Source organism: Agelaius phoeniceus, chromosome 3 (assembly GCF_051311805.1).
Source record: "Agelaius phoeniceus isolate bAgePho1 chromosome 3, bAgePho1.hap1, whole genome shotgun sequence".
Taxonomy (NCBI): Eukaryota; Metazoa; Chordata; class Aves; order Passeriformes; family Icteridae; genus Agelaius; species Agelaius phoeniceus.
Genome location: NC_135267.1, coordinates 83,767,230 through 83,839,318, shown reverse-complemented (window position 1 = coordinate 83,839,318; position 72,089 = coordinate 83,767,230). Strand labels below are relative to the sequence as shown.

General features: G+C 40.8%; 1 protein-coding gene across 1 annotated transcript; it reads right to left on the bottom strand.

Moving 5' to 3' along the window:
- Window positions 1–24,609: 24,609 nt before the first annotated feature.
- Window positions 24,610–61,831, bottom strand: ADSS2 (adenylosuccinate synthase 2). Its single transcript, XM_054629731.2, has 13 exons — window positions 61,513–61,831; window positions 46,834–46,936; window positions 44,410–44,478; window positions 43,616–43,666; window positions 41,305–41,371; window positions 38,180–38,287; window positions 37,823–37,904; window positions 36,015–36,141; window positions 33,094–33,248; window positions 32,551–32,675; window positions 31,482–31,579; window positions 26,767–26,916; window positions 24,610–25,928 (listed from the first exon to the last, which is right to left on the bottom strand). The coding sequence occupies exons 1-13, from the start codon at window positions 61,672–61,674 to the stop codon at window positions 25,876–25,878; spliced, it is 1,350 nt and encodes a 449-aa protein (XP_054485706.1). The 5' UTR covers window positions 61,675–61,831; the 3' UTR covers window positions 24,610–25,875.
- Window positions 61,832–72,089: the final 10,258 nt, after the last annotated feature.

Genomic DNA, 72,089 nt, shown 5'->3' with positions numbered 1-72,089 from the left:
TTCAGCTACAGCACATGCTGTCCAGGTAGAGGTCTCAAAGACAATCTTCAAATGATAAAGAGTGGCTCCAGCACCCAGAAATTTGTGACATCTCCCCAGATGACTGTACCAAAGGGATTTCTTGCCTTAAAATTGAGCTCTGCCTTTTGCAGTGGTCAGAGCATCACCCCACGTGTGTCTGAAGTTGCCATGGCCAGGAGCACCCTTCCTGGAAAGGGCAAATCCATCGGGAGTGCCAGTACTTTGGGGCAGATGTTGATGGTGACACCTGGCCTCAGGAGGAGCTGTGGGTTTGTTCTCTCTCCATTTTCCCTTCACCTGAGGGACAAGACTTCTGTGTGCTCATTATTTATGAATAACCTTTTAACTGCACAGGGCTCTCTCCCTGATAAAACATAAACAACTTGAGAAAAAAACACCTCACAAAGGAGGAAACATCAATTACCTTGTACTGCCTGGATAGGCTTCAAGACACACCCTTTCCACATGAAATGAGAACGATTTCTTAAACTGAGAGTATTTAATTGGAGAAAAGATTCTTATTCCAGTAAATCTTCATCTATAAAAAAGCATGATCCAGCTGCATAGGAAGAAAACAAATCACATGCACTGTAATACAGAGGGAAAAATCTACAATGCTTCCAGATGCGTATTACAGGAAAATAATTAAATAGCAGCCCTGGTAGGAGACATCATGTTTGAAGTAGATAAAGAAGAAAGCTCTGTTGACGTGAACCCAGAAATAAAGCAAAGGAGGAAAGCACTTAAAATATAAAAAGTAATTAAAGAAGTTATGTGTCTGCCTTGATCGTGCTTCCAGAAAGTTTCTGGGTCATCTGTCCATGCAGTTTTCCTGCTTCCAAATCTAAATTCTGTAGCATAACAACTATTAGACAGGAAGAGTTGGACAGTGAAACAGGATGCAGACAAGGCTTCTGAAGCCAAGACAAGAAACATCTCCTGACAATGCTGATTAAAATGTCTCAGTGCACTTTACCCAGCACACAGAAGAAGGTAAATGCATCATTAGAAAAAACACTGGAATGTGACTTGCTCAGGCACAGAGCTGGGACCCCTGCTTGCACAAACCCCCTGCTATCCCATACACCATGAGGTCACGTGTTAGGATGTTTTGATTCCCAGGTAAAAGATGTTAAGATCAAGAATGTTCTTCTAAAAGCTGCCATGTCCAGACAGTCATGGAGTATGTGTGCTGAAGGTTAATGTTTTTTTTAGTCATCCGACTTCCTGGAGCAGCTTGGAGAACTGTTTGCATGAAGCCTAATAGCTTCCAGGTGTCACCCCCCAAAATCCTGATGTCCCAACACAGCCAGAGTCTTCTTGCTGATGGCTCCCACACACCCTCGGTCTGGGAGGCTGCAAGCAGTCAACACAGAGCCAACCCCTTCCACTCCTGTGCTCTGCAGCATTCCCCAGCTGCCTTTTTGGTTCTGCAGCTTTCTGTGATACCCTCCCGTTTTCCACAACCTGGGAGCACTTCTTCCTGCTCTTCTCCCTGCGAACTGTGCCCTGCACTCCCAGCAGAGCGGGTTTCCCTCCCCCAGGCAGGCTGATGGGCTCTGGCTGGGGGCCATTTTGGCGGGGTGGGAGGAAGCACCCTGCTCAGATCGCAATCAAGTGGAGAACATGCCGTCCTGTAATTATGCAGTTGTGCATGGCACAGCGCAGAGGGTCCTGCAATTCAGACCGCAGCTGCAATTCAAATCACAAGTAAAATGAGTAAATTTTTCAAGGGGAAACAGTGACACACAAGCCCTGGCTGCACGATGCTTAATTCCACTTTCCTTGGCTGCAGTTTATTCCCGCAGCAATTGCTGCCCCATCTGTGAGGTCTTCGGCAGGAGGAAGACCTCATGTTGAGGACCTCAGAAGGGCAATGTGGGGACACACTGTGATGCTCGAGAAACTTGCCTCTGTGCTGAATGGCAGTTTTGTAACAGGCTCAGATTCTCGACGGTCTGTGTCGCATTCTGCAGCAGTGTTACATGTGCAAGATAAAGCCTTTTAACTCAGCTTTCTCACTTGTTTCCAGAAATTTTCACTTGTGGCAAGTACTATGAGAGGGAGATGCTGCTTCCCTGCAGGGGCAGGTGATACCTGCTAGTTTAGGACGGTTTCCATTAGCATACGAGGCCAGGAAAATGTCAAACTAGGAAGGAGAAGAGGAATGGCCTCAGATGCACTCGCTGCACTACTCTGGTAGGAAAAGCATTTACTTCATTCAGTTGCTTGTCACAGCTTTTTTGTGTTGGAGCCACACACAACTATGCATTTAGAGCCAATTTTTGCACGCTCTTGCAGGCCCTTCACCTTGGGGACAGGAACCTGGACTTGCTGTTGTCGCGCAGCGCAAATAAACAGGGTTTTATCCAAGAACTTCTTACTGTTTTGTAAGTTTGCAAAGAGCTTCACATGAAAGCCTACATTGTTTTGAAGTGCTAGACATTTTCCTGCTCTAAAGTTTCTAACAGGGAACTTCTGCTTGGTTTTGGATTCAGGTCTTGTCGTTTCCTTGGCTGCCAAAATGACTTTTGTGAGGCAGATAAAACTTGGAATAGATCTGGTTCAACCTTTGCAGCCAGCTCCTACGCCTATGAAGTTTCTGAAACAAAACCCAGAGTCTCTGCGGGAAAGAAAAAAAAAAATTCCACCTCCAGCACTTTCGATTGTGGTTCAGTTCTCAGTCGGGTTTTATAGTTTGGGCTCGTCGCAGCCCTAAAATCGGCCAGCGAAGCCCCCTTTTGATCCGGCCACGGCTTTAATTCTTTTTCCCTTGGGAGCTGCGAGCCCCTGGCAGCGCGGGCAGGGCGTGCGCGGCGCTAACAAAGGGCCGAGCGCGGCCGGGCCCGCCGGGAGCCGGGGCAGCCCCGCGTCCCGGGACCGCCGCCGCCGTTCTGTGGCCGCTCGGCACGGCGCGCCGGCGGAATTACCGGCACAACACGGTATAAAACAACAAGAAATAAAAATACGAAGGCTCCCTAATGCCCGGGGTGCTGACTTGCTTTGAGAGCCCCGTTCACCTCCCGCTCCCTCTGCCCGGTGCCCGCTGCCCCGCTCTGGGGAGGCTCCGAGCGGAGCGCTCGGCGCGGCGGGAGCGGGCGCTGCCCGGGGCCGGCGGAGCGGAGCCTCTGCCCCGGGGCCGGCGGGGAAGGGGAAGGCGGCGGCGGGGCCCCGGAGCTGCCGTCCCTCGGCCCCCGCCCGCTCCCGCCCGCCGCGGTCCCGCCGCCGCCGCCGCCGCCGCAACCGTGAGCGGCGAGGGACCCCTGGCGGCCGCGCCCGCTCCGCCCGCGCCGCGCCGCGACCCCCGCCCGGCCCGGCCCGCTCCGCCCCGCTCCGCCCGCAGCCGCGCCGCCCCCCGGCCCCGAGAGCGGGGAGGAGCCCTCGCGTCCCTGTGATGGGGTGCGGGGTCCGCACTCGAGCTGGTCCCTGGCCTCGGACGGGAAAGGACGAACAAAACAAACAATAAGCGTGGCCGGGTGCTCGTGTCAGACCCCGGGGATGTCCCGCCAGCACCCAGCGCTGCAGAAGGGTCTGGCACGGCAATCGGGAGCCCAGGGGTTCTGTTCTTTTCTCGCAGAACCGAACCCTTAAAGCCCCCCTCGGGCAAGGGCAGCCCGCACCCAGCTCTTTCCCGGGGGCGCGGAGGGCGCAGGGATGCCCGAGCTTGTGTCGGACCGTGCTTTTCTCTGCAGGGGCAGCAGGAGAGTTAGTGTTTGGGCAGCTGCTGTTACTTTGCAAAACTTTTTCACATTCGGCCCGTGTCCAAAAACTACAAAACATACTTTTGTATGTGTATGTACTAATAAATATATATTATAGATAAATATTATACATAAATATAAAACATACTTTTGTATAGGGGCAGCTTTGGAGGCCTCTTGGCTTTTTCCCTCTGCAGTTCACTAACATCTCGTGTGCTCATGGGCTACCCTGGCCCTTTGCCTGCCCCTGCCCCTGCTGCCTGCTGCATCCCCCTCTCTGGCCTCATCCCATGCCTACAGGGCTGTGTGCAAAGCAGCAGAAGAGCAAAACCTGATGGGTTTCCCTCAAGGAAAACCCAAAAGTGACCTTAAAGAGTAGAAAGAGTAAAGTGTAAAGAGTATAACTCTGCACATGAACTGCAGAGGTGATGCTGTGGGGACCATCCCATTCCCTCTCTCTGGCACATTCATCACCCCACCATGCAGGCACAAGCACCTCACTTTTCAGAAAGCCACAGCCAGCCTTGGTGTGGGGAGCTGATACCACTTCCCACAGAGCCTTCAGCAGCGAGCAGCCACCACTTGTCAGGAATGGTCAGGGCATTGCATTTCTTCGCTCTGGAAACGAGGAGACGGAGGGAGGGCAAGGTAATGAGGAAAGACAGAGGCAGTTTTTCATGCTGGCTGGAAGCAGAGAGGGAAGTGGCACTCACAGACATCTGCAAGGGAGAGTGTCAGAGTGTCACCCAGAGAGGTGCTGCTTCTTGGCTCAGCAAGCAGGCATTTGCTGTGCTCCCCATTTTTCTGTGAAAGGGCTTTTCAACAAGACCTGGGGAGCAAATGTGCAGGTGCTCTTTTTGGAGGTTTCCCTGCCTTGCACAAGGATCAGCAGCAGTGTTTGGGCACCAACACATCCATGGATGGCTCCTGAACAAGCAAGCAAGGGGGTTTGGTGGTTGTCTTGAGGGACCTCAAAGTGTGTGCATCTTGAGATTTGGGAGCCTGAGGAAAGCAGCAGCCTGGCAAGAGTCCCCAGCTGGTTTCACAAAACATCCAGCAGAGCTGCAGAACCAGCAGCAATGCAGTGCCAGAACTGGTGCACAGGCAGATGTTCAGCATCCTGAGCCTCTGGGCTCTGCCACTCAGTGTCTCTGCTCCTTCCACTCTCCCACAGTCCAGACCCCAGTTCCCTTTGCCCAAAATCTCTTTGCCCAAAATGATTGCCTCCTGAGCTCAGCCTGCAGGCAATGTTTGCCCTCCAAGGAAGTTGTGCCCAAGCAGGTGTTGAGTACACTGTGAAATCACCACACCTATTTCTGGGTGTTTATGAGCTCTTTTACCTCTTTTGTCCTTCCCCTGCTGAAACAGCCAGCACTACAATAAAGCTATTTCTGATTCCTGCTCTGTGTCTCCTCTTGTTTGAGTCTGCCAGGACTCAAATGCTGATGTACAAACACATAACAATGTTGTATTCCTTTTTTATGTGAAAGAAAACTGGGAAAACCACCTACAATACAAAGAGGGGTCTGTTTTTCCACCATACAAGGTAATGTCTGCCTTGCCCTGCTTTTTTTCTTGGAAGCCTGAATGGATGACATAGGAGCTTGTCAGATTGAGACAGAAGAGGAAAAATCAGGTGAAAATTGATTTGCAGGGAAGTTTCTTAATCATATTTTTGTACTTTTCATTGTGCCTCGAGCTTTTGTTTATATCTGCATATTCTCATATATTTGGGAGATGCTGGAGATACATGGCAGTCCTGTTGATGCATCACTTAAGGACCACAGTGACAAGTGCCATGCTCTCTGAGGTGCCCAAGACAATAATCAATGTTCCTGGAAAATGAACCTCAAAAGGAAAACAAATGTTGTGACTGGGATACTGTTTTAAAATTTATCTAGAAAAATAAAAAATGCTTTGCCCTCATGACCATATATCACGAGCAATGAAGAAAAGGTGTCCTTTTTTTTTTTTTCCACAGAAAGGTGCCTCCAAAACAAGCAAAGAAGAGCTGAAAGACCTAAGTATGGAGGAGGAGAAGCAGAATTGTGCATGCCAATCCCATTGCACCCCAGTCAATCTTCCCACAATTACACATACGATGCAGACACATTGTGCTCATGGCCTGAAAAACATCATCCTAAACACAAGGCAGCACGACACCTCCTGGGGCTGACACTTGCTGGAGGCTCTTTGGGGACAGGGATCTGTCAGCCACCCTGAGGCAATGCCCACCAGCTCCTGCAGGGTGGCCCCTCAGGATCAGCAGGGGACAAGCAGAGGGACCATGTGCAGGGACAAGCCTGTGGTGGAGTCTATGGACCATTCCCAAATCAGCAGTGCCAAAAACTGCCAGTCTGGGAGGATAGGCTCAGGCAAGGAGACAAGTGCAGGAGGGGCATGGAATCCAGGAGAGGAGGAGATGGCTGAGGGTACTGTAGACCAGAGAATGCAACCAAGATATGATCTGCACAATGACACATGACCCAGAAAGTTCGCATGGGAGACCGGGTGAATTAGGAGGAAAAAATAAGTCACTGAAGGGCCAATCCGTGCAAAGCTAGCAAGAGTGGCTCCATCCCTGAGCTGCCAAGCAGTGGGCACAGGGGAAACATTGCAAGGTACCTGTCTCCTGGTATTGGGGGGGACAGGCTGGAGAGCTGCATGGACCCCTCTGCTCCAGCACAGCCTGCTCTGTCTGGGCAGCACAGCACCTCACCATGGTCAAGGAGGAGCAGGGAAATGCCAACACTGGAGATGAACAGAGGCAGCCTGCCGGGAGACAGCAGTGGGTGAGGCTCAGCCTGCCTTGTGAGGGAGTGCTGGGCTCCTTGTTAGCTCCACGTTTTCCTTTCCTCTCCCTGCTGGTGTGAGAAAACGCACGCTGCATTTGTCCGGCTGCCAGGAATATGGCAGCTCAAGCACCATCTTGTTAGCTTTGCTGTGTGTCTTTTCCCACAGCATTGCTTTAAATAATGAAGGGAGTCATGATCCACCAGCTGGATTAGACGTTATGAACTTATCTGGCTCAAATCCAATGGTGATATATTTGGCCTCATTATTTTATGCACAAATGCCACAAAACAGCGCAAGATTTTTTTTTTTCCTAAATACTCTTTTTCTTTTAGCACTGACATTTCTCTTATTTGCATTAAGATTTGCAATGAACAGCCTGTGCCAGACCAAATTTGTCAGATACTTCTGCTTATATGGATGGTTTGTTCCAGGAAATCAGGGTTGGAATTGTATGCCCTGACCTCAGGGACAGGTCAGTGAGTACTCCCAGGATGGAGAACATCTTCTCACTTTCAGGGACCACCTGCTGTGGAAGAAATGGGGGTCTAACTGGTGACTGCATCATGGTGCCATGGCCAGGACATCAGTTCAGGAAAATTGAAAATGAGGTCCTCGTGTGATGGGGCTTTTAGCAAGCATCTGAGCTGTAGAGGGAAGATAAAAACATTCAGCCTTCTTTATAAAGTACTCAGAGGCTTACAAGACATTTATTAAATGTAGGTCTAGATGGAAGAGGTGGGCAGTGCTGTTGCATGAACCATGCCCATGCTGCTCCCCAGCACAGGGACCCAGCGATGCCCCTTCAGGGTGACAGATGCAGTAGGGCAGGGAAGCAGACACACAAGATTTTCTGTCCCCTGCTGTGGGAATCAGCCCCACGTCACTGGGAGACAGAGACAGGGAAGGTTTTGCAAGGGAGGACAACAGACTGCCTGCAAAAGCCAGAGATACAAGAAGATCAGAGGTCAGGGATGGATGAGAAATGCTTTCAGCACACAAAGATGAGAGGGCAGAAGCCTTCACTGTGGATGCTTTGAGCTTGTAACAATACAGATCCTACAGAGTCTGGCCCTACCTGAGAAGCATGAAATTGCTCCAGACCAGGCTCTTGATATTCTAGCAAAGTAAAATAAAAAATTCACAAAGAGATACCTTTGCTATTCTAGCAAAGTAAAATAAAAAATTCACAAAGAGATGCCAGCCACCTGGGATGTAAATGCCCATCAGCTTCAAAATGATGATTTCTTAGTGATAAAAGTTCAAGAAACGAGGGTGTTGTGTGGGATGCTCTAGCTAGCCATCCTGGCAAGATCACGCTGTGTTAGCTGTGTTACAATTCAATTCAGCCTTCAGGCAATGCACTCCCGCTCTGCTTCCAGAACCAGTCAATGTCTGCTCTGAGTATTTCATCTGACAATCCAGAGAAAACAGGAGATTAGAGAAGCAGAAACCTACAGCATTTAGGGGGGGGGGGGAAAGAGTAATTTTCCCCCCTTTTGTTTTGTGTTTCATATAGTGTTAGTCCTCTGCACACCATTGTGTTGAGGCTGCTGTTTGAAGTAGCCTCTCAGATGTTAAGACCAAGTTGGTGAATCTGGAAAAATCATGAACACAATGAACCTGAAAAGCAAAATCAGGCTCTCCCCATTTTGTTTTTCATTAAACAGATAGAGGGAAGAGAGTGCTCCATGTATTCAGTGGAGTGAATACATGTACTCAGAGTTCCATGTACTCAGATACCGTCTGGGTGAGCCGAAGCATCACTCTGCAAATATTGACAGTCTCTTCATTTAAGCAAGAGCTCTCAGAATCTAATTTTAAGTGCTCATTTTGTCTATTCCTTGATAAAAGTCAGGCAATTAGGGGAAGAACAAGCCTGAGTGTGGTATCTCTTCCAGCCATTTCCACCCTGTACCACGAAACACCTACTCATGACACGGCTGTATCATTGCTGTTGTCAGAACCAAGCCTCCTCCCCCAACAGCTCAGCTCCTACATGGATGTTTTAGTCTCTCATATGAATCAAATTATTTAAGGTGAAACCTAGAAGTGCATTAATTTATTTTTTTTTTTTTGGGGTAATCTTTTGGTCTTTAGCATGCTCTTGGACATTTTACAATCTCATTAAAATGACTCCTGAACTAAAGATTTCTTCTCAAGGTGGTAAGTGCTGTTCCCAGGGCCTACCAGAATGACACATTTGGATCTTCTGAATTCACTGTGGAAAAATTCCCAGCTCTGGGACAACATGCAGAAACTGGTTGATTCCCTACAGTTTAATAACACAATTGGAAAACTCAGGGCAGGAACTGAGATAATAGAAAGAGATAATGCCTTTTTCTTGCAATGTAGTCAGGCAGTGGGATTTAGGAAGTTGGAGTGTATTTCCACCTCAACACACACACACACACACACACACACACCCACCCACCCTGAATGTGCTCAGGACGTGGGTGTTAGTCCTGCAAAAAGCATCACTGGATGTTTAATGGCCACAGGTGGCCGGGATTTTGGCTCCACATCATTTGCAGACAGTTCAATAAAAGAAAGGCGAGTGAGCTTTCTCTGCTGGGACAGTCCCTAATCCCACGGCTCCTGACGTGAATCGCAGGCCATCTGTGCATTAAGATGGCCCTCTCTCTTTCCCTGGGTTACAGAAATGAGATACAATAATTAGATCCTTTGAGCTGAAAGGACACAGGGCCGTGCCTGCTCCTTGATGCAGTGATATGAGGCGACAGGCAGAGGTTTTAGCAGCATTTTAAACCCACCAGATAATCAATACAGAGGCTGAGGAGCAATGGTGGGGTTTACAGCTAAACAGATAAGGTGTTGCATCACGTTTGACCTATTTCACAGCATAAGCATCACTTCTGCCCCAGTTGTCTTTTAAAAGATATCAGAGGATACTGCTACCACTGCAGAACTAGAGGTAAACATCACAGTCATCCAACAAGGTGTTAAATGGGTTCCCTCAAGGGTTAAATTACCCATCCCCAGTGCAATGTTTTTGTAACATTTCTTTAACACTGAAAACAAAAACAGTCCAGTGGTTCAGTGGTTCAGGACACACTGTCAGCAGGCTTCTGCTTTTACATACCCACTGGTCCACCCAGTCAGCATCAAGTGTATTTAGGTCCCTCCCAGGCAGCCTCATCCCTATGGAAGGATGGGGCATTGTCTCCCATTCCCACCCTCCCGCAGTCGCTACAGGCTGACTATTGCCAAATCCAGGCCCCTGCCAAGCTGCCAGACTGGAGCAGTCAGGCCCAACAATGCAGGAGTGCAGTAATCCCAGTTCATCTTGTAAAATGAATCCTTGCTACTGCAAGAACAAAGCTGTGCTGATCAGCAGGAATTTGTGTGTTGGGGTCCTGCCCCAAAGAGGGGCCTTGGCTCATGAGCCTCCTGTCCCAGCACCTAAGGAAGGCCAAATGCCACCAGAAAGAAGTTGCTAGGTCTGGAGACTTCAGCCATGATCCTGCAAGTGTTGTGCTGGAGGTATAAGGCCACTAGGTCAGTAAAGGTGTAGGCAATGAGGAACTGGTCCAGGTTCCTCATATATGGGGGAGAAGGTAAAAGCAGCCGTAGGGGCATTTTTCCAGGTTGCCCCACTACCTGAATGGCTGACACTAAAATTGTCCCCCATGTTTCAATGTACAGAAATACACAGATGATAGATGGATCTTGTTCCCAATGAGGGCACAGATCTGCCTTGGGTGAAATCCAAGAGCACGCAAGAGAAGGACCATCCCTGACACGGCACAAAGTGCTTTTCACCACTGGGACTCCATGCACCGAGTAATTTCCTCCTTAGCAAGCTCATCTTATTCTGTGCTTCCAGGATCTCTTGCTGCAGGGCAAAGTCAAGGCCTGCACCAGGACATTTAGAAACAAAGGCAGCAATTTGTATCCCTCCCTTAATGAACAAAGCCTTCATGCTAGGTTGAAACACGAATTACATGGCTTGAATCCTCATCTGGCATTTAATGAACTCTTCTCCCAGTACTACTGGCCAGGAAACAGGACATTTTGGACATTTTGGGTATATGCTGTTTCACCTCTGTATCTGATTCGTAGCCAGTGGGACTGGAAGTGCCTGAAGAGGATTTTCAGCCTCTCTGAGCCTGTCATACATTTTCAGCCCCACTTTCAGGTTTGCACACCTTTCCACCCTGCTCTCCCATACTGACTGGGCACTGCCATTCAGTGCAGTTCAGGACATCTCCTCATGTCCCCTAAACTCCATCCTGTCAATTTCAAAGTACACAAACGTGTTTCAGTCCCTGGATGGAGAAACTTGTGGGAATTTCAGATTCAGTTTGAAACTAATTACAAATAAATGCTGCTGGGCAAATGAAATTCTGCAGGTTGGATCTGCAGCTTCATGTCCTGCTCCTGGGTTACCTCATGTCTAAGGTGCTCCCTTTTGCAATTTCTCCATTTTGTGCTGCAGAAGGTAGGTGCTCCCTTTTGTAATTTCTCCATTTTGTGCAGCAGGTATCTACCTGCTGCTTCAGTGCTTGTAAATCTACTTTCCTTCATGGCACCTACTGATGCTTCTCCTGAGGTCCTGCAGGTCTGGGTTTCTGTTTTCTTCTCAGGTACCCATTTGGACAGAGGAACTGAACTGCAGGGACTGAACGTCTTTGAGAACATCACCTTCCTCAAACTGGGCAGAAAGTTTGGGATTCCTCTGGAGGGAGCTAACAGGATTGTTGTCTTGGCCTTGTTTCCACACGAAACAAGGTTAAATAAAAGCCCTGCAGATACAAATTTATGGAAGCCTCTTTCAGGCTTAGAAGAATCCTTTGCCTGTCATCCCCAATACAGCCAGCTGGCGTTCCCACCCTTCCTCTCCTCCTCACAGAAGTGTGCCAGACACCGAGACTATGACCTGTGTCTCTCAGCACTAAAATAGTCTCAATGTTTAGACTTCCTTCCCAGCCACTGTGTGTCCCAAGGGGACCATCATCTTATTTTACAGTAACAGATTAGTTCGACCTGCTTTTCAAGTTGCTTCCAGTTCCTGGGTCCTTTCCCCTTGCTGCCACAGCCAGAAAGCCAGACAGGGCTCTCTGGGCTGGGAGCTGACTTCTTGCACCCTTCCTTTGCTCCTGCTTCTGCCTCACTGATGGAGCTACTATCCCAGCATCTTTCCATTCTGTGCTAAGGGCAGCATATGTCTGGATTGCATATCTGCATCAAAGATCCAAGCTGTATCTTTAGGAATAGCCAAGAAAAGAGCACTCCTCCATCCAGCCCGGGTGCTGCTTCTCCACTCTGGTGCCAGAGTGTGTGATTTGAACGAGGCACCCACCTCACATCTCCCAAGGAGAGCTCTGCACCAGTCACGCTCGTGCACGAGAGCTGTGAGCCACACAGTGCTGCTCCTCTTCCTCTCTGGGAGGCTCAGAGCCCGGCTGGCACCCTCCTTTGCCCTTCCTGCAATAGTGGGGGGAGCCAGAGCATCTCCAGGTGTGCCTGGGTGACTGTCCCACTGCAGAGCTGTGGGACGTTCTGCCTGAGTGAGCCTCAGAGAGCAGTTTTCCCAGAGCCACTGTTTATGTTAAACCACTTTGTTATCTTCCAGAGGGAAATTATTTTATTTTTTTTCCCCAGATGAAGAACATTAATGCCATTAAAATAATAAGAGATTTGGAGCATCCCTCTGTTTATAGAGTGACATGCCACAGTGACAGGCACAATATAAATTGCTAAACACTGAGATAACCAAACACTTAGGCTGATGAAAAAACCCCAGCATTTTTCCCATTCCAAATTCTTTAGAGTAATCTGATTTGACCTCCAGCACAATGCATTCCTTAATGATGCCTGAATAATGACTAGGCAAGGAATTAACTCCCACAGTGGGTTAATGCACTCACTTTTACCCAGAAGACCTAGGCTCAAATCCCAAATAAATCAAATGGGTTTGGTGATCTCATTCCAGTTCCTCACAGTCCTTTGTTCACACTCTGTGATTTGATAGAGCCAGCAGCCCCTGCCTGCCTCCTGCAGAGAGGGAGCAGCCTTTGGGGAGCAGAGGTGGTGTGGGTTGGGGCAGGTGCAGTAGCAAAAACCAGCAAGTCCCTCTGATCCAGGGATCTCAGCTACTGAGACAACAGGGACAGGAGTAGGGAGGGCTTCACAGATCCACAGTGTTGCCACTTCCTGGGTGTGGGACATGCACTGTTGACAAACACCTTGATGTTAAAAAAAAGATTTTTAACTGCGTGACTGGTGCTCAAATATGAAGTGCCTAAGTGTGACCAACCACAGGTTTGTCTCTCCATGTTTACACATGGGAGAGTTAACATAATTCACTTAGCCTCTGGCAGGCTCGAGGGAAGCCTTCAGTAGGTGCCTGTGCTGACAGTTTTTATGCATCTAATGAAGGTGGTAGTGTTAGCAGGGTGGAATGAAACCATGCACCCATCAAACAGGGAACATGGAGAAAAGATATTTTTCTGGTGTCTGGTTTTCTGCATTACTTTTGTGATCTTTGCTAAGGTCACTTGGATGACAATGGAACCTTTGGGTGGCATTTCCAAATCCTGTTACCAAAAGCCGGACTGCTGGCACCCATACTGGAGTCCACTAAATACATCAGTGAAAGCTGAAGTTGTCCACAGCTGTGAAAATTACATCACTCCTGCCTGGGCACTCCACCTTTGTTAAAAAAAAAAAAAAAATTGAAAGGCTGCTTTGTTTTTTAACTTTTAGTGCCAAGACTGTACCCAAGTCACAACCAGTAACACCACAGACAAGTCCCAAGGAAATAACTGAGTGAGAATATCCTTTTACCTTTCCAAAGGTGTGCAGCAAAACATGAAGGTTGATGAAACAAAGGTGGCATATCCATGCAAATGTAACTGGTAATAAAAACACCATGTGTGTGCTCCATCCCATAGAAGACAGAACAAGAAACATTAGTAGGTTTCCATGAAGCCTGATTCAGCATGGAAATCTAAAATGACTAAGGGCTTTTTAAGAGATTAACATGGACAAGTTTTAACAAGTTTAACTGTGTTTTTCTCCAAGTGCCATTGACTGCAACGCAGAGGCCCCCAGAGCGATGTGAAGAGAGTTTGTGACAGCTGAGTAGCACCAGCCAGTGAAATTCTGGTTACACCAGCAGCCATGGAGGTTGTGCCTTCATTTAAACAGTGACAGGACGTCATCCCATGTTTTCAAATTCTTGATTCATGTATTAATAATCCAGTCTCTGTGATGATGCCCATTACTGAAACACTAAGGAAAGAGTTTAGGTTTCAGTTAGGAAACCAGAGGGATGTTGCTAGCACCAAGCAGGATGTCCTTCCTGTGCTGACTTGAGAGCACACAGAGAGAGGCTGTATTTCACATGTGGAATGTACAGGACAAATCAATGCAGCTGAGTTATGAAGCCCCAGTGATGTCTGCCAACTTGAGCAGGCACAGTCCTCAGCCTTTGTCACATCAATCTGTTTTTTAGCAGTGGCAGAGGGGGTGTGCAAGGAAGGTTCTTTTCATGCTGCAGCTCAGCAATTAATGCTTCTGGGCTTAGCTCAGTATTTGTGAGCCATACCTGAGGCACAGATGCTCTGTGCTGACAGGAGTAAAGTGAGGCATGGAGAGATAGCACAGCCTCTCCTCCTGATCCCCAGGAGCAGTCACATCTGGGGAGCAGATCCCAGCAGGGCACCACCCTCTTCCTACCTCCTGAGGGCCAGTGGCTCTTGCCTGGGAAGTGCAAGGAAATCCACGCTGCATCTCCACATGTGGAAAACCACGTCCAAACCCACATCCACTGTCACAGCTCACCACCCTAAGCCAGCACAGCCAGGCTCTGGTTACACGCAGGAAGCAGGAGCTGGTAACCACTGAGGTGGGCTGGAAAGGTGGCAAAACCCAAGTGGTTTGTGAGACCCAGGTGAGCCCACAAACACCCTGACCTTCTGGGTACCTCAGCAGGGAGAACTCTGCCACCCTGGGAAGTCCACAGCAGCTCCCAGGAACTGACCCACGTAAGCCACGGGAGGCTGCAGAGCAAAGGATTCAGAGGCTTTTAAAACCACTCCGAGCTGCAGGAGCTGGATGGGGTCAGGCCGGCTGAGCAGCCAGAGGGGACAGAGGGGACACGGGCTGGCAGAGGTGCTCCTGCCGGCCCACAGCGACGAAGCCAGGAAGGTGCACGGCAAGAGAGACCAAGCGGAATTCACCTCGGCCGGTGCACCCAGCACAGGCACGGGGCCTGCTGCTCCCACGGAGGCCGGGAGTCGGGAGAGGCTCTTCGAAGCCTTCCTCAAAGCCTTCCCGGAGGGTTTGCGGCGCTGGGCTCAGCCCTGCAGCTCGAGGTGCGAGCCTGGGTTTGCGGCAGGGCTTCTTGGAGCTCTCTGCCTCCCCAGGGATTTCCAGAGGCCACCAGGGCCAGGCGGGCTGGCAGCCGGGGAGCCTCGGCCTTCGCCCGTGCCCCCGGGACAGGCACCGCGCCCCCGGGAGCCGCGCACGCCGCTCTGTTTGCGCTCCCGCTGTTTACACACACGAATTTAAAGCATCTCCCCCGGTTTCTCCGCAAATTGCTGCATTCAGATGAAGTGGCAGCTGCTGTAATTAAGACACAGTTAATTACATATCCCCTTAATTGCAATGATAGGATTTTGTCAATTTGGTAAATAAGAATTGTTAGGTTTCTTCCGGCAGGCGCAGGCTCGGCGGGGCTCAGATGCGGCTCCCTTTGTCCGCCGGCCCTGGGCTCTGCCGAGGCTCCAGCCGCCCCCGAACTGCCCCGCATGGGGCAGCGGGGAGGGAAATGCTGGGCCTGGCACCCAGTGCAAGCGCGGTGCTGGGAAACTTCAGGGGCAGGGCGGGTAAGTTGGCAGGACGGGCAATTTTTCTCAATTCTTTCTTTTTCTTTATTTAAGAAAGAACAAGATAATGGAAATGAGTTGGATTCCTGGAATCTCCCGCTCACCTCCTGCTGGGCACAGACCATGGCTGTCAGTATGAGTATTGTCACACCCTTCTAAATTCCAGCTCTGCCCCCAAGAGTGACTACAAAAAAACCCTCTGCCTCTTTCTTTATTTACTGTTTCTATTTTCCTTCCTTACTGACTGTGCTGAATTTGCGAATTGTTCTCCTAACTCACCAAGTCCAGGGCCAGCTCGAGCATTTGCCCTCTGTCCCTGGCAGTTTCTGGCTCTCACATCCTGTGCAGCCCCACAGCTGGCAGGCTGCTCTTCCAGGGACAAGACTCCACCTGCACCAGGATTACCACGTTGGTATAGTTTTGTCTGAAAGGAGACATCAGGAAGACAGAAGGGTTGCTAAATGCCAGGGCTGAATCTGACCATCATCACCTGTTTCTGGATGAGAGCTGAACTGGGCTCCTGCAGGAATGGCCAGAGCCTGGAGTCGGCATGAAGAGAGCCCTTTCCTTCCTGCTCTGGAGGCTGCTTGGTACCCATGTATGTCTCTTTTGGAATTTCTTTTTAGTGATTCAGTACACAGAGCTGTCATCCATATTAATTAATGAACTGTGGTTGACTGAACAAGTATGTTCAGAGTGCTTGCACACAAAAAGGAAAAAATCATCTAACTACAGCCAATTATCTAAGATCATCCTAGACTTAGTAGTTAGCTATGATTGGCTAGAAATTAAGGAAAATATTGGTTACTTGCCTCCCAGTTCTTCATCCAACAGGCAATCTTCCCCCAACCTTCCCCCTCATGGGAAGCAGCACGCACCACCTTTAGATGAGCAAAGCAAGCTGGTTTGGCTCAGCAGCCACAAAGCAAAGATCGGGATATTTTTTTGACAGCATTGGCAAAGCTGTTGGTATCAGCTCAAATGGTGACATATTCAGACTTGTAGGATGTTTTCATAAGCCAACAAAGGAATGTAGTTAGATGAAACTGCTTTGGAGTAGGTGCAGAGTTGGTCAGGCAACAAATAAACAAATCACACCTAGAAAGTGATTCACCTTCAAACAAGCAATTGAGTGAATGGGTCCTGTTTTCACACAATTCACATTTTTCATCTGTGAAGTCAGCAATGGTAAAAAGAGTGTCCTTAGTAAATGTGCCGGTGATACAAAGCTGAAAGGAGCTAAAAGTACATTAGAAAACAGGGTAAGAGTTCCAAATTATTTTAACAAATTAGAGAAATGGTCTGAGAAAAATAGGCCTCAACGCACTACGGCTATGGGCAAATTTTTGTAAGCAAAAAAAAAAAAAAAAAAAATCAATAAAGCAAATGCAAAATGGACTAGAATATGAATCAGCAAAGCTATGACATTGAAAAGCTGGAAAACATCATACCACAATCCATAATTAGATTTCCTGATACAAGATACTTGATGTCATCCATACCTTACACTCACATGCAAACATCAGTGAACAAACTGTAACCATTTTCAGATCCCAACTCCCCAGGGACAGAAAAAAATAAACCAAACATGCTGCCTTGGACATCTCTAAAAGTGACCTCCAAGCAGAGCCTCAGAGAATTGATTAGGCTGAGGAAAAAACTGGGACATAGCAAATACTGAAAAGAGTGCTGCAGGGAAAAAAGGCAATAACCTGTCCTCCCTATCCATAGCAAACAGCCCAGAGAACAGCAAAGCCTAAACTTGCTAGGGAGAGATCTAAATGGCTGGTAGGAGAAACCCTCCAAGGGTGAAACACTGGGGCAGATTAACACAGAGGGCTATGAGGTCTCAGGGTAAGAGGTTAGGTCTCTTATCACTAAAGGCAGAAATCCTCCTCCTATCCCAGAACCTCATGGCCTCTCCTGGCTCTAGGACTCTCTGTCTCAGAAGAAAGCAAAGCTCTTCCTTCTTCCCTGCCCCACCTTGTGTTTCCTGAGGTCTCCCTATTCCAGTGCTGAAATGTAGATCCTAGCTCATATGACAGAAGGGTGCATAAAAAATCCAGACTTGAATTACACCTATGCTTCTAATTCCAGAAAGGTTAAAGAAAGCTTTACTTTCTGTCTACAGCTAGTAAGATGCCCTGGAGAGTATGTCCAGTAAGACATCAGAAAAATATTTACCCTTTAAGACCCAACCCTAGGCTCCCTTCCATGTCAGATCTTTTTTATTTTCTCACCTTTTGCCTTTCTTTAAACTTCACCAGTTAGGAGATGTTCCTACACTCAGATCTAGGAGTAACTTGAGGAGAATGCAACCTGAGGACCAGCAGGTACTACAGTCTAATTTAGCAAAGTGCAGCAGCACTCAGGATGGTGGCTCAGGTGTGCAGGGGCACAAGTTTCCAAGTGATTTGTTGACAGATCTTCTCCCCTGTCCAGCTCTTAGTTCTCCCAAGATACCACTCCATTTTGTTGTATATAGTCAACTGCAGCACTGCTAGTAACCTGGCTCAAACAGCACTCCAAAATGCACCCACAAGGCTGACACCTGGGAGGCTGCTCCCCTTGCCCCTTGAAAAGCAGTAAAGAAAAGAGGAACTATCACAAAGTCAGGCCTAGTGAGGCAGAGGGTCTTGCTCCCACCAGCTTAGCAAGGCAAAGGGAACCCAAGCTGACAGCACCTGTGCTTGTACCTACAAGATTTGCCTTTCCTGATCTTCATTCCATAATTTATCCAGGTAAGGATAAGCTCACCTTACCTGGTAAGCTGCAGCCTCAGTCTTTGCCCAGTGTGTAAGTAGAAATACCACCTACTGAAAAAACTTTACTGGTGTGGCCTTCCCTGGTTCTCAAAAGCAGTACAGACTTCATCCTGGAAAAAGAATTCCTTTTCAGCATGTTAAGTTCTTTAAAGTCCAAAACCAAGATTAGGCTATTTTTTAGTGGTTTATTGTTATTTAGCACAGCAAATAGATTACAGATGGTCCTGCAATTTGAATTGTGTGGCTGTGGCATTTGGACCTACTGCTTCCCCTTGAGTGCACATGCTCCCTGCAGGTACATGAAGTATTTAACCTCTGCCTTAGGTTCCTCTCCTCCAGTGGGGCTGTCTGTTAACATTGGAGCCACTCTTGCTCACAGCATGATGAGGATTTTTAATACAGCAGGTTTGAAAAGCTTCTGAGACTTGTAACTAAAGTTCTATGTGCAAAGTTACGAGAGAAAGATGTAACTCAAGCATTCTAATGGCAAATTTAAAAACTATTTCTGGATGTATATCCAGGGTGGAAGATAAATTCTGAGCCCTTGAATTGCACATCAGGAGACAGGCAAGCAACCCAAAGTTTGGAAGAAACCTCGTAGATTCTGTAGTAGACACAGTCACTACTGGCATCCTCTCAGGTAGCTGGGCTGGCAACCTGAATACATGACTCCAGCTGGAGGAAGGAAGATGCAACCTCCCCCTCTTCCCAACGATGAGGGATGAGGAATGCTTCCCGCTGAAGCCACGCCAGGGTAAAACTGGAGAAGAATCACCCCCGGGGACGAGCTGGGGAGAGGAGAGGAATCTCTGTTGGTGCTGCTGACTATGATGAGGACAACAGTTGTGCAGAACTGGCTGACAGGGATATGGAAATGTTGGTAAATATAACAGTGATTCTCAACAGCTCATATTGTGTGTGAGTGTTGGAGTTGTCACTTTTGTATGTTGTATAGCTACATTTTCCAAGATTGACTGAAATTATCTAAAGCATGAAAATACATTCTTTTGTAGACTGGATTGGATAAGGAGTTTTTACATCGTGCTCTGCAACTAAGTGGAAGATGCAGTGGTCTTAGTTTCAGGAAAAAAAATTGAACTGTGGATGTGTTCAAGGAGTTTCTAAGATGGTTGTGTCATGATACTATTCAAAACAATACTCCTACTTAAGATCTCTGGTGAGAACCAATTTTAACATCAAACTCCTGGAGCTGCAATATTAATTCACACTCCAGTGAAGTAGTTGCCATGGAATAGCCAAAACATAATTCACTGACTTTGACGGGCAACAAAACACAGAAAACATCTACTTTGTTTTCCAAATACTGGTGAGTCAGTGTTTTACACACAGCAGCCAAATTTCACTCCTCAGGAGGTAGAATAAATTATTACTTAATTGTGACAAACAAGCAGACCATATCAGACCATGATATAATGAATCAGTCTGTGAAGAAATTCTGCCTTCTTCTCAGAAATTCTTCTGAGTCACAGAACAGCACATTTTTGTCCTGAAATAAAACACTTTTTAAGTAAGTCAACTGGTTCTTGCATTAGTTTCTACTCTAAGACCTGCCACTAATATCGTGCAACTCATTCTAGAAACTCCCATAGCTCCGCAAAATTTATCCTTTTGTAGAACCTTTACTATTACATGCAGACACTGCTTCTTTTCTTCCTGGGGGATTCCTAATAGGCATGCTATCCCACAGTGAATTTTGCTATCAAATTGGAGATTAATACATTCAAGCCACATAAGCAAATTATTTTAGACTCAGCAGCAGCTCCTGAACAAAAGCACAAACAAACAAAACACCCTAATATTTTACACCAATGCTTGTAGGAATTTGGTATGTTACACTCTGTAAAAGCTAAGGGAGTTTAGCAGATTCTGCCCCAGTCTTGCCACCAGCCTCCTAAACCACAGAGCACACATTATGTGCACAGGTCAGGCTGTCAGCTAGTTGGATAAAAAAATCCACTGAAGATTCTTAGTATCTCAAAGCAGTACTTTTTTGAGGGGAAAAGTCTGCCCAGCTTTTATTTCTTATCTGAAAAAAAAATGCATTCATCTGCATAAACTCACATTTTTTTCAACAGAGGCAAGATTTTGCCTTGTTATCAATGTCGTCCCTTTATTAATTTTTAAATTCTGTACCGGGACAAAAATATTTCTTTTCCATGACTGTTATACAAAAAAAAAAAAAAAAAAAAAAAAAAAAAAAAAAAAAAAAAAAAAAAAAATCACCTTTCACCAGAGCTTGGGTGGGCTTCTTGCTCTCTAGCCTGCTGCTCGTACCTTCACTATTCTCTATTGCTTGTTTCATCAGCTCAGCTGTTCATCCTGGAAAGGATGTCTGGTTTCTGTCATGGGCAGCTAGGATGGCTCCACAAGTCACATGCATACAGAGGAGCTCCAGGGTAAGTCTGTGCATCAAAGTAAACCCATGAGACCCATGGAATAAGCCTTCCCCCTTTTATGCCTATTGTGGTCAACATTGCAACAACTTCTATTGATTTTTTTTTATTACCTTGATCTACAAAAGGAACAAGAGAACCCAGGCAGAGGAAACCAAAGCTACATTCAAAAGTTTTCGGCTGTACCAGGAGTGCTTGAATGGCCTGAATTTATCATATATTTGAGAATCCAGAATGGAAATTGCTGTAAAAAAATCTGGATTTTTCTGCTCCCCTATGAAAATTTGTTGTATTGCACATTGACTTCTAATTGTTTGATGAGAAAAAAAGAAGTAAAATGTTGTAGGCCATTTATATTGGGTAGCCAAGGCTTTGAAAATTCTTTTGATACTGAACTAATGCAGTTAGTTGCTTGACTGCAGAAGGCACAACCCTTATCGGGCTAATTACAAGTCAGATGGAGCCAATTGAACAATACTGAATTATTAAGGTCTTACTGTACATTCTCAGGCTGTTAATATCTATTAGATTACAGCTGCATTATACTGAGAGCTCATTTCAGCAGGAGATTAGAAAGTACTTTCATAATTCTGGCTACCCTTTGGGTGGATCATGGTATTTACATACCATATGTCAGCATGAGATTACAGAATGATTTATGCTTTTTGCCCAGACCTTTTGGTAAACTGCAACTGGCTTTGTAGTAAACTACAAGGCTGAAACGCCCTTCCATCCTGACTCTGACAACTCAGCTCTCAGGAGAAAACCACCAGTGACTGGTACAATCACGCTTCATTCAAAGCAACACTTGACTTGCTCTTTTCTCAACACAACTGAGTGATCCATGCTGGTTTTCCTGTCAGAGGGACACAGAAGATGAACTAGGGAGGCGTGCTTCACTATTAACAAGCTAGTCCTAAGTTGCATGGAGGGAAAAAAAGTGAATAGTCATCTCATGTTTTGGAAAAAAGAGCCAACTACCAACACTGAGGTGCCCTAGTTCCTTCTGTAAGAACCAGACCACCTTCTGTAACCACCAGACAATAATTGTCAACCAGGGAACAAGACAAGGAAAACAATCTGTACTTGGGCAATTGTTATCTAAGAATAGTTACTCAAATACACTATTGATAATTTCAGCAGTGCTCATTAAAAGAGCTAAAGAGTAAGTACCTGGATGCATGCACAAATAGATTAATCACTGAAAAAATCCAGTGGAGTGTAAGAAAATTGCTTTGATACACTTGACTAGTGGTTCCAAAGTGATAGTGAAGGACGCTGGGATTTAACAGAGTGTTTTCTGTCTGAAGCTGAATAGAAGATATTTGAATGTGTATATTGCAAGGTATTTTAAAGATGTCGTGTCAAATGAGTTGTTACACTCTGATCAACAAAAAATGGTGTAAAATGTTAAGTCAATAATGCATCATCTGTGTGTACACAGGCATGCATGGCAGTCTATACCTTACCTTCAGTACGTAAAGCTCCCATACACCAAAAGTAAGTGTGTTGATTACTGTACCACCAGGTTTTTTTAAGTTTCACTGTTTCAGAGACTACTAACAGTATGGGCAGGAGAAAAAACTCACCTGATTGCACTGTCTTTCCTTCCCAGCTATTTTGCCCTTTACTTTTTCTAAACCAGTCACACCTTTGATTATGTTTCAGTAAGAGAGCTGGCTGTGACAGCAAAAGGAACTATCATCTTTTATCAGAAAGCAGATTTCCAGGGTGATGGTAGACGAAAGCACCATGACATCAACATCACATCTGCCCCTTCATCTGAAGCTTTTGTCCATTAGCTGCATGTCAAAACCCAATTACATGTGGAACACAAATGGAAAGGCTAAGCAGCAGAAGTATCCCTCACTTTCCCTTATTTAGTTAGTAAAGGAGGCTCACTAATCTGTAGGGACATAAGGGCTATTAGTGCTGCAGTACAGCACAAGCCTGGGAGATTGAGCCTCGTAAATATTTCAGTGGCAGCAAGAACAGAGTGAGATCAAAATACCTTGTCTGTCATCAGCCTTGTCTGGTCTAACAGGTATCTGTGCCTCCTGTAAACATCCCATTAGCAGGAGGGGACACTTGGAGGAGAATCAATTTCAACTACTATCCTATGCTGCCATCCTCTCCCCTTACACAGCAGTGATGGAAGAGCCTTCAGAGAGACAACACAAAGGAAGGGCCTCCGAAATAGATGCTTGTCAAAGTATGAAGGTTTTGCTTTTTACCACAGCTTACTACTAGCCTGTGACAGACAACAAAAAGCCTTTTGCCAATGAGTGGGGCAATTCCTTTGAGAATTAGTTCAATTCCTTTCTTCACTAATGAAATAGTGAGGAGGCAGAACACAGAATTTTATCTAGAGCTAAAAAACTATGTATGTCTTCAAAGCCATTTACCTTTGCCCCTGCTGGACACAGAGCTGAAGGTAAAGTATTAGGCTGCTGTTCTCTTCTTCCTTCTTGTGAACATGAAGTTTGAAAAAAATCCCTGTAACTTACAGTATTTGTTCCCACCACACTCAGGTTGGTGATAACATCCCATCTATTTCTCCATCTGTACAAGTGAAATAAGGTGGAGAAAAGGTAGCACTGGAGGAGGGGAAAATTTGGTAGGGTATAACCATTCTTTGACACAAGGAAAGTGTGCACCAGTCTAAGAATTCAACCAGAAAAACTTAAACAAAACTAGCATGCAGGGACAACATAAAATACTTTACAGATGCCAAGTTTAACCACTTGAAACTGAGAAATTCTTTGTTCCAGGTCATGGGAGTAAATACACACCAACAGATCCTAGACCACATATATCCTGGACAAGTATTGGTAGGAGAATGTTCTCAACTTTCCAGGACTGCCCTTGAATGGAAGACTCAAAGAAAAATCTCAGCTGAATTTAAAAGACAGCAAAAGAATAAAAATCAGTATTGCATCCAAGGCAATTCTGTTTTGTTTCTTTCAAAATACTGCACAAATACTTTAATACTTTGTATTATTTTAGGCTACTGCTGTATTGCTCAGAAATACTGCTGCATCTGGTAATATGAATTCCTCCACTGAAAAACAACGGTAGTTTGTACAGTGGGGTTACAACAGTGAAAAAACTGAAACCTTGAAGGTCTCTGCTTGGCATAAGTGAAACACAGCTCCATGGATGTGTTTTATTTATTCACTGACTGTAGAAGGAAACATGCCCTCATTTATTTATTTATTCGCTCCTTGAACCAGCTAAGCCCAGAGTCTTTGGCTGGTAGCTTCACTGACAGCACAAATAGCCTTGGTGCCTCCTACAGCTATAAGGGAACAAGAACACTTAGTAATTATTACCTATTGTTCACATTGCACCATCAATTCCCTCTATTGCCTAGAAAAGAGTAACTTTTTTTCCTTCTAAATAAACACTGGAATTTACATTTCACAGTTCTAGCCCTCCTTCTCTCCATCTGGGAACTAGGAAAATATTTTCAATTCAAGATGTCCTTTAGCTAGGGAGGGATAGTATGACTCTCTCCTGGACTGCAAGGCTGACAGCAAAACTAGAGCTTCATCTTCTCCAGGAAAAAAAAAATTAAAAGCAAGATCAGCTTGCTTTTTAATGGTGATGAGAATGATCTTTACATGCAATGCTGATACAAAGGTTTCTCACTGTATTTGCCAATTTTCCAGCATTCTGTGATATCCACCTCTTTCCTCACATTATGCAAGTAAAATACAGACCTCAGTAACTGCTCTGTCACATACAAGCAATTCGATAGAAAATGCTCCTTAAAAATCAGTAGTTTTATCCTTCAAACCTCCTGTCTCTCCTCTTACAACAAGCAATTTTATTTTGTGTCTATTTAGAATACAAAAATTGTGCTAACCACCTCAGCAGCAGCACAGTCCAAAAATTATTCCATTTCAGGTAACATGTGGTCACTCAAGACAAACAAAAAGGCCTCATATCTTTTATTTTGCATTAGAATTTTCTTATATTGATTCATATATTCTTATATGCAGCCAAAATCTGCTAAACTAAATCTAAAACTGTTGCCCCACCCTGATACAAACTTGGGTTTAGGAAACAAAGTAAGTTTTATTTGAAGTTAAAAAGAAGCACATGAACACCACAGCACAGTGTGTAAAAACAGAGTCATTCTCAATAGTCTGCAAAAGGAAAATATAATTACTGGGTTGTTGCAAAAAGAAATCCGATTCTTTGGAATAGATAAAAATGGTTATAAATTTAAATAGTTCTGGAACATTTCCACATTTCCCAACAATAATCCAAAATATGTCAGATGTCTTGAGGTGAACACTTGTTATTTACCCCACACCCAAAGCAAATACATGGAATACATTAAATGTTATTTCTACAGCATCTTCAACTTATAAATACAGAAGTGTCTGCACTTTGGCAATCCTCCAGAGAAGGATCTTCAATTGACTCTGAAGAAAGGAATTTAAAAGGGCATCAAAATGTTAGACTTCTCACAAAATATAAATATAACCCCATATAATTAGGAGAAGAGTTTAAGATATGTGCCTTGGAAGCGAAGAAGCACAGAGTTTAAAATACCAGGAAAAGAAAGAGTAACATTATAAAACATTTAACTCAAAATCAGAACGGTTCTTTAATAATTGCAAATGAACTTTTTTACAATATCAGTTTTCTAACTTTCTGGGCACACTTCCTGGTAAACACTTGAGTATCCTCTGTGAGTTACAAAGAGTAAGTTTCCTGTGTTATACAGCTAAAAAAACCTGGACATTCATAACAACTTGGCATCACATCTTCTTTTAAAAAAGAGATCACACAATAATTTAGACAGCATTTATAGCATTATAAAATCAGACTCCCCCTCTTTAATCACTCACAAGACCAGTCATTAAGAATACAACAGCTTTAGGAATACAAATAATGAGGATGTAAAACTATTTGTGCAAAACTGCATTATTTTTACTGTCTAAAATTTCAGGGAAGTAACACCGCCAAAAGCAGAGAGAGGGTAACAAAGACAAACAGTCATGAAAGCAATGCTACCTTAGATTTTCAAACAGGAATTACATTATGAAGTAAATAGTTGGTAAGGAAAAAAAAATCTGATGGCACCTTGAACAGCAATGAGAAGTGTCCTGGTAATTGCAGTTGATCAGGAATTGATACAGGTTCATGTTAAGAGTCTCTTTCAGGAGTAGCAATTGATCTGGGGGTATCAACTCTAGCATTTCTTCCCATGCAAAAATCTATCTTTCCAACATCTTTGCTTTGCGGGCTACTAATGCATTTAAGAATGAGCAGTCTTTTGAGGAGTGTGCTTTCTTCCATGCATCTGAAATCTTTAAAACAGCTGGATCATTGATTCCCTGGATTTCCCTACTCCAATCCATTTAACTGCAGGAGAGAAAAAGCAAACTTCTATTGTAAGTAATACAAAGCAAGAGTAGATTGTATCTTAAGATACAAACTCATCTTCTTAAGCACCACATTTTGAAGACAAACACAGCATATACTATTCACACACTAAGAAATGATAACTTTGTTGTTCTCAAAGAATACACTGACAACTTCAAAAAGCAGGTATTCTTGAAACTGTCATAATAAACTAATCACTTTTGCAGATTATAAGATAAAGGATAGTTACAAACTGTCAGATAAGTAAAAATTTGCATATCTCCTAACTCCCAGCTTTGGATGAAACCACAGGATCACCTTTATTAGGGAGCATGGAGAAATGTATCAGTTCAGGAACATATATATACTCTCATATATAATTCAATTCTCAATATATACTCTCATACATACTCATATATATTTATACATACATATATATATATATATATATATATATATATATACATACTCTCATATATAATTCATCATACTAATTAATAACTCATAGTGCCACTGACTTTATGATCGTAGCAAAACTGAACCCCAATTGTAACCAGTCTAAAAGACACTTGAGCAAGTTATGAAAAAAAACCTTAATTGAACAACAACTATAGTATAACCCAGAGAAGGAATGTATATTAAAACTTCTGAAAATTTTGAGTTCAACAACTAAATAAAAAGTAGTAATACCATAATCACCAGTGGCACCAGGTACATCATAATAAGCAGTTAGAAACTAGTTTTCAGTATTTTGAGTCTTCATTAATCCAAAATACCAAACAGGTTTTCATGGAGCAGGAATAACCCAGACAAGAAGAAGAAAATCTGTTCTACTCACCAGGAACACCCAACTGCTTTTCTATAAAACGAACGTAGTTTTGTGCATTCACAGGCAGATCATCAAACGTCCTGGCATTTGATATGTCTGTAACCCATCCTGGGAGTGTCTTATACTGAACCTCTACTTTGTTTAAGACTTCATGGTTGGCTGAGAAGCAAACAGAAACAAAAATTTTATGTCCATGGATATTCTCTACCATGAAACACTAATGAGGTGTTACCTCTTACACAGAGGTTTGCTCATAGGGTAATACAAACACTGCAGCCACTAAAGTGTTGGGGGTTTTGTTAATATAAGCATAAGGGGAAAAAAATCCAGTAAATATCAGGACTCAAGACTTTAGGAACTCCAGTGCTCAGTCACATGCATACATTTTGCTGAAACCATAATCTTTTCAGTTCAGAAAACAACTTTTCAGGGAAATAATTCCCCAAAATGTTCTTTTTTTTTTCTGAACAAATACTGAGAACCAGATCCCTCTTCATAAGGGAATTGTGAAAGCAGAATTAAGAACCAGCTTGTAAGTATCAAGCAGCTAAAACATATTTTAAAATGGCACAGGAGTGTACCTTTTACTAAACACAGTCGTAAGATGTAGTTAAGAATTAACAGACCTCTAATACCCACAGACCCTTTGCCCCAAAACTCTGCAATGAATTCATCAACCAGTGTGGAGTCCCACAGGATGTATGAACCCTAAGTGTTCCCACGACTTCTCAGAAGAGAAGCAGTATTTTGTCCTTCATTTAGCAACTTGCTACAATGTTGTCCTTTAACTATGAATCCAGTGATGATTTCTAGTTCTGAAAAACATGCTAGGCATACTGTTCTGGAACTGAATCACTCCAGTAATTATCTGAACATTAAGTCTTGGAATGACACAGGACAGCAAAACAAAGGCCTTAAATCTGAAAATGATCAAAATATATTAATTTTAAAATGGGAGGAGTCAGGCATTCCTTCTTGCCTTCATGAAGATGAGGGCATAGTAATTAATTTATGTAGGCTCTGTGTCCCAGTTTAAGTCATTCCTGCCAGGACAGCTAGTCAGCCTAGGAAAGGGTATGAGGTGCAAGAGGTACAGTAGTACAAATACAAAACCACACGCTAATCCCCTCCAGCATGTGTGCAGCCAACAAACTCAAGCTCAGCACATTGAACAATTTGTCCTGATGCAGGCAACAGTTCAACAGTAGCAGTGTTGTAAGGACAGCCTTAATGGACTAGGCATTTTGAGAAAGGCTGAAAGAAGACTGCTCTGCTGTCCTTGAAGTCTATAACAGCAAAGAAATGTGCAAAGTTTTGGACCAAGGTGTTCCCAGGTTAAAGGAATCCTGAACCAATACTCATGGCAATGAGAACAGACAGGCACATTAAGGATATCTGGTTGCAGAAGCCAAGGATAAGCACTTTACTGTCAGAAATAACAACTGAGGTGTTGTCTGCTGTGCAGGTGATCTGTACAACAGAACAGAGGCACTCTAATTGCACAATCACAAAGTGATCTCCAGGCAGTGCAGATGGTTCCTAGCCCCCCTCTTTCTGAAGAGGCAGAGTGAATGAACACCTCATCTTGGATGTCCACAGGCCTTTGAAGCCTCTCTGCTGAGGTTAGAGGGAGATAGCTGAAAGCATTTGGTATTGAACGGTCTAATATTGACTACAATTTTCCATTAGCCTGGATTCCTTACCCCCCCAAGAGAAAAGAAAAAGAAGGGATGCATCGCTTGATGTTTCAAATGAGTCAGAATTTTGTCCCAGCAGATGTGATAAAGATTATGTGTGGTAAAGACAAGCCACAAACTGAGCTCAGTGTAGTACCACATCTAGTCACCATCTAGATTTCTCTCAGCTTTTCCCTCAGTGGGTTTTAGGGTTTCCAGAATATTCCTTAATGGCTTAACTATATAACAGAGCAAATACAATGATATCATAATTTGAAGAGTGCTGTGATGCTACTTCCAACTCAGAAAAAATATCTCAGATTTGGGACCTTGGAACCTTTTTAAGAGAAAGATCCTCCAGCAATTTTCAGAAACTGAACATGAAAACAGTCATGTAGGTCAGACCAAAGGTGCATCCAGAATAGTGTGCCAGCTCTTTAACCTACAATAAATGCCCATGGAAAAAGTGTAAGGAAAAAAAACCAAAAAAAACAAGCACGAAAGTAAAGCTTGTCCAAAGTAATCTCCCAATTTTCCTAAGCATCTGTGTTTTCAAACCTCCTAAGCTAGAAGTTATGTCCCTCTGTGCTGAAATCAACTGATGTCTGAACTCGGACAGGAGGCATTAGAGAACCAGACAATAGCTTCCACATTCTTTTTTAACTGATTAGCTCAAAGCTAGCAGGAAGTTCTGTCTTCCATAAACTCCCACCACTGGCCAGCAAAAGACTACAGCCTCAGTAACAGCAACTGAAGGCAGCCATAAATTCACAAGACATTTTAGGTTCCTGCTTAAGAGGCAATTATGAAATGCACACAGAAAGCTAAGCTAAAAAACTCCGAGTGAGACTCGTATGATTCTCCAATCCAGGTGGAAAAAGGAACAAAATATGAAACATGGCATGCTTTTCCTGAGATGGTGGGTACTGTGTGTGATTCTAATTTAGAGACAGTCATTTCACAAGAAGGGTAAATCATGAACATCTCCAAGACAGTGGGAGGGTAGGAAGGGGAGAGAGAAAGACAAAGTCTGCCAGTGAGAGCTTCCCAGAGTAGTTTTCTTCTAAATTAAATTTCAACGTCAGTGCAACGTTTGAAAAAAAAAAATTATACAAGCACACGGCATGCAGAAATGCAGACATCAGAAACAGTCTAATGGTCTGCAAAACACAAAGTGGGAATAAAGTTACCTTTTATTTTTTATGCCAGGGGCAGGGGTTAACTGCAGCATGTGTGCTGAAAATGCTGCCAAATGTTGAGGAGTATAGCAAAGAGAAGTGTGGAACACAGAGGCACTGTGAGAGACAGCATCTTCCAGCTTACCAGAAGCTCAGCTCAAACTCCTTCCTGACGCTTTAAGGAAGACAGCATGTCAACAGCTTCTACTAAAGTTCTACCAGAATTCTTAATTGTTCATACAGTAAAGAAAAATACAGGCAGGAGAGCCACATTGTGCTGCAATGACTGAAGGTCAGCTGTTACCTAGGGGTATACAGGGAACAAAGTCTGCTAACTCAAGAGTTGTATCTAAAAAGATTCTGGCCCTGAGACATACAATAAATGAAAAAAACCCCACAAATTACTGACATCTTAGTACTGTACAACATGGCCACCTGCTTATGTCATCTTTAAGCATGGACTGCCAGAAAAGATTTTCCTGGTTTGAGCACAACATCATACAACAGGCTACAGCAAAAGCACTTACGGAGTAGTTCTCAATTCAAATGTGCAACCTCCATTATGTTCAAAGGCCATTTCAGGTAAACACAAATGTCCCTAATGTTTTGATATGAGTACCACTCAGGTAATATCTGAGTCTTAAAAAGGGAAAAGTATTCCCCGGTTTAATTCAAGACGAGTACTACATTTCCTGAATCAAAGTCATTCAGCATGCATTCAGACTGGAACTAACACTTTTGTTTGAAGATTTTGGACAGCAAATCAGTTAGAAAACTCCCACAAGCACACGGAGAAACAAAATAATTTTTTTAAAATTCCTAATGAATTACTCTTAACAGATATGTGCTATTTTCAAGGACAAGTGGCACATCATCACTTATTCCTGTACACATAATTACATCTTTGTACTACATAAATCCTGCTGTGAGTTGTATCCAATTATTATAGTTGATCTCCTCACCCTCAAGAAGTTCTCTGATGATGATGATGATATCACATGAAAAATTGTAACCTGTAACCAGCCTCTAACGCTCAAGTACCAATTAGAATGAAAATGGGCATATATGTGCACATTATGAAAATCAAAAAGCCCAATCTTTAGTACTGTTTTATGTTCTTCCTTTTTTTCTGCAACTATCACAAACTGAACATGACACATTATCCACAAAAACACTGGCTTGTGGTATTTGAATATTGTAAAATGTAGGTACACTCTTCAAGTAAAAACAACCACTGTCCTCCTCATGAACTACAGTTTCTATCACACTAAGCTAATGTACATTGGTCATGCATTAGGAAATAGTCTTACTTTCACCTACACTAGTTGTTAATTTCTTGCCCCACCCCTTGTCCCTCTTTTACACTGTGTAGCTTTTGTAGGTTTTTGGCTGGTCCATGAATCATTAAAGGGAAGTGAACTGTTAGAAATGTAACAGAAGAAAAGAAAAACTAGGCTTTTCAACAGAACCAGTTCTCTTATGGGGGTCATTGCATGCTTAAATGAAGAGCTGGCCTGCTAATAATGGGCATCAATACAGTAGTGGAACAAGATAAAAGTTTAGAGTATGAAACAAGCTTCCAATTTAGCTTGAAGGTGATGCAGGCTGTATAAAATAAAAAGAACAAGTAGTAACATATATAGCTATTTGAATCTTTCTAGTAGACAAAATTCAGTATTTGGTACAGGTATCTTTTAGGGGCAGGTACTGGTATGGTAAAAGATATGTCTGGTGCATCTGGAAGACATGAATAGCTTGATGCTGAAGTAAGATATTGCTCTTTTAAGTTTTACAAGTAGAAGTCAAATGCATTTAAAAGTACCACATTACATTTCACCAAAATCTAAAATTTTTAAATAAGCAGTCTTACCAGGAAAATGAGGTATGATTTCACCATCTAGTTTGTATGCAACACCAACTTTGATTTCTGGAAATACATCCAAGATGTCCAATTTGGTAAGTGCCAATCTATAAAGAAACATTACGCTGGTTAAACAAGTCCAAAAACCCTTGAATCTTATCACATTGTTAAAAAAATCAAACAAAATTGACTTCTCCAATGAATTTTATTTCTTTAAGAAAATATCTCATATGGCACTAATCTGTTAGCTGGTCTGACTTAAAAAAAACACCCCAAACCAAAAAACAAACAACCTCTGAAACAAGACAACAGCAACAAAAAAGGATAAACACAGTTTTTCTTGCATCCTTTGATCTAGTACTACATGAAAATGCCCAAAAAATCAAAGAACAGGCATTCTCCAATTGAATGAATTTGTCTGTGGCTTCAAGTGTTATAATTTTAATTGGTGAGGGTGCTGCCAAGATACCTAACCATTTAAGGTATAACCATTTAAGATGACCATTTCATTGCATAATGCCTGTTGGTCTCTGTTCCTGTCCTCTGCCAAATGTTCCTGTCCTACAGCAAAGACAAAAAAATAATCAAACACTGGCTCTACAAATACCTGGCTACATCTTATTTAAAACAAAACCCACAAAGAACAAGAAAAACAGAAGTATTTAAATAAAATATGTATTTACACTATTTGATCTGCTAGAAATTTTATACCAGTTTGTTTCAGGCACCCATCTTTTATTTTGATTAACATCCCAAAGACATATCTGTATTTTTAATACTTACACATACTACTAGAGATACTGATGGTTTCCCATCTATGTTATTTTGAAGACAAACTAACAAAAGAAATCTCCATAAAGAAAGGAGAGAAAAATCTACATCTATGAAAATATCAAATGTAAAAATATTTCATGATATGAAAAACAAGGAACAGCTAATTTATCAAAATATCAAAACAATCAACAGATCAATATTAACAGTGCAAATGTTACTAACTGGTATATGCACAATTTACAGTAATCTACAGCATTTCATGATTTTCTGTCAAGTTGCCAGCAAAGCTCAGCAAACAACTCACGCAGTAAATCCATTAATCATATAGACATATCGGAGTGAGACAAGGTCCAGCCAGCCACATCTTCTCTTCCTACCAGTGGTAACACCAAACTCTTTGCCTCTCTGTTGCAGCAATTCTCCAATTTCCTAACAAAGAGTAAGACACATCAGCATGTGGGCTTCTTTGATATGCAACACATGATGCAGGTGTTTACTTAACATTTTACAATACATTGTAAATTACCTTTAAAGTCCTTCCCCCAGTTTTTCACAATGCTGTCCACTTGGATGAAGACAGCAATACAAAATGTTCTTTCTAATTCAAGAGAACAATTTTTAGGCAAACTTGACAAAATTTGTTCCTGCTCTAACCTTCTATTCCACAGAAATATCTAAGAAAGTTGCAATCATGTTTGGCAATCCTGTAAGCTCAGTCTAGAATCAGAAGATTGAGACATCCAAACACATTGTCACTTACCATTGCTAACACTGACTTAATAAAATTCAGACAAGACACACCAAGTTATTTCACCCAGCAGGTCACACCTGAGGCTGCAGTACTCACGTTATCCTGTTCTGTAGGAAAGGCACCAATTCCAACCCTGGTTGTGTAGGCTTTCACCACGCCGTACACTTCCCCCACGTTCTGCGGCGGCATGCCCAGTCCTGTGCACACACCTCCAACTGTGCAGTTTGATGAAGTCACAAAAGGATATGTGCCTATTAAAGACCAAAACATTTGGTTTGGGAAATTATTAAAACACTGGGTTTAAGCCTTTTTTTCAAAAAAGTCTAACCTGGTGAGAGACAGTACTTGCACTGCACTTACCTAGATTTTACAACACTCAAAATCAAAACACACAATAAACGTATTTTACAGTCAAGAACACATTAAGTAAGCTCTCAGTTTTGTATGTACATTATCTGATCCACCTTCATTTGAAAAGGTAGAAATCTTACTACTTCAACTGGTAAAAATGTACTACATAACAATTCTGAATGATGGTACAGGTAAAAAACTGGAGTAAGACACCAGAAAAACACGCCTTGCTTTCTTACACCAAATAAACTCACTAATTGATGCAAAAATTTGAAGGGAGACTCTTAAGAAAACAGTATTAAAAGTTTAGAGAATGGAGATTTACTATTTTCAATTTTTGGAGGAAAAATAAAATACAAACTCTACAAACCAATCAGCACATTATAAGGATAAGAAATTGCAATGAAATGCAGAGTTCTGGAAAGAACAACTTTGTTTGCATAATCAAATGAAAAAAGATCTTTAAAAAAAGAAGACGACTGGAATACAGTCTAGTAGTACAGGTCTGTCTCTAGTTAAATATTCAGCTGTCATTTAAAATGCAGCCTGGACTGCAAAGAAGAGACTTGAATATCTCAAAATCCTTAGGTTTATACCTTTTATTATTAAGTATGGCAAATGAAACTGAGCATGCCAGTCCCCAGCTGAATTTTGAACAAATATTTCAGCCTCACTATAACTGCGCATAAGCAAGACACTTCTACCTGTTGTGTCAGACTTTTTTTGTAGGTCTTTTGATATGAATCAGAGATAGGTAAGAGAGGAACAACCAAGACAAAAGGAATTAAAAGCAATACAGTTCTTTCAGCAATATAGACATCTGTACAAAGTCAAAAATCCTTCAGAGACTGATCAGTGAGATTTCACAGATTAGCTTCAGGTATCTCAAATCACTCCAGACACAGATCCAGGCTTACAGGTGATACGTAACAGCAGTTTGCAAGCATTAATCAATCAGTTTTTAATCTTAGAACACAGTAGTAAAACTTTTCTTAGTACTGACAGGTGAATATAGCCAGTGGATGTCAAAACCAGAGTCAATGAACAGTTGTTACTCACTTTCACCTCCCAGTCTGATATATTTACATTGCTTTGTCATTACTCTGTGCTTAAAAACACAGAAGACCACACATCCCCACACCTGCCCCCCCATTCCCAGACAAATGCACACGTGAGCTTCATTATAGGCTCCAGGAAAGTGGGATGGACTGGACTGCAAGCCTGGGGATTTACTATCCTCACAGCCAATAGACACACATTCACAAAACTCACTTCAATATTAAGATTTCTATGCAACAAAGCACAGACAACAGCCTCATTCAGAATGATTAATAATCAAACTGGCAGTGCCAAACCTTTTGACTAGGGCTTGTCTATTGTTAACACAAGTGCCCAATCCACTGATGGTATCTACCTATGGAGAACAGATTTTCTTGTGTGTTTGGGTCTCACAGCAGAGGCAGGAAAAAAATCAAACTAATCTGAACAACTCTGCATGTATTATAGATACACTTGATGTGTTTCAGACTGCCTGAACCTTCTATTTACATGAAATCCAAAATACTCACCATTTACAAGAAAAAAAACCCCCTTCATAGACTTTTTTGTAAATATCTCAGTTTTGCATCAAAGATTTCCCTGTGACAAGTATATCTGAAGACTTCTTTCCTCTTTTTTTGTCTTGTAAAAGAAGGATGTGTCTTCTAATACTCAATTATGAGAAAGTTTGGTGCTTGTACTTACAGAGACTAATCTAAGACACATCTTACTCTTAAAATAAGAGGCTTTCAGACTGAGTATGTTTGAAAATGCCCAATACCACAACTCATATTGGTTGAAAGCTAAGTGCATGCCAGTTTCATAATTGTTTTACAGCAGTCCTTATAGGCTTCCATTTCAGGTGTTAGCATCTTCCTAACAATAAAAATGATGCTGTTACAAGGCCAGTGAGACTGAAGAAAAATGTGACAAAATGCAGGAGCCAATCACACAGGCTCACCAAGTGGCAGATTATCTGTCGTTATAACGTAATAACCAAACAATCCTCCCATTAAAAAAAAGGGTAGCTTCTGCTATCTAGAATCTTCTAATTTATTAGCAAACTTACAGTGTTTTAAGAAAAACTGCATCATTTTTAATATCAAATAGATTGGGGTAATCTTTTCAGTTTTTCCTCATTAGCAATCCAGATTACGAACACTTTTCCCAACAATGTGAAACAATGGAAAACTGAGTGTTATCTAAAGACCTTCATTAAAAAGCAAGCTGATTTTTCAAAAGTCAAGAAGTATTTTGCATATATGCTTTGCCTCTCAAAGCTCTCCATTTTTATTCTCAAGTGATTTCCACAGATGTAAAAAACAGTGAGTGATTTCATTTACAACTTAGAGATGCTGAAGTAATAGCTACACTCTAAGAGGAGCTACTTGATCTTTAACGCCATTCAAATTATTACTCTTGGGAGAATCTACAGCTTTTTGAAATAATTTAATTAACAACCCACTCACCCACCCTGTATTATTTCCTAGTCATAGAGAGTGCTGTTCTTCCAAAACAAAAACAACTTCTGCCATGAGAACAGCTTATAACAGGAGAGTTTATATTTAATGTTCCTTTTTTACAATGCAAGTGTATATCAATATGTGTCTCAAAAAGACCATACCTACCAAAATCTATGTCCAGCAGTGCTGCATTTGCACCTTCAACTAAGATCTTCTTTGGTGGTCCATGTAAAGCCTCATACATGAAATAAACACCATCCCTTACCATTGGTTTTACTTTTTCCATGTAGCCCTGAATAACACAAAAGACTATTGTATAGTATAATTTCATTATGATAAAGGCAGCCAGAGTAGAATTGCTATTGTTCCCTCATAAAAATGCTCATATTCCTTTTGAAGAAGAAAAGCAAACAAAGAAATGTTAAATATGCCACAATGTGAACGAAGGAAGGAAGAATGTGAAATTCAGATTTACACAACAGATATGTACACCCTCCCTAAGAGGAAAGAAAAAATTGGGAAAGATAAGGAGGAAAGAAAAATCCAAACTTCTGAAAGCTTTAGAAACATTCAAAGCATGAGAATTATCACTGTATTGTATTCAGTCTTTCATTTCCAAGTGTTCAAAATGTCTCTCCCAAAACCTGCATGTAGGGAGTTCAGCTTCTGGCCATCTGCAGCTAACAAATGCACACAAGTGTGAGCTATAATTTTTAAGTAAAAGTGAAGTTATATATTGGAATTCAGCATCAAATGCCTGAATGCCACTGAGTAGCTGGATGCAAGAAGCCAATAATGTTCAGATTATCACTTGGTACACAGCCTTTCTCCATGAGAACACATGGAAGTTCTCATTTTAACAATTTACTCCACGTGAAATGTAACACTTTGCCTTTCAGAGTGGAATCAAGTGCATTAGCATAAGACAAGTAATTTTCTTCAAGCTACAAATATGTGTGATGTTTCCACCTTAACAAGGAGTTTCAGATAGTCCATAATCCTGAATTGCTTTAAGTAAACTATAAAGCATTATGAAGTAATCAACTGAAACTGGTTTCTAGACCTACAAACTAATAAAAATACAACACCACATGTGCAACCGGCTTTACTTAAAGTAAAGCAAACAGAAGTGCTAAGAACTCCAATTTTTCTACTATAGAGCTGTAAAAATTAAAGGTAGAGAAAGCATGATTTCTTTGGCCTGATTTTCTCAAAGAATTATCATGTAATTGTGTGTGCCCTCCTTGTTCCCCACACATCTCAGTGGTTTTAAACAATGTCATATTTGGTTGACATTTTAAGGGTTAAAAACATCTCACGCAGGTTTCTACAAGAAGCATGAATAAAAAGGTTGGGTAGAACAGTAAGACACCTCAGTAGGATTTTCACATAACTTGGATGCTGTGCAAATAAAACCTAATACCAGAGAGGAAACTCTCAACTGTCCCAACCTCAGGGAAAACATCAAATCAGAATTCATTATTAAGCATAGGACTAGTTCACTGGCAATCAGGCTTCATTAGCTCTGCTACTATCAATTTCCATTTTTCTGTGTTGCTAGACAGTATTTTTTTTTACAAGTTATTACTTTGAAAAACTATTTACTTCAATTCTTAACTTTCTGAGACAAGGGCTTAACATTCTGCTTTACAACGAAACATACTTGCCCCACCTACAATCCTGGTTTTTCTCCTAGACTGTATGTTTGAGTAGAAGTAAGTCAAGAAGAAATCACCCCATACAACCCTTTTTCTTAAAATTTGAGTATCTCTCTTGAAAGTAAGTTTTGAAACATAAAACAGGGCCAAGAGTGTCCTTAAGGATAGCAGCAGACTCTGCAGCACTGATACACATGGTTTCCCGTGACACAGGGAACTCCTCACACAAGCACAAGCATCAGTCACACCAAGGGACATACATATCACTAACTGCACACAGTGATTATATAATCAGAGAGACAGAAGCAGGCTTACCTTCAGCTTTTCCAATTCCCCTTCAATATCTATTTTTAAGGTAGGATATATTGCTTTGTACTGATTGGCTAAGACTTTGAACCTGAAAGGCAAAAATGCTTGACTGAGGTTTCTGTTGTTTTCTTCCCACCAACCTTTGATTTTTACTGGTTACATATCTGCAGTTATTTGGCAATTTAACCATTTCAAACAATGAATTATGATAATAACTGTGATTGTATAATTTAATAAAATTATATATTTTTTATTTTAAAAGAACTTTTAATTAAGAAAATTAACAGGAACCAGATGTAATTTCTTACACAGGGTACTATCCCGAAACTGAAAACTCCACTTACAACTGTGTACAGTAATTACCTCTCAGAAAAGTCATCAAAATCAGAAACAAGATCACACATTCTGAGTCCACTTCGAGCTGCCTTTGAAGAATATACTGGACCAATTCCTTTTTTGGTAGTTCCCAGACTTTGAAAAGATAATAATAAAGAGTTATTGATATAAAGGTGTTTTTTCCATAAAGCTATTCCATCCTTAGCATAAAATGAAATGCCATTAATTGTGAGCATTTAACCTTGCTTCAAGCATTTAAAATAAAAGCTATTTTTAGGATGCAATCTAGTGTCAGAATATCTGTTTATACAAGCAAATATGTTCATCTTCTACATACTTCTGTTTTTAAACCAATAATTTTTTGTACTTTAGTGAATACAGTAAAAATAAAAATATTTATTTTTACACAACTCTAAAATTTATACTTAAGGAACCAAATGTCAAGAAAACATCCTTCAATATTATGAACGGAACTAAATAAACATCTTCCTAAAACACTGTCCTGAAAACCTAAAGAAAGTCCTCTCTAAAGCAACAGGACAAAGAGTATGGATTTTATGTTTGTGTGTAAGAAATATTTCATTTCATTCTAAATACCTCAGCTGGAGCCAGGAAAACAGAAGACACTGACAAACATCCAAAAGTGACAGAGACACTCAAAATGCTCTATATTAAGAGTTCAGGCATAGATTTTCCACTGTAGCTGATTCTGAAAAATTGAATTATTTTTCTTACCCTTAGCTGCCCTTACCCCTGAAAAGCCTTTTCCAGTTTAAGTCCTGATGATATGATGTAAAACTTGCTTGCACTGACTTTACTGTGAGAGAAGTACAGCTACTTCAGAGAATGTCTTCTGCCAGAGTCATGCTAAGTAGCTCTCAAAATGGAGCCAAACTGTACTCATCACAGGCAGATTATCAAATATCTTCCCTATCATGCTCAATACATTAAGTAACTTTTTAAGGAGAAGTGAACAGGTCTGCAAAATTTTCAGAAGTGTGCTACATGCTGCTAAGCTTAATTATGCACCTAGTTTTAGCTGGTTTGGGTTCTTCCCCCACCACAATCAGGCACAGACTCTTCTTCAGTTATAAATTCTGCATATGCAGTGTCCCATAGTTCTTCAAAATGCCTTGAAGGTACCATACCATAACTCAGTTTAAGAGGGCCTTCAGGTAAAGTAGGAGGCACAGGTCATATCAAAACTTTATGTTATTGATTATCACTTGATATGTGAGTGAACAGAAATACAGCTACATACTAAGTATATAACTCCTTAGCAGTTTGGATTAGATTCAAAAATACCTTAGAAAAAAACTTCAATTCTTCCAATTAGATTCAATACCAAGTAATCTCACTCAGGGAGTGATGTTTACCTCCAGTCCAAAAAAACCCCCAAACAACATTCTAATGAACTTTGCAGCACACTGTATCATTTAACCAGACCAGGACACTGTGGCTTAAACAACTGACTCTAGCCTCCAGCCTCCACCCCAATTCACACACTCCACAGAGAGAAGGGTTGGTTTCCATTTATTTTCTTTCATTAAGACATACCAATTAATAAAAAAGTTGTCAGAAGACTGTACTTACAGAAGCTAAAACAACTGTATAAGCAGAATACACTGTATTAGTTTTTTAGATTAGATTGTATTAGGTTTTTCTATAACCTTTCTGCAAGGGAAGCTACATGATGAGCCTTATTGGTGATGGTTTTTGAGCTACATTTGACCAAGCAAAAGCATCCAGTTAAAAGAAAAAAATAAACTGAACATTTAGAGTGGTAATTCTAATGGTAATAGTTCAAAGGCTTAGGCACAAAAGAATTTTAACACCAACCATGGCACATAGTCAATCTGCAGTAAGATATGCCAGCAGACTATTTTAATTCCTTGCCCCCAACAAACAAGAGACTGTGATAGCCTGTTCTTAGCCAGCCTGTAGTACTACTTTCCCCATTACAGTGGTTTAGCCTTAAAATTTAGGAGGAAATAGGGTAATTTTAACAAGCTTGAAAACTATATGTTGTAGAATATCAAAACCTCCACAGAAAGAAGAAATTTAGCACTTTTAAGAGTGACTTAAGGTTTTTTTGCTTTGAATGTAACTTTTCTCCTGGGTTTTTTTAAAAGCTATTTAATCTGATTTTCCCTAATAATCTTTAATAACCAATAGAGTAATGCCTTCTTCTCAAGTAACTGATTTGATTGACAGTGTTTTTAACTGTAAATATTGTCATATAGCAATGTTAGCTTGTGCCCCATAAATATTGATGAATAGCTGATACACACCGATAATAGCTCATTAAAATAAGAATATTCTTCCATATCTATCTATATGTTCTGTTTGCTTTTTAAACCCTAAACCAGCAGGTAACAAGAGAGCTGGTACAGTGCAGACAAATGTGAAAATGATTCCTTGTAAAAATCATTGACAAATCTTCACTCAATGGCTTCAACCTGTGTGAAGCAAGATACACCCAAATCAGACACTCTCTTAAAGCTTATTATCATGGATGAAACATTTTTCAGATGAGTATGTCCCAATTACTTTTCATCTATGTGATCTCTCTTTTTGGAAGGTCTTCTAAGTTTACTGTTATTTGAGAAGTCCATAGCACTACACTGCTCCCCAGCTGTAGACAGGTCACTGTTAATTCTGCCACCTTTTTCCCCAGCCCCAATAACTAGTGACCAACTTGGAAAGCACAAGTTAAAAACTTAGCAAGATAGTTTCTAAAAGTTTTGAAGGCTTCAGAAAGTCAGTAGCATTCTGTAGAAGACAATGGGAACAGCTACATGCACCTTCAGTTATTTGGAGATGCCAAAGGGGTTCTTCATATTCATAAAGAGAAATACATTTATATAGAAACAAATACCTCCAGTAAACAATTAAAACACTAGGAAGCAGAAACTAGCAAATTAACAACTAGAAACCTTTTCATAAGGCAGAATAAAAAGACAGAGCCCTTTAATTAAGCACATAATCTTTCACTGGAAGATAAAAGTGTAAGAAATAATCCCTGCATAGTCCACATTCAAGAGTCACATGGATAATTTTTTTAACCCACTGACCAAGCAAAACAGAGATTCAATGAATTAAGTCCTGTTTGTACAAAGTCATCCCATGTTTGACAAAATAAAACCACCTACTTCTTTCCCGCTTGTTCTTGCCTCTGTTGTTCTTGGATGCCATCAGCAGCTTGGTGAAAATCAAACACTAAGAAAATAAAATAACTTAAGTTGAAAATTTGTGAAACAAATTATATCAGCAATGATTTCTTCAGACCAACTCTGTTTACCAATGTGGAAAATAAATATACACACTGAAGTAAGGCAAATAAAATTACAGGAGTTTTTTCTTTCCTCTTACATTTTTTCACAAGGAAGAGTTCTAAGTTTTTTCAGAGACTTTTAAAAAAGTGTTTATTTTGTAGAATATTTGCAAAGTGAGTATGCACATCCCACAGAATAACTAAGACATTTTGGCTTTGTAGTGGCCCCAAAGAATGTATGGACAAACAAAGAAAAAATGTAGTTAAAAAAAAATCCTGGAAATAGGATACAGTAAAAAAAAAAGGTCATACTGCTAAAATTCAGGTGAGACCTGAAAGTTAACATTCTCACCCATTTTACAGATTTCTTAAACAATTTTAGGCAACATCAATTAAAACACATTTGAAAATACAAAAGCTCCTACCAATGTCTGCTATGTCAACAGAAGTCAACTTCATAAGCCCCTGTGTTTTTAAGCATTATATTGTTATTAATTATAAAGATTATGCAAAGTATCCCTTGTATCAGTACTTTGTCTACCATAAAAGAAACAAAAAACCAAAAGAGAACAACAAAACTCAAAAGACATGCAAACGTCCACGCCCCCACCCCCCCACATCCCCAAAATCTAACAAGACTCATGTCAAATACAAAGATTGGTGGGCTGGTGCACAGCTTATAGGCTAACAGAATTAATTTAACTGGTTTTCTGAAGCACCATTTCCTGAAAGTTAAAAACTATCTACACATTGCACAGGAAAGAGCCATGTAATAAAGTATGTTAATCTCTCCAGAACAAAGAGTGGTTTTCCTGTTTGCCTTACTGATTTGGCTTTGTGTTTATTTCCATGCATTCCCATATTTTAAAGAATTACACCATGCCCAGCAGTGTGAACCTACCTTTAGCTGATCTGCTGTTACAGACTAATCATTCAGAGATCAATACCCATTTTAGAGAAGACATTTTTATCATGGTAACAGACTTTCAAATTGTCATCAAAACTTTCTAAATAAGGGCATTATGAAAGCTCATTTCTGTGAAGAGGTTAAATGATTATGAGTGACAGCAATTGGTCCTTTTTACTCACAATCTGTTTAATTATGAAAAATTCACAGCACTGCCATTGCAATATAATCACCACAGAACAGTTTTTGTAGTGATCGAGCAATTTCCAAATAATTCACCTACAGAATTATCAGAAAAGATACTGGTAACTTAGAAACAATTACTCAACTATTTCAATCTCATTCGTTACTCCGAACTAAAAACATATTTACTTTGAAATAAATGTCAATAAGGTCACTCACTAAACTATTCCAGATTGGCGTAAAAAACAAAACAAGCAAAACCAAAGAAAGTGAAACCAAAAGCAAAACTGTTTTCCCCCTGTGTTACAAGCTTTTATTTTATAAAGTCCTAAACAGTTCGCATCTTCAGAAAATTACTTCAGAGGCAGCAGTAATGTTATAATATCTATAGAGCTAATCTAAAGGATGAATTTATGCCATAAAGATGTAGTAGGAGTGGTACTGGAAGAGTTTCTACAGCTCTGTGTTGGTGGATTGGACTCAGTACTATTTTACTTCAGGCTTTGAACTGCAGTGCTGTCTCAAGCAGAGGCTGGATTCAGTGCTTCTCAGATGAGTTCCTCCCAAGGAGGGCAGCCATTCTCTTCATCCCTACAGAGTCCTTCCCACTAAATCTCCTCTAGGAAACAAGTGGCAATTTCCTTGGTAGGGAGATCATCAGCTTCAAGTCACACTGGGTCACCTGATTTCCCAGCAGAACTGCTACTGTGAGCAGCACCACTTTTCACCAAAAGGGGAACGAATCCTGAGTCAAGTCACTGCTCAATGCTTTCAGACTGCTCCGTGCTTCTGACTTAAAAAGTGAACCTGCTTTCCTGCCTAGGTGATGCTTATGGAATAGGATTTAAAAGAATACCACTAGAACATAAACCTGGGAGGATTCTGAGTGATTTTTTTTTCTAGGACCTTCAATAAATCAAAATCAACCCAGGGAGACCTAAGAGATCCAAAGAAAAGGACCTATATAAAAAGATGGCTAAAAATTATCACACTTTTACTGCCACAAAAAGTCCATAAAAAGCAAAAATTAACAAAAAAGCCACCAAAAAAAAAAAAAAAAAAACCCACACCAAAAAACAAACAACAAACAGGAACTTACCAATATGAGCCCTGTCAGAAATTATTAGTCTCTTTTCCCAGCCTTCCAGTCCTTTAAAGGCAAAATGAAATAGTTTAAATTATGTTTTGTATAGCATTTTTGTTCTTCTGATGTATAAAGTATAAATACTTTTCATGCTTAGTCTTCAGTCAATCTATTTTAAGACTGAGCAATCACATTACAGAGAAAAAAAAGTAATTTAAGTAATTAAAACTTGGCATCAACCTATAAAGCTGAGAAAATCAGACTTATTCTGAAGAAGAATTCAAGCTACTAGCTCTTCAATTTTAGCAAACAACTAGTAGCTCTTTTGGTTCTGAATAATCTAGACCATTGATTTTTCCCATTTCTAGGAGCCTGCTGCCAAGCATAGCTATAGACATAACCTGAAGTATCCAAAAACTGAGTTCTGAATCAAGAAGTGATTACCAGAGCACCTCTTTACATTAACATGGTCAAAGTGTACACCAATATTCTAAGAAGTAGAATGACTTTGAACAGGTTAACACATTTAAAAAAGCCATTTCACTTCTTAAATTCACTTTTTTAAGCAAAGAAAAATATCTTCAGACAATTTGGATTTAGATTATATTCTGAAACTGTACAGAGATTCCTTTTATCTGCCTTCCCATGAGGGCTCTGGCACTTACAGCAAGATTACTGTCAGAAAGCAACAGCTAAAAGGAGTTGTGGAAAAATACTTTGAATGTAACCTCTACAGAGGTATCCTCCATCTAAATAATTTGAGTAGTGTGCCACAAACTATTTTAAAAGTACTATCTTCAAATTCTCACCTTTTCCTTTCTTTAAGTTTTTTTCAGCTTCTTCAAAGAGTCCTGGCAAATGAATAACAACACCATTTCCTGAAGAAAAACATTATATAAAATTTAATTAATTATGTTGAGCATGAGAAAAAATATTTCAAACAGTTCAAAGACACTTCATATACCGTGTGCAGAGCATTTTAAGTTCTTTAACTTACTGCAATTTTGATTCTTAGGAATTTGTCTAAGCCAGATTTGCTCCTAAAGTATGCATTTCTACCTACATGTATTGAATCTTCCTAATAAATGCAACAAACTTTCAATTTAGACCAGTACAAACAGGAACAGAATCGTAGAACGGTCTGAAATCCAACTTCCTCTTTCTCATACCTAAAATTAACTTCCTTCTTTGTAATTCACTTTAATAAGCTTATTGCTTTCTAAAAGCTTGGTACATTATAAACACTAGCATCCTTGCAGGCACTTTTTTGCTGTAAACAGACACAAAATATTTTGTACATAGAGGTGTGACTGTTAAGAGACCAGCAAAAACAACAGAGGAAAAAGCCCTACCAAAAGCAAGCTCACCTTCCTACAGCTGTCACATTGCTCAGAAAAACACTGCTAGTTCATACAATTAACCAGCATCACTCAGTGCCTAGGAAGGAGCATTCTCACAGCAATACTGAACCATCTTAAGGCCATACCAAACTCAGTAGATTCAAAGCTACCAGTAGAACATCTAGCTGAAGAAGGGATCTGCGATCCAAAACTATTTGCATATCACCTAATTTTACACAGATAAAAGCATTCTACACATCAAAACACAAAGTATTTTAAGATTTCTTCACTATTACCTTCATGATGCAGTCCTAAACAATAGGAATACTCTACTTGAATACTCAATCACTTTGCCCTTAGCCTTTTTTAAAAGAATCTAGAAAAAGTTCAGAACAGGCAAGACCAAAAGACAGAAGATGAGGCAAGAGGATTTGTAACAAGTTCTGTCCCAACTACTGTATTGTTAAAGGATGGGGGCCTTCCTATTCAACCAAGTCTGCCAAAGAACACAAGGCAAATGGGCATCCTTTTTTTACTGTTTTCAAGTAATTACCTTAAGAAACACAGTACAGTAACATCAAAAGAGAATAGAAGTAGTATCATCTGCCTCAGCCCTCAAAACTAGGAACAGTTAACATCCCAAACTTCCCATCATCAACAGGGATCTATTTCCATGCCCACTGGCTCCATTTCTGTAGAAGTATTAGGCAGGACAAGTTGATCCATAGCTATCCCATTATCAAGTCACAATGTAACAGCTGAAAAGGGGCAATTAACCACCAAATCCCATCAAGTAGAGATTTACTGCTGACAGAGTATACAGTCACTACCAGCTGGACTATTTATGAATCAAGTAACTCATGACAGAGGCTCTTCAGCTGCTCTTTAGCAAACTGTCAATGACCACTTGCTCTTGGCATATATACCAAACTGAAAGGCAAGACTGCAAAGCAATGAGATCCAGGAAGCAGTGACAGGAAAAGCAAGGCAACAGAATCCTGACTTGGAGAAGTATACTGTGTAAGGGACAGGAGCTCTGGGTATCAAAGGAGCAACATGGATGTGTTGCTAAGTCTGCAACATGGATGTATTGCCTTAAGTGACCCAGAGACCCAACCTGTTTGGTGAAACAGCACTCAAGCACAAAGATAGTTATAATGGTGTGTATATGTTTTATGTTTACCTTCATTTTTAGAAGGAAATTCTATGGGCTACACCACATTATTAAGTAGGTTGGCCATCCAAGCAATCCAAAGAAAAAAAACCCCAACCATGAAGGATTGGAAACAGGATTCCAAGGGAGAAAAGTTATTTTTTAGGGACAACAGACTCGATAGCCTAAACCCCTCTTCACAAAGCAAACAGATCACAGATCCTGGTATCACCTAGTACTGCCACTGCCCTAAACCTTCCCATGCAGTCTCCTGAGAGTACTTCTTGGTAAGAACTCAAGAGTGTGGAAGTCTTTTGGATTTAAGCATTCATTTCACAATCCAATAGAAAAGGGAGGGAAGAACTATGGTTCAAAAAGTACTGGCAAATACTTAACAGGGCTAAAGATTAAATAAGAGTAGGGTATTCTGAGAAGAAGAGATAAATGGTAGAGAAAATAAAAGAGAATGGGAGAATGAAGATACACGGGGCAGCTAGCTGTTTACATTGGTAGGATAGATAAGAACAAAGGTGAGCTATCCAAGACACAAGAAATTTCTGTAATCCCAACTTCACAAATGAGTAAGGGCAGTATCGGGAAGACAGTAAACCATCTAGGCCCATGAAAAAATGAAGAAAAAGAATTCTGATCCTGTATGTTCTCAGATACATTTTGTTATTTTAATGTGTCAGAAGTCTGTAACTACAGTACTGTCTGTTTTTTAGAGATGTCCCACTTACCAATGAATGCAGTGACTTTTGGATTGATGATCCCACTTGGCAGAAGATGAAAGTCATACTCCACAGCATCCACAACAACTGTATGCCCTGCATTATTGCCTCCCTGAGTGGGGGCAAAGAAAGAAAAAAAGTGTTAACAGTTTATGACACTAAGGACAAATGAACACGCAATATAGAGACCAAGTAAATTGGTTCCACAGTTTTCATTTCTGTTAGTAACAAAAGAGCATTCAGAGACTTCCCAGGAAATCAGCCAAACTTGTTCCATCAAACTGGACAATTTCAACATCAGTATTATCTGCCATATAGACTTTGGACAGTGTTTTGGTTCATCAAAGGTACAAAATTGTGGAATGAGATTAAAATATTTGTAAAATCATCAGATATAAATATTCTAGAACATGCAAACATTTCTAAAAGCCATCATCAGTTTTATTCGTTTTCTTTTACAGTTATGGAAAGTAAAGTATTAAGAGTGGAATTGCAACCTCAGCAAAGTAAAAAAAAAACAAACAACCAAATCCCCAGTTAAACTGGGAGTATAAAACCATACAGCTATTGGGATAAGTAAGTGTCATCATCTGGCAATACGCAAGCTTGTTGTTCTGACCTTTGAGTGTTTTTCTATGAATAGTAACCAGTGAAACTACCTAGTTCATTCTATACCTCCTTCCTGATAAGAGAAGTTATGTAAGAGTTACAAGTCATTTATGTTAAATACATGTTATGTTAAACATGCTTTTAAGGGGTGAATCTAAAAACAACTAAAACAACTGTGTTTTCCTAAGTTACCAGAAACCATTTACATCAAACTAACACTTTAAACATTTCTAGCACTTTTCATTACAACAAAGAGAGCATTAAGAGATTCATTAAACACTGAAATCCATCTAAAATACTAAAAGAAGCTTGTGACCAAGTCTTAAAGACAGTCAAGAAAGGCTTATGAAACTAAAAAGATTACAAAACAGTTCCCAAATATCCCCAGTTCTTGTTTGCTGTACTTTTGAAAATAAGCTTATACTCTCTTGTGACCCAGTCATTTGTGCAAGACAAGGTTACACACAAAACGGTTCTGTTTGTCATAACCACAGGAACATCCTTTAAAGGCTCCTCACAGCAGAAGTTAAACAAACTGCTTCATAGAAAGAAAACCTTAAAGAAAGACTTTTAAGCTGTGACACCTTTCAGCACAAGACAAACTGAAGAAAGGCATTATATGAAAAAAAAAAAAAAACCCGTAAGAATTATTAATCCATGGAATTATAAATCTGAAATATTTCAGAATATTGTATCACAAATGAACTTTTCTAAGCAATGGACTCAATAGCTACTCACTACTTCTGTAACATTCACAAAACATGACTCCAATACATAAAGCTGTATCTGACAATACAAATAAAGAGTAGTTGTAGATATCAAACATTTGTGCCAGTACACAGACACACCTGCCACAGGTACAAGCCCAATCTCATTGAAGTCAGCAATGAAAATTTTGTAATTTCAGCATTATTTATTTGAGTACTTGTGACCACTTCACCTCCTCTAAAAAGACAGAAAACTTAAAAACCTTCACCCAACAAAGGAAATGCCTGAGATTAATAAAAGTTTAACTTTTTAAATAACATTGCAGAATTTTTCCATGAACTGAACGTTACCTTGAAGTAGATGTAAAGATTTTTGGATGCAGATTTTCTCTGCAAGTGATCTCAATCAGACAATGACAAATTTTCAATTCACAACAAATGAAACACATTTAACCAAGACATAAAGCAGGCTTTTTAAATTTACTCTTTTAAGAAAGTAATAAATGCTCAGGAATAAACTTCCTGTTTGCATTCTTTCTACTCAACAGCTTTAAGGAAGGTTATTTAGCAGTCTACCACTCCACAACTGTGTCATTGATTTAAAAGGATGTTAACTAGATATATTAGCAGATAGATAATTTACAATTATTTTTGAAATGCAATGCTGATACTCCTGAGCTACTGCAAGTTACTCCAAAAGTAGACAATATTTTAAGAACTATTAAGTTATATACTTATATAAAATGCACTAGGTATTTTTTGTAATAAAAGACATTCATTTTCTACTCAATGTTTGAGAAGCTAAGCAAAACAGCACAGTTATGCACTAAAGTATCATTTATAGTCATGTACTTGTGCTGAAAGTGGTAGTTACCTATTTCCACATGAGATTCCTTCAAATTATTCATTTCTATTAGATTCACTGCTAATATCAGTCTAGACTTTAACATAAGCACTGAAGTGCTTTAAATGAAAATTCAATATATAGGTCTAAGTACAATACTGAAGTACTGAGGTATTAGTAATTTACAAATGGGAAGACAAGTCCAAAGTCTCCCACAGCAGCATAAATAAACTGGACTAACTCATAAATAACACTAACATAGTGAATGACTATTCATTTGAAATTCTCTACTAGCAACAAGTTAATTTCATGTGTTGCTTCTCAAATTATTTTTTTTAAAAATTTAGAAGGTTCTCTTATGTCATGAATGTCAAAAAAAAAAAAAAAAACCACAACAACAACAACAAAAAAACCAAAACCACTGGCCACTCTAGAAATTAGATCATGATCAACAATAAATTCTTAGTGTCCTAAAGTTTGCCAAGTTACTAGTGCCATTCAGACATGGCAACCTAAAGTTCAGCAGCCACATGTGCTTGAACAAGGTGTACAGCATGCAGCCTCTGACTCTGCTGGTCACAAGAGGGTAACTGCTGACTTCAGGCAGTGTCAAGATTTCATCTTTGCACTGCTGAGTGATGCCAAGGGTGCTGGTTCCATGCTCACTGAAAAATACCCCATGGCTGACAGAAGAAAAATGGCATTTTACTTTCTAATAAACCTTGACTGTTCATGCAACAGAGCTCATGCTTCACCTAGAAGCAAACTACTGGTATTTAGTCTGCATGTTTACTGTGAGCAGCTCCACTTTAAGGGATTTTGCTAGAGTAGAGACTAAAGTAGAAAATGTGTGACAAATCAGCATCTTAAGCCATATGAATACTTCAAGGTTTTCAAGAGAGTATTTTCAGATTAGACTCAAATTTCAATCTCAGAAATTATTGATTATAATATTATGATGCCCACAATGTGAAAAGATTCAATCCCTAAAGTGTTATTGATGGAAGCTGTCTGCTAGAATATTAAGTCATTCCCCACAGTGCTCTTGATGTCATTCTGTCAAAATGAGTCATTTTGGAAAGTATTTTTAATTTCAAACCCTATTTTAAGAGAGCATTAAATACCAGCATGTCATGAATTCAATTTTCAAAATTCTTCTGCTTATTTACAGGTAAGCTCTACCCTAACTGCAGAAGTGCAAGCATGTGGTTACACAGTAGGAGTTGTAATATTTTAAAATAATGGTTTACACTGTACACTTTACAGTGAACTTGCAGTGAAGTGTACACATGTTGTGTGCTCAGACATTGCTCAACACAGGTTTGGTAAACAATTCTAATTACAGAAATCTGAACTCAGCGTTCTAGTGTGGTGAGGTGAAGGGGAGGGTTGTTTTTAGGTTATGGGGTTTGAATTTGTTTTGGGTTGTTTTTTCCCTTCTCCAGATATTGATGTTAATGCAGGCAACTATTGCCTCTGAGCATAATTTAAGCTTTGAACTGATGAAGTCACTCCTGGCTTCTGTGCTTTCCATCTGGATTTCTCACTCCTCCTCCCTCATCCAACTAAACCAAATGGGATAAGCTGGGTCATTCAAACTAACACTCCTCTGATTCACATGTTTAAACATTAATAATGGAGAACTAACTGTGGAAATTATTTTCACTACTAGTTAAACAAAGTTCATGTTCAAATTATATTCAATACCTTACATAAAGCTTTTGCCAAAGGGAAATTAAGATATACAAGTCATTTCAGTCAAAATATACAGTCATTAAGGCTGGCAATACTCCCTAGCTAACTAAATAAAAAATCAGTTTACCACATCTCAGTAATCTTCTAAGTACCCAAACAGGACTTCTCTCCCATACATGTGAAAACCAACACACGTGTGCCAACACAGGCAGTGGACAAATGTGCAGCAAGACCACAGGATGCTCTGGCTCAGTCTGGAATACACTACACACATGTAGCACTGGCTTCCTTTGCCTTTCTCCCTGCACAAGATTTCCTTTGGCTGAGCCAACAAGTGTGCCATGGCCAAGATACTCAGCCCTGAGGGCAAGGCAACTCTGGATTTGCCTACAAACAGACCGACTGCACAAAAGGACTGATGGGGCTGAAAGACCACTTCTTATACATGAGAGAGGTAAGACCCCAGCAGCACTCTGAACAAAGAACTTCTTCATTGGCATGCTATCTTCCCATTCTGCAGAACAGCAGCAGAGGAAGCCTTTTTCATCACAGAAAAATGAGTATATAGGAATAGAACAAAGAACATAAAACCAATTCTACAGTTCTCTGGCAACAAAACAGCAACCCAAAACAAAGAGCAGTAAGAACCAGCAACAACCAGTAACATCATGCTCCTGTCAAGGGCCTCACTCAGGACTACACCTGAAGTCCCAGGCATACTTCACTTACATACAGTGACATTTACTTGTACATCTCTATCAAGACATAGCACTGCAGTCTAAGCATACTTTAAGGTTTCTAAAATTGGATTTTCAGAAGTCAGCAACCATCTTAACACTAAATTAAGCTAAAAGCATTTGGTTTGTTTGTCTTCCTTCCTTCCATTATTTTTTCTCCTTGCATCTTTCAGCACAGTACTTGGAAGAGTTCTCTCTCCGCTCCCGAACAATTTGCAGTGACCAAAGAATCAGCGCTTTCAGCAGCCCACAGCTTTATCAAATTACAATGTAAAATCCAGCTCAAAAGGGTGCCAGTTGGACTAGAATGAAAACATTTCCTTCCATTTATTGGTAGACACAGCATGAAAACCATTATGAATAACAAGCATGAACCTTTGCTGTGTGTCCCAACATGACATGAACTGCTGAAGCGAGTCCAGAGGAGGGCCATGAAGAAGATGGGGGCTGGAGCACCTCTTCTGTGAAAACAGGTTGAGAGAGCTGGAATTGTTCAGCCTGGCAAAGAGAAGGCTCTGGTGCAACTTCTCTGCAGCCTCCCAGTACCCAAGGGACCTACAAGAGACTTGGAGAGGGACTTTTTACATGAAGTGACAGAACAAGGGGGAATGGCTTTTAACGGAGAGAAGGCAGGCTGAGATTAGATATTAAGAAGAAATTCTTTACTCTGGGGGTGGTGAGACACTGCAACAGGTTGTCCAGAGAAGTGGTGGATATCCCATCCCTCCCTTAAAGTGCCTAAAGCAGGGCTGGATGGAGCTCTGAGCAACTCAGTCTAACGAAAGGTGTTCCCACCCATAGCAGAAGGGGGTGGAACTAAGGGATATTCGAAGCACCTTCCAACTAAAACCATTCCACAATTCTGTGATTTCAGTACAAGGATTTAGTCTAAGGACTTAGTTTGATTGATGAACAATTTAAAATCCTATTAAGAGATAGTAGCTTTTTTTCTCCTTGCATAATCTTGACACTATTAAATTACAGTATTATTTTAAAGTATTTCAAGGGGAATAGGGAAAGTAAGATCAGGTACATGATCATTACTTAATCTGTAATATTTAAACAAAACCTGTGTAGGGTAACTGAACATATAAACTCTTAAACGGCATTATTCCAGTTTTACTAGAGCAGTATGCTTAAATGACTTTCTTGAAAAAGCATATGATCCCTGACCACTAGCTAGTAATCTTGAAATATCCAAGATATTCAACATGTAGAAGAGCTAAATTTACAAGAGACAGAAAGGTGCCCACTAATACAGAAATTATCACACTACTACTGTTAAGATTGATAGCAATCCTTGTAACAAAGCCTCATACCTACCTTCTACAAACATGGTTCCATAAAATATTCCCTACAATACACTGTTTTTGAATATTTTACACTGGCAAGCTGTGCAGAGACATTTTCTTAACGTAAACAAAAAACCACCCAAGGTTTTTTTCTTTACTTCAGCTTGTTAAAGATTAATTAGCCCAGAAATCCTTCTCAGTGTAAGCACCACACCCAAGAATCTGCATATTCAATTCAGATAGGTTGGTCAGTACTAGACACAAAACAAGATACTATTCTAAAACATACCTATCCTGGCAAACAGGAACAGAATCAGTGACATGCACACAGAGGGGTCATAAGATAGCAAAGGCAGCTGCAAGCATTGCTCTTCTGGGAGCTGTTTGATAATCATTCTTTGAAAACACCCTTTTCACAAGAGTGTTGAGCACCCGAAAATACTAATTTGAAAGGAGAAAAAGTCATTATCTGCTAGCTGACATTTTACTAGAAACAAGCTTGAAACATCAATAAATCAAACAAGTGACTTCTGCTAGCCAAAAGCCACTATCAAAGCACCAGAAAGCAACACTCACCACAAACACTACACTTGTGCACCTGACACAAACACAACAGTTACACAATCCTGTGCCCTTGCCCAGACAGCATCACTGGAAAAACCAATGAAGGCTAATGAATAGTATCAGAGGACACACTTTAAACACACTGATTGAACAGTGCTTCTAATAGGACATCTATGGTAATTTTAAGGGTAATCAGTTCAGCACTTCCCCAGGCTATGCAAAATTACTTACTTTCTTTTGCTTTCTATAGCTTTTAAATACCGTAACTGCCAACATTTTGGGTAAAGAACAGAACAAAACTAGTAAAAATATTAATGCAAGCACCTGACTGCAATTTTACAATTTTTTCCTTATAGCTCTGAAGACTGAAAAAATTTTTAGATGTGTAACTATTACAGAGTCATATTTTGGACCCACACTGCTAAACTCCTAAGGATATATGAGCAACTTTAAGGATAAGTCTTCTCACTTTGAACCTTCCCAAAGCTCTTTAGACTGCTACATTCTGTCCATGCACAATAGCTTTCTAATCACATATACAGCATGGAGAAGAAGCATTGATAATAATATTTAACAGCAATTTTTTTCCAGAATTGCCTTGTTGTACAAGTGAAAAGCCCCCAAGGAACGTTCATATATTAAGCTGATTCACTGGACAAATAGGAACCAGCCTTTTTATTGGAGTTCTGTAGGAGTCTTGATAATTTAATAAAGTTAATTTGACAAAATAGTTATGATGCTGGTCTTCAGAAAGGTGAACTGATGACTATTTAATCAATATTTTTGCAACATAATCTCAACTCTCAGGATTAAAGAGAGTTGCTCTTTTTAAACCAAAAGATTATTTTCTTAATGAATTAAAATAGCACAAGGAAGTTTATCAGCTAAGACTTCAAGTTTCCAGTGTATAACCAGCCATTACCAAAACTCAGCTTATGGAACTGGATGTTACAAGCTCTGGTATATTTTATGTGGAATGCCTGTTAACTTAGGAGCTCACATGAAGCTGAATGAAGCCAACAACTCAGGAAACATGGAATCTCACTTCCCAAAAAGACTGAAAATTATACAAAGCCCTACTCAAATGCTTACAGAGACATCCTCCTGAACCAGAACACTTTTTCTCTGATGAGTCTGATCAGGGAAGTTCCTTGCTCCTCAGTTTGCAGCCAATCTCACTGGTTTGCTAAAAATGCATGCAAGGGACATCACCACTTGTCCTTCCAGTTTAAGGCATAAGAATTTGCAGTTCTTCCATCATTTTCCTGGCACGGGGAACTCTTTCAGTGAATGATGGATATACTTAGTATATCCATCATTCACTGAAAGACAGTCCCTTTCAGTTTTAAATTCATTCTAGCTTAAAACTGGAGGTTTCCCTTCCTTTTTTTTTGTTTTTTGCAAAAAAAGTGACAACAATCTAATAGGAAACAAACATAAATGGACCAATTTAGATATTCAGCAAAACCAAAAAGGAAAGCAGAATTCTTGTACATAAACTGAAAGCAGAAAATATGTCTCCTCATTATAAGCAGAAAAAAACCCCAGCAAAACATTCCTTGTTCTGGAAAACCTTTGTGTAGAGCACAAAGAGCAGGAATGAATGTGTGCCATGTGTGTTACCCAAATATTACATGTGCACATATGTAAATAGAAGATGCAAGTAAGAAACCACTACAAGAACACAAATGTAGTGCATGTAAAATTAAGACAGAGGAACAACAGCATATCTTTATCCATTTTAGATCTATCTATGTTGAAAATAGTTGGGTTTTTTTCCAGAGCACATCTTTGTTAGTCAAGAGCAGACCAGATGTTTGCATAAACACCAGAACAGTTAAATCCCTTCTGAACACATCGAGATAGTTCAAGACCCTTCCTACAGCAGTCCCACCATAGCTGCTAAGACTGGTCTGCATTACTACAACTTTACTTAGCAGTGGAGGTGCTTAGGAGAAAAAAGACTGCAGGAAAGCAGATTGAAATTGCAATTAACAGCATATTGTGAAATGGCTCTCTAAACTGGTACTAAATACAAGAGTATTCAAAGCAGCTTTGAAATACTGACATGTGCATTTAAGAGAACCATCTACCCAAAAAGTCTATGATGACAATCACTGCCTTTTCTTATGACATGATCATGCCAAGTTGTCTATCTCAAAAATATGATGCCTCAGGGAAGAGCAAAGAAGTCTTTCAAGTTATTTCCTCTAGAATAAAAATTAGTTGTCTACTTTAAAGAGATGTTATCTCATGCAATGTTAAGGAAGAAGCCATACACTCCTTTCAACTCTCTCCATCAGATGTGTGTGTGCATAATTTTTTCTACAGTTTACTTTTATTGCTACCACATTCCAGCATTCATTTTTAGCTCAGGGCAACCACTGTTGTTTCTGAGCTAGCTATCCAAGTGACTGCCAAGTTGGGCAAGAAGCAAGTCAATGTTGCTTTGGCATCATATGCTTGTAAACATTTTCATTTAACTCTTAGATGAAAAGTAAAAAATATACCAAGAAAGCTGGATACTACCATCATGTACAAGAAACATGTGAAAGGCTGCTTCTTGCCACAATCAGATTCTGGGAATGCTGAGCACACCTTTAAAAAATTCATCAGTCTAACGAGCAGACACATCTGAACCCCATGATGCATCCCCAAGTAGGCACAGCTCTGCAACTACTATGCTACTCACTTCTCATTTCAAGACATATTGTCAAAAATTTATTTTGACTTTAAGAATGCAAGCCATCCCCCTTTAAAAATGTAAAAACAATTTTAAAAGCCACAAGGTTTGGATATTAATTCATTTTCTCATGTTCTCATCTATTTCGTGATTAGTTTCTCTCTCTCTCTCTCCCCTCTCCATCCCCACTGAGTAAACAGCTAACAAACCCTAGTGCATAACCTACCACTGAATCTCTGTATAAACAGCAGCCAGCAGTTAGCCATTTTCTTCGTTTACAAATCCATTCATGTTTGCAAGATCTAAATGTAGTTCAAGGAGCCATCATGTTACACACTTTATAAAGGTTTCTCAAACTTTGGCTAGACTTCAGAAATTTCTAAATGTGTAGTACAAGCGTTGCTGCGTCAAGAATGTAGTTTGAGGCCGAATGTAACAAAATAAGAACACTGTGTTTTACACATTCACCTGTTTTCTCCTAACAACTAAAACATTAACTTTTCTGAAGTCCATTAATCTTATGGAACTCCATCCATTTCTCTATACTGACAGAATTAGCTCTGAGAACTACTACAGAAAGGAGTTATTCAGACTCTTTAGAGATGGTTCTGACTTTGTTTTACCCGACCTGCAAAATTTTATTGTGTGGCAATGCCTATATATGCGAGGTAGGAAACAGGAGTTATTATTGAAGTCCAGAATAAAGACCAATCTATCTCTATGGGATAAAAGAGATCAAGTGAGACAGGCAGATAAGGAACAAGAAAAACATTCAAAGCACAGATATGTCCAGCACTGTATTGCTTCAATGCACAAAACTCCACCAATGTGTGCTACAGTCACAACAATATTCAAGAAAGGACATGAAAAACAAAAAGTTGCTTTGGGAACACTTACAGAAAACATGTTCCAAATGCATGAAGTAGCAAAGTAGCACAGTAGTAATAAAAAAAAAATGCATTTGAAATCTTAATGAACTGCTGCAGAGTATTGCATCTCAGTCAACAAACACATACATTAAGCTTCTGTAGTAATAGGTAACAGTAAGATGGAAAGAGCATTAAGAAATCAGTAGATCAAGGTATAATTTGCTCTTTAGTGGTTTTAAGGCCTTCTTTGTTAATAGTGCAAACTTTATGAGCTGGAAAATCACATTTAAACTGTTCTTCTGTTTAAAATAACGTAGACATTGTGTGATTGTTTACAGTAATAAGAGATCACCTGCCGGTGATGCTTTAAAGCAGGTCTGTAAGCACAGGGCTCACTGATGGGGTAGGCCAAAGACATCACTTTAGTGACCCTTTCCTCACCAGAGCACACCACTGACACGCTGCAAGCACTACAAGGTCCAGCAGTGCACCCAGCACTTAAAGAAAGCTCTAGCTAGGCATCACTTACTGAACGCCTGAGCAGCTAAAAAATGAGCACCAACAACTATAGCTATTGATTCTGGTATTCCTAATTCTGCATGGCTTGCATGGGCTCTAGAGTGAAATATTTTTCAAATAAGAATATTCAGAAAAAAACAGTGGGCTTGGCAAATTGAAGATTTTTTTTCATTCCCATTTTTTTTAAAAAAGTAGCCATATAAAGATTAGTGAAGGTATCAGGCATCATTCGTGTGAGGACTTCAGTCAGCAGTTGATCGATGGTAACCATTATCAATTGCTTATCAGCTGATTGATGGTGGCTGCTTAACCCCAAGGATCTGCACACTGAAAACTCCTCTAGATGCTGCACTAGAGTTGCCACATTATCAAGCAATTAGCAGTGGCACTGCTGTACACACTGCTGTTGGGCAGAAGAGAAAAAGGGATTATGAAGACTCCACACACTGCAATTCCCTTGCATTAGGAGCTCAGGAGTAGAATCCCACAGCAGGCACAACACACTGAAACCAGATGAGAAGATCTGGCAAGAAGCTGCAATTCTGCTTCGAAGTAGCAACAACATGTAGGACAGTACTAAAAAAACAGCAAAATGGGATTCTTTAGCATCAGGAATATGGCATAAAAATAAGTGAAAGCTTAGAAATCTTACTTCTGTGAATTATATTCTCTGACTAAATCAACTACCTCCAATAGTAAGAAAAGGAAGTGACCAAACTTGCTGATGAAATGAGTGAAAGAGAATAGAATCAGTGCAAATATTACATTTTTCGCTGCATGGTAAACACTGGTAGATTGGGTGGAAGGGTGCTGTTAATATAAGAGATACATAGCATCTTTTGGTACTGTATTTCTTTTGAAAAAAAAATATTATCTAAAATAACTTGCTTGCGTTAATTTCCCAGTTCCATCACTGCCACTAACAAATGAAACTCTGATATTTCATTCCCTAACTTGGCTGCACTCTGTAATGGTAGGAAGTCCTTAATCAGAACAAGAAATGTTTTCCTTAACTTTCCATTATCTGTGGAATTTACAAAACACAATGTAACATTAAAAATTGCCAGGCTTGCTGGCATGAAGGCTAACTGCTTACTAAGAGAAAATTATATCAATCAAATCATACAAAACCAGCGTTTTTCTGGCAATTATTCCTCAATCCCAAATTAATTCTTGCTCTATTTTACTGTCTGAACTATGATTTATGTGATAGCGTGTAGAGTTTGTTCTTTAATACACTGAAGACAAGATAGAGGCTTAAGTGCAAAGTCTCACCAATGTATTTGTTTTATCAACAGTACCATTTTACCAGAAACCCCCAAGAGGTAAATCAAGAACAATGAACAATTCTGATTTTACAGTGGAAGAACAACTACACACTTTACCTGTCATATAGACAGGTTTGTATTAATTGTATCTGAACCCCGTGCAGTATCTTCACAAAAGTATCATAGTTGCCAGTGCAGTTTCAACTACATGCATACAGCCCTTGGATATATTTTAATTTTAGCTCAGCTTCTTTCAACAGTTGTTTTTGAAAGCATAATAAATTAAATTCTGTTAAATTCTGAAGCTGCCTTCTGAAAATTCCATTCTCTTCCCATAAGCACAAGACTGCTTTTCACGACCTCTAAACCTAAGACAAAATACTCTAGAGGGTGCTATTTAGAAGTAGAGTCATAATGCAACTTATTTCCTGACACACTCATTCAGCTAACTGCACCCAAGTAAGCACCTGGTCCCAAATGCCCCAGTTGGTTGATCAAATTGGAGTCATCAGCACACAGGCTGCTTAGGAGACAAGAAGGTATGGCCACAGATTTCAGAGTACAACTTCTCACACGGCCTCTACAGGCGCCGTAAAACAAAGTGATAAGTCACGTCTCGCTTTGGGGATGGGACCATTTTAATGCTCTGCATCTGCCCAGAACAAAGGACAGTGAGAAGAACCCTGGAGTGTTTCACTGTAAATACAACACAAGTTTCCAAGACATCTCAGACCTGCTACATCAACTTTCCTAGGCCTCCAACACTTGTACTAATAAATTTTCCACAAGAGCACTCTGGAAATATTTGACGTCATCCACGAGCATTCCAGCAACTCCATGGCATGATGAACAGAAAGAACCATCCTGGAATAAGTAAGAGTATAACGGTGAAATAAGAATCAGAAGCTCCAATTACAGAAAGCTGATATTAGCAAGCACCAGACCAGTGTGTGACTGTCTTTCTTGCTGGACTTGTACCACTACAAAAAGCATAAGGGTCAGACTGATTTATCAGCACTAACAAAAAGTTCACAAATATGCTTGTATACATAGCAAGGATATTCAATAATAATAAATTATTTTATTTTATCAGTGCCATTGAAGGAGAATATTCCTATTTTCTCCTCTCATTCTGAGAAATCATTCTTTGCTCTGGACCCCTCTTTTCACAAAGGTCCTTTGAACTAATAAAGTCCAGTTTTATTTACTAGAACAGTAGAAAGTAGGTCCAACAAGTAATAGTTTCCTGCCACTCTGATGAGTTAAATCAACTTACAGAAGTGTTTAATTGCCAGAGCTAGTGCATGGGTGGAGACTTGGGGAGCACAGCTATTTACAGGGAGGGAAGAAAGGAGGAAGAAAAACTTCCTTCATCAGGAGCAACAAGCTGTTAAAAATGGCAGAAGTTCATGGCTTGGGATATGGCCATGAAATTCTAGCTTGAGATAACATCAGAAGTTTTCCCTTTTCTTCATCCTTTACCCAGTTGATTCAAAACAAGTAACAAGCACATGTACACATAGAAATTCACTGTTTGCCTCTCCTGTCTCTCCTCCAAAACTTAGTATTAAACATACACATTCACCAAGTGCCCTTCAAGTTTCAAGAACAAAGTCGTAAAGGACGAACTGAGTCACTCTGTTCTGTGACCCACGAAGCCACGCAGTCATACCACAGCACCACATCAGATTATTAAAAAAAAAAAAAAAAAAAAAGGAAGAAAAGAAATATTCCAAACCAAAAAACAGAGAGGTGGAAAAAATAATTCATTTGTGAAAACAGCCATTTAAGAATATATTTGTTTACCTCAAAATTTAATTCACTGAATTTCAAGGTATTGACTTGTCAGCTTTGCAACTGACTTGTTTTTGAAAACACTAGTTTATGTGCACTTCTCATTGGATAACAACAGTCCAGCGTTTGGACTCTTTGGGGAATGGTACGCACTTCCAAAATATGTTTATTTAAGAGCAAATTTAATTTGCGCAGTCAACAAAAGCACACAGATAACAACACTTACGTGAAACCTGCACATACTACAGGCATTTTAGCTGCTGTATCTCTCAACTTTAAGAAAAAACCGTGTGTAGTTTCAGCTCAATGTGTTATGCTCTACAGAATTACTATAGTAGAGATGCTAAGAAAAACATGTCCTCAGATCTGTGTTGCTTTAACGCAGGCATTAAGAGTATTTTGCTTGTAGGCTAGAGAAGCTTTTTTTTTGTTTTTTGGCTGGAATAAGGCCTCCATAGAGAGGGAAAATAATACATAAATACAAAAACAGGTAAATGTGGGATCCCATTGACACAACAACGATCTTAGAGCGAGGGCAGGCGAATCATTTACCAGCCAGTTTTAGCTGAAGACGACCGAGTTGTGGCGGACTACGCGAATCCCCCACGTGCATCCTACAACTCGCGGGCGGTTTCGCGCCGCTCACGGCGCTGCGGCCCGGGAGGGCTCCGGCCGCCACTGCCGGGGCGGGATCCCGGCCCCGCGGCGATGCTGCCGGAGCCGCCGAGCGCGGCCCCTTCCCGGCGCCCCCCGGACACAAAGAGTGGGAGGCCTGAGGGGGAGGGAGGACGCGACCCCAGGCGCATTCCTGCTGCCGGGGGCCAGCTCTGGGCGGCGAGGAGGGCGCCTTCCTCTTCCTCCTCTTCCCCCGGCGCCGGGACAAAGGAGGCGCGGGAGGGCTGCGGAGCCCGGCACGGGGCTCTCGCCAGGGAAGGCTCCGCTGCCCCGCAGCCCCCGCCGCCCCCGGCCCTGTGCCTCCCCGGAGACTCGGGGTAGAACCGGCGCGGTTAGAAGCGCCCGGCGGGGCCGGTAGCGGGGCCGCCCGCCTCAAGGTGACACTCGCGGCCTCCCCCGCGCCCCGGCTGCCTCCCTCCTCCTCCTCCTCACCTGGCACCTGCAGACGATGTCGGCGTCCTGCGCTAGCAGATCCACCACCTTGCCTTTACCCTCATCGCCCCACTGGGCGCCCAGCACGACGGTGACCCTGTTGCCGGGGCGGCGGGCGACGCACTCGCCGTTGGGGATGCAGGGGCCGCCGTGCTCCGCCATGGCTCGCGCTGCCCGCTCCGGCGCCGCTCCAGGCACATGCGGCAGCGCGCGGCAGCCGCTCCGTTTCCCCCGCCTCCGCCTCCTCCTTCCCCTCCCCGCCAGGCGGGCGGGCGGTGCCGCCGCTGGCGCGTCCAGGTGCCGCCGCCTATCGGCCTGACCTGCCCCGCCAGTCCCCGCCAGCCCGACCCCTGCCCTCAGCCGGAGCTCGCCGCTCGTTCGCGTGGAAAACCGAAGCGGCCACCGCCGTTCCCGGCCGCTCTTTTCCCCGCCGCTTCCCCACTACGCCTCCCAGTTCCGACTACGTTACCCAGCGCGCCGCGCGGCCTCCCCCACGCGAGGCGCCGCGGGGAGCCGGGCGCGGAGCATGCTGGGGCGCGTAGTCCCCGTGGGCCGCACCTGCGGCAGGACGGCGCCGCGGCGGTTGCCCCAGGCGGCCCCGCGGCGGCGGGAGGCCGAGGCACGGGGCGGGCGCGGCCATGGCGGGGCCGGGATGGCGGCCGTGCCTGGCGGCCGTGGGGAGAGGGCGCCAGGGCGGCGATGCCGTGCCCGTGGCGCAGAGGTGGCTGCGGCTCCCTCTCCCCCTGGGGTTCCAGCTGCCGCGGTAGCTGCGGCTCCTGCCGCGGGTGTCAGAGCTGCACGCGTGTGTGCAGTGTGTCGCAGCACTGCCTGCGCGCTTGGGCTCGCTGGATCGGTGATCACAAGGCTGTAAATTGAAGTTTGAGGAACGAAGGCTGAATATTAGAGGCCATTTTCTCCAGAGACACCGGAACATAGCCCCAGGCTTATTCATGAGGAAATAAAACAATAATGGAAAAAACCATAGCAGAGAAACGCCTTCACCATGCACACTCAAAAGTGGAATTGATGTCTCAGTGGCTGTTTTCATTCCTTCCTGCTTCATAGAACCAACAACCCCGAGGGATGATTTTTTTTCCTTTATTTATTTTTTTTTCTGTAAAGTAGCTATTAAAAAGGCATAAAAATGGGAACGATGTAATAATTATTGCCAAGACAGTTACTCAAAGACCTGAGTCACTGAGCAGTCACAGCAGCTGTCTGGAAGGCCGCAGTCTTTGATTTTAGTTGCTTCTCAGCTCTTTCAGATTTATTCCAGCCGAGAAGTTGAGGATCTATAAAAGCCACTGGAGAAAAGTTTAACTGTATCTTGTAAAGCTAGAGAGGTATGTAACACATAATTAAATACAATATTAACAGAGAGCCTTTTTTTTTTAACTGGAAATACATAAATCGTGAATGTCAGTGCTAACAGATGCTATGACAAAATAGTCAATTTGGAACGAAGACATTGAGCAACTGCAAATGATGGGAGGCTATTGTGTATATACAATTCAAGGAGCATAATTCCTTAAAGAAACCTTATAGCCCATATTTTGTCTCCTTTTGCTAAAAAAAAAAATTATATATATACAGTCATGACTTCTGTATCCCTGCACAGAGCTTGTGGGAAGTCACTAAAAGGCATATAGAGCTGCTGAAGTAATTTTCCTCCAGTCTTCTTGACACAGTGACAAACTTTGCTCTAGTACAGTCACTTCTGAGGCCATAGATCATCTCATGACTCTTCAAGCATTGGTAGAGATTGTTTCACGATATGATTTTCCAGTATAGCTGAATCATATTAACGCTTCATTGTTGCCAAAGCAAATATTACCTTGGATCTCAAAATATATTTGAGGTCATAGTGTCCTAGTAATGGGGTGTTAGTGTAATGTCACTTTCCAAAGACTCTCAGACACAGGAATCTGTTGTTCTGCTATTTTTATTTGGTGCAGGAGAGCTCTGAGATTATGTTTTGGTATGGTTTGTTGTTAGGGAGGAAAATGATAGACACTTCACTTCTGGAAAACCTGTAAATATTTAATAAAATCAATTTAATCAATACTGGCTGGTACTGCAAGGTTTAGAATTTTTATGTAATACATGGTATTATGTGGGTATTATTGTCTGTCCCCTCTTCTTTGCAAACTAAATGGAGGCTTTCATTCCCATATTAAAAGATACTAAATATTCCTTATTGGCACTATTCACTAACTGTATTTATAGTTCTAAAACCTGGTAACTTTTGACCAAAGCACAAACATAACTGGTGTCTAATGCCCTTTATCAAAAACAGGCACTGCATTTGTTGTGGCTCATCTGGTATAAGCAAGAAAACCAGCAAGAATATGAAATGCTACTGTACTGGGTTTTTCCTCAAACACACATGGACTGCATTTGCTTTTTGCCTGCCTTGGTCAAGCTGAGCCTGCTCTGGGAGAGGTCAGGTGGGCATTTAGAGGTGCCACCAAACAGCAAGAGTTTATGTTAAAGGAGTGAAGCAATGTGACTGCCTTTTTGGCATTAGCAAGATGGTATGTGGGATTGCCTTTGTAAAACTGAACCCATGGAAAAAGTGTATCCTGGTAAAGCTGGGGTTGTATCAACTTCTGAATTATTTACAGTGTTATTGACTGGATACAAAGAACCGAGGCAGGTACATTTATCACAAATTTCACACTTTTGGGTACATTCCGGCTTTTCATCTGACTCCATTTCCTGCCTCCCAATAAATGCAAGAGACTCAGGAATTTTTGATAAACACTAAACAGAAGCAGTGTGAGATCTCCATTTCATTCAGATGTTTTAATGATATATGTGAAATTGTTACATCCCTGTATTTTCAATTATACTAATGAAGTATCCCACATATTCTGATTATGCATTTAAAAAATTACATACCAAGTAGTTTAGAGGAGAATTTGGGTAAGAACTCCAGTAGTTCAGAAAATCAAGAGTGTGCATGAATGAAGGGAAAGTGCTGTAACAAGGAAGAAGGCCAGCTGGACTGTTAGCTCATGGGTCAGAGTATGCTATTTCTTTCTCCTTAATGATACTTCTTAATTGTGTTGAAGGACTCCTGAGTGATGTTAATACTTTTCTGATATGGTTTCTCCTACTGTAAGCAATTTCTGAGTCTCAGGAAAGATACAGATTGAAGAAATGACCCTTGGAAATGAAAATGTCAGGGCACATGGCCTGTGGTAGGAGTGTTCTGTTAAAATTGGTTCTGCCTGTGACAATGATGTAATACACAGATATTTTACAGGAAGGTCTTATCTACTTTAAAACAGTGGTTGCAGAAAAGTAGTCTGTGGGCCTGCCATGTGGGCCATGGTTAGCTAATCTGCATGTGTCATACAGAACAGTGTTAAAGAATAAAATTTTGAAATTTTCCACTAATCTCATTAAAACATCCAGTAAAATATAAGTTAGTTTTACTTACTGATTATTTACAGCATCTTTAGAGCATTTTCTTATTGTAAGCTGATGTTAAGATGTACAGTGGCTCACAAAAAATATTAGGTGTTGAAAACGTCAAAGTCAAAAAAAGCCTAAGAATCACTGTGCCAGACATGGTTGGCATCTGTAGTATTTCAAGCTCTCCAGGATGCTGTCAGCTTGGCTTAGGAGGAAAAGAAATCATTATACAGTCAGGACATACATAATTTTATTTGAACAGTGTGCTAATGTAATTGATCCCTGCTTGTTGCCTGTTATTACTATTTTAAAATTAGTTTTTCCATTTAAAATTTCCCTTAATTTTTTTTGTTACATTCATTAATCTTTTGTCATCATGATAAAAATGAGATAAAGAACATTACAAAGTACTGGTTTTGTATGTTATCACAAATTATATATTTGGATGCACCAGCAAGTGTTCCTAGGTCTGTTTTTTTTTGTTAGAATAGTTCCCTTATCTGAGTCATTGCAAAAGTGTCAGCTCAAGGGAGGGGAACACGGTAGCTCCAGTTTACACAGGCTTAATCTGTTCAAGAACAGCACCCTGAGTTCACAATCTCTTGAAAGTGCAACTAGGGCTGTGGGTAAGAGCTACTGGATCAACAGAAATTCAGTTTGGTTGTTAAATACAGCTTAGAATAAAGTTTTGTCTTTGTTAACCTGAAACCCATATACCCAAGTCTTGAAAACCGTTAATTTTTTCTGCTACTAATCCTATCTGATGTTTTGGGCCATGATAGTATGAGACTAAGCAGGTGAATGGGGCAAAGTGTGACCTTAAAGGCAGCTGATGAAGATGTGTCACCCATTTGGCATTCTCAGAGAGCTGGGGCTGGGAAATGTGCCCTGCCAGCTGCCTGTCACTCAGGGACTTGTTTGTGGAGCTGTTGAGACACAGTCATCTTGTACTTCCCCAAAGTGTCACTGATACTGCACAGTAGCCAGGTTGTCTCACACACATGTAAGAAAAAGCTGAGCCAAAAGCTTTACAAATATTTTACATGCTTTTATGCTCAAGTTTCTCTCAATTTTTTTTTCTTTTTCTCTATTTTTTTTTATATTTGGTCCATTGTGCTTATAGATAATGCCATAATCCTTCAGTCTCAGAGGTGTAGATTATCTGTCATTGCAATGCTGAACTGTAGATGTATTCTCAGTTTAAAAAAAATGTGAGTTTTTTTCTCAGAGGATCCTGAAATTGTAAGTTTTCAAGGTTTAATATAAACGCATTCTTAGTTGTCCTTAGCTCATGCGAACGAGGGTTAAGCATTTGTGTGTTATTTTTAACATAATTTTATTTCACCAAAACCAACAATTTGGTTGAATTGTCCATTTGCTGAGACTTACAGAGTAAAACCAAAATAAAGTCTGTGTAAATAAATTTGGGATCTGATCATTGCATACTCATGATACTTTGGATGCAGATGTCTCTCACAGCACCATAGTCTGTAGTGAAAGGGAGCTCCAGAATTGGATGTGCTATTTACAAAATAACCCATCTTTATTGCTAAAAGATTGTGGTGGAAAACTGCCAAGTAAGAAGGGAGTTTCATTAGTGCAGAGATGGTTTGATGAATCAATGAATCTAAGATTTCTGATAGCCTTGCCTATTTTATATCCATATTAAATATTTTACATGCATCCCTTTAGCATCCAGCTACTCTGTTTGCTTTACAGACGTAGTGGCATCCCATACTTTCTCTGGGGACAAAAGGCAGCTGGTTCTCATGTGCAGCTGCAAAACCCCTCAGCTTTTGCAAACACCACTGGGCGGTTTTGTACCTCTTTCTGTATTCTGCAGTATGATTAAAGCTTATAAAGGATGTTACCAAATTTTAATCTTACATTAAATGGTAAGATAAAAAATTGTAAAATAAAAAAACCATCATGAAGACATTATTAAGTAACAATGAATACAAAATATGTAAGGAACATCTCTTAATTTCATATTTTCTCTTACCAGATGAGATTGCTGAAACTTAACTAATGAACATCAAAACTAATTGATGCCTGTTTGTGTTCACTAACTCTCTCTGAATTTCCAAGCATGCATTTGTAAATAGTCTCAGTGTGTTTGTAAATAGTCTCAGTGAACACAACTGGACTGTCCATGAATCAAAGCTTTTCCTACAAGTAATGATATAGATGTATATATTGATACAAGCAGGTGTATATATTGATACAAGCAAACCATAAACTTATATAATACCATAATTTTTTCCTGTGGTAAGTGATGGCAGCTTCACAAACAGAAAGGTAAAGTATTTTTCTGTGTAAATATTTTTTAATAAACATGTAATAGTATCATTTTCTGTAGAAAATAACACATAGTATTCAATTATTTGATGTAAATAAAATAAAAATCTATCACTTTGTAATCTATGTTTTTCATATAATGTATATCTATATTCAGGTCAAATTGAGAACTCATTTGTTTTCATTTTGAATTAAAATCCATTAAAAATTCTTTACTTCAAATATGTCTAAAAATGAAGGATATTAACTTGAGAATTCAGATGTAGCACTGAACAAATCCACAGCTACCCATTGCCTGAGGTAAATCAGCATTTCAAGACAGAATTGCAGAAAGCAGCTCATAAGCAATAGATTACAAAGAGGAGACAAACTTGAGAGAATAAAGCTGCAGCTAAAAAACATCTGCTCAAAGTATGAATTAAAAATAACTGAAGAGAGGATGCCACTGGTGTGGAGGGAGAGAGAATGCTCTTGAAGTGTGCTAGAGAAGCCAGGAAAAATGAGTAGTGAAACATAAGAGCACATATTGTAGCATAGCAGGATCTGACAGGAACCCTGGCAGTTGTCAGTCTAGGAAGCCCTACCAGAGTTATGATCACCTTGTACTTGGAAGCATTAGGAAAAAGGAAAGGAAAAGTCTAATGGTTGTGAGACTACTGAAAAAAGCTCTGTAGACTTCCTGAATAAACCCATTAGCTCTTAGGTGAAAACAGTAACTTGTATTCTGCTGCTATCATCCATGGAGTTTGCTAGTATTTGGCTTGCTTTGTTTAGTGAGGAGGAAAACATCTGTAATGCTAGTCAGGAGTATTTTAATTGAATACTTTTGCTTACAAAATATGTATACAAAGTCCTGTTTCTCTAAACATAATAGAAATAAATAGCAGTACATTTATTTCTCATGAGTTTTGAACCCTTCTGATAATTCCTGTGAATCTAAAGCATGATGTGCTTGCCCTCAAAGTCGTGCAACTGCTGTTTATTTGTACAGTAGGATAGTAAGCTTTTTACTTGGATTTTTTTTCTGTCAACCCTAGGGTAATCTTTCATGCATTTGGTTATTCTTTCACTGTTTGATTAGTGTTAATATTTTCTGAGAATGTCTTCCTAAATTTCCCAGATACTACTGTAGAAATGAACATTTAATTGCTCTTTTAAATTTTGTTTTGCTGGAAGGAATCCGCTGAGCATAGTTACCAAACTTAAACAAAATATGATTGACAAGAAGCCAAAACCAACCTTAATAGAAGCAATCTCTCATCCTAGAAGAAACAAAGATCAACTTCTTCTTCTTTCACTTCAGACACAGTAATTAAAATTACTTGTGTGTTTGCTTGATAACAACAAATTTAGTTTTGTAGTCATAGAGGTTTTTTCAGCAAATTTGAAGATAATCTGTAGTTACAGGGTCACAGAATCCTTAGGGCTGGAAGGGACCTCTTGAGATCCTCCATTCCAACCCTCCTGTCAAGTCAGGGTCACCAAGAGCAGGAACTTATCCAGGTGGGTTTTAAATGTTTCCAGAGAGGGAGACCCCACAACCTTCCTGAGCAGCCTGTTCCAATGCTCTGCCACCTTCAATGGAAAGAAGTTGTTCCTCATGTTAAGGTGGAACTTGTTGTGTTTTAGTTTATGGCTCCTCATCCTGTCACTGGGCACCACTGAAAAGAGTCTGGCACCATCCTCTTGGCACCCTCCTTTGAGAGGTTTAAATGCATTAATGAGATCCCCTCTGAGTCTTCTCCAGGCAGAAGAGGCCCAGCTCCTGCAGTCTCTCCTCATACGAGATGCTCCAGATTCCTCATCCTTTTTGTGGCATCCACTGGACCCTCTCCAATATCTCCTTTTGTTTCTTGTGTTGAGGAGCCCAGAACTGGACACAGTGTTCCAGAGGTGGCCTCACCAGGGCTGAATCATCTCCCTCAACCTGCTGGCCACACTCTTCCCCATGTTCCCCAGGACACCATTGGCCCTCCTGGCCACAAGGGCACTGCTGGCTCATGGACAACTTGTCATCCACAGGAACCCCAAGGCCTTCTCCACAGAGCTCTCTCCAGTAGGTCAGTCCCCAGTCTGTGCTGGCACTTGGGGTTTTCCTCCCCACATGCAGGAGGATTTGCCCTTGCTGTGCCCTGTTATGCTGCTCTCTGCCCAATTCTCCAGCCCATCAAGGTCCCACTGAATGGCAGCAGAGCCTTCAGGTGATCCATGACACTCCCCCAGTTCAGTGTCATCAGCAAACTGCCTGAGAGGACCTCTATGCCACTGATAAACAAGCTGGATAAGAATGGGCCCAGTACTGATCCCTGGGGAATGCCAGTGACTCCACACCTCTAGCTGGATTCTACTCTGCTGATCACCCCTGAGCTCTGCCACAGTTGTTTAACATTATACTGGAGGGGTGATTAAAACATGCTTCCACATTTTAAACTCTGATTATTGTCTACAACTTCTTTTTTCCACTTTAACTGATGGATGAATTCTTGACCTCTTTTGAAGGCAGTGGATGATGTACCATTGACTTAATCAGATTAAAAATTTTTTAATGTAAATTCAATTTTATTTATTTAAATTAAATCTTAATTTCACATTTTGATTTCATGCAAACCTAATTCTATTGTATTTCTGATGTCCAAGATACAACAGTTTTCCCTGCCTTTCCCTCACCCTTGGACTTTGTTCATTCCAGCTGCAGTAAGGCTGCAGAACACTTTGAGGCTCTAATTTTAATACAAGCAGCACTTTGCTCCATCATGTTACAGAGAGGGATGTGTCTCCTCTGTTTGAGAAGTGAGTCTTCTCCTCATCCAGGACTCAACACACAGTCTCCATTATGCACTCTGATGCAACATAAACTTCCTTGAAAACTGATCTTTTTAATCTGATAACTTTAAATCAAGCAACATTTTCAGAAGTCATGCTTTCTTTAAATAGTACACATTTTTGGTAAGAGAGAAGTTATGTTAGAAAAAACCTATGAAAAATGCCTAGAGTATGTTTAAAAATGAGAAACATCAGCAAATAAGGGTCCCTCTTTAAGTTTTAAAATATTTATGCAGTGAAAACAACCAAAACCAGTATGTTAAGAACATTATTTTAGACACTGTATATACATCTCATACAAGCAGACTGATTTAAATTGTGTAAAATACTCAACAACAATCTTTTTAATGATAATTTAAAGTAATACATAATTTACTATTTTTGTAGAACTGATCCACTCTCCAGCAGTGAAAGCAAGGTAAATTTGAATTTGAATAAATTCTTTGGGCTTATATCTTAATTTAGCTTTTCCATTTTTTTCCTCATTTTTATGGAAAACAATTTCAACACAAATTCAGGCTGATTATGGCAGACTTTGGCAGACCAACCCATTATTAATGTCTTTGAATTTCTGTACTTGTTTGAAATTTTTTAAATGTGTGTAGCATACAATGACTCTGATTAAACATTCTATTGGTACAGTAAATTAATATCATCTTATTTATAAAATTCCTTATTTCATAGCATCTGCCAAATTCAATATAAAGAGTTGATAACATACATTATTTCTTACCTCAACCCCTCTTTAAGAACTTGTGATCATGTGGGAAAATATGAAAGCCTTCAATAGTAAAAAAAGTGTCCTTGCTAACAAATTGAATTCATAAGTAGTTTGCAGTCTGCTAAATTTATTGAACTTCACAGCTGTGGAGGCAAGCTTATATTCTTCGTGTGCAAGTTCTCCTACTCAGCCACCTCTGAGCAAGCAGCTGTATGATTACTCAGCTTGCCCTATTCTAAGGACGGATTGCAAGACTCGGCATTTTGATTTGAGCAGATGAATAGAAAACTGCAGGATGCAAACTGTAGGATGTAAACTTGCAGCTTGTCAGCTGTTTTATAAAAACTGCCTCTGTACAGATCCCTACACTGCTAGACTTCATGGGGAAGGTGGTGAGTCCATCCCACTGAATGTTTGTTCCTCTTGCATATACCACGGGATGGAAATACCAGGTGTTAGTCTTCATGACTGACACAGCAGTATGTCAGCAATGTGGCAGTCATGGAAGCATACATGATACACAGTGAAATAACAGCTCTGTAACATTTCCTTTACAAATTCAGCAGTGAGCAACTCCTTTTGCTGCAGCAGAACAGGCTGTATATACCTGCACAGCCCACAAGAACATAGAGAGACTGAGAAAGGGCTCCTCAGAGAAGTGTGATGTCATGAGAGGACAAAAAATTCTTCTGCATGAAGTCTTATCCTTTCCCCGTTTATTTCTGAGACAGGAGGTGCTGCTTCCCTCACAGAATCCCCAGAATGGGGCAGGTTGAAAGGAACCACAGTGGGTCATCTGGTCCAAGCTCCCTACTCAAGCAGGATCATCCTAGAGCACAGGATTGCATCCAGAGACTTCACAACCTCTTTGGACAATCTGTTCCAGTGCTCAGTCACCCACACAGTAAAGAAGCTCTTCCTCATGTTCAGGTGGAACTTCCTGTGCATCAGTTTCTGCCATTCTCCTGGTCCTATTGCTCGGCATCACTGAGCAGAGCCTGGCTCCATCTTCTTAGCCCCCCTCCTTCAGACACACAGACATCAATGAAGTCCCCTCTCAGGGCCTCTTCTCCAGGCTGAACAGGCCCAGCTCCCTCAGCCTTTCCTCATTAGAGATGTCCCAGTCCTTAGTCATCTTGCTTGTCCTGAGGAGCCCAGAACTGGACACAGCATTCCAAGTGCACCTCACCAGGGCTGGGCAGAGGGGCAGGATCAGCTCCCTTGACCTGCTGGCACTGCTCTTCCTAATGCACCCCAGGATTCCATTGGCCTTCTTGGCCACAAGGACACACTGCTGGCTCATGGACAGTTTGTT

Bases quoted from the DNA above. Each gene is read 5' to 3' on its own strand.
- ADSS2 (XM_054629731.2), bottom strand. From the start codon at position 61,674: ATGGCGGAGCACGGCGGCCCCTGCATCCCCAACGGCGAGTGCGTCGCC. The intron at 36,142-37,822 runs GTAAGCCTGCTT...TGTGTTATTCAG, and splicing joins GGGAATTGGAAAAGCTGAAG to GGCTACATGGAAAAAGTAAA. The intron at 25,929-26,766 runs GTGAGTAGAACA...TCTCTCCTGCAG, and splicing joins AAAGCAGTTGGGTGTTCCTG to TTAAATGGATTGGAGTAGGG.